The sequence below is a fragment of the Microtus oregoni genome, unplaced genomic scaffold (genome assembly GCF_018167655.1).
Source record: "Microtus oregoni isolate MIOR12 unplaced genomic scaffold, Mior012 000131F_ref0000151, whole genome shotgun sequence".
Classification (NCBI taxonomy): domain Eukaryota; kingdom Metazoa; phylum Chordata; class Mammalia; order Rodentia; family Cricetidae; genus Microtus; species Microtus oregoni.
In genome coordinates this window covers 48,450-116,184 of record NW_024544774.1, presented here as the reverse complement: position 1 = coordinate 116,184, position 67,735 = coordinate 48,450, and the positions used below count along the sequence as shown (strand labels likewise).

The 67,735-nt window shown below is 58.9% G+C and overlaps 5 protein-coding genes across 8 annotated transcripts; all 5 read right to left on the bottom strand.

The window, feature by feature from the left end:
* Positions 1-10,188: 10,188 nt before the first annotated feature.
* LOC121444540 (neuroligin 4-like) lies at positions 10,189-22,205 on the bottom strand. Its single transcript, XM_041646362.1, has 8 exons — positions 22,033-22,205; positions 19,260-20,489; positions 18,631-19,166; positions 17,607-17,666; positions 16,035-16,190; positions 14,563-14,748; positions 12,768-13,923; positions 10,189-11,630 (listed from the first exon to the last, which is right to left on the bottom strand). Exons 3-8 carry the CDS (start codon positions 19,055-19,057, stop codon positions 10,646-10,648), a joined length of 2,970 nt encoding a protein of 989 aa, XP_041502296.1. The 5' UTR covers positions 19,058-19,166; positions 19,260-20,489; positions 22,033-22,205; the 3' UTR covers positions 10,189-10,645.
* A 4,898-nt stretch (positions 22,206-27,103) lies between these two features.
* LOC121444543 (translation initiation factor IF-2-like) lies at positions 27,104-36,088 on the bottom strand. Its single transcript, XM_041646368.1, has 11 exons — positions 35,982-36,088; positions 34,079-34,320; positions 32,170-32,214; positions 31,838-31,861; positions 31,187-31,240; positions 30,326-30,379; positions 29,900-29,953; positions 29,190-29,282; positions 27,930-27,974; positions 27,631-27,735; positions 27,104-27,211 (listed from the first exon to the last, which is right to left on the bottom strand). Exons 1-11 carry the CDS (start codon positions 36,086-36,088, stop codon positions 27,195-27,197), a joined length of 840 nt encoding a protein of 279 aa, XP_041502302.1. The 3' UTR covers positions 27,104-27,194.
* LOC121444539 (CD99 antigen-like) lies at positions 35,497-41,701 on the bottom strand. 2 transcript variants are annotated; one of them, XR_005973796.1, is made up of 10 exons: positions 41,602-41,701; positions 40,773-40,799; positions 39,860-39,904; positions 39,703-39,744; positions 38,346-38,408; positions 37,260-37,304; positions 36,982-37,026; positions 36,394-36,510; positions 35,982-36,125; positions 35,497-35,598 (listed from the first exon to the last, which is right to left on the bottom strand). XR_005973796.1 is itself a non-coding variant. In XM_041646361.1 (9 exons), exons 1-9 carry the CDS (start codon positions 41,663-41,665, stop codon positions 36,109-36,111), a joined length of 465 nt encoding a protein of 154 aa, XP_041502295.1. In that variant the 5' UTR covers positions 41,666-41,701; the 3' UTR covers positions 35,964-36,108. The 2 variants fall into 2 exon arrangements, 1 of the variants encoding a protein (XP_041502295.1); XM_041646361.1 differs by lacking the exon at positions 35,497-35,598 and having other exon boundaries at positions 35,964-36,125.
* Positions 41,702-45,682: 3,981 nt separating this feature from the next.
* Positions 45,683-49,261, bottom strand: LOC121444542 (acetylserotonin O-methyltransferase-like). Its single transcript, XM_041646366.1, has 6 exons — positions 49,115-49,261; positions 48,741-48,981; positions 48,125-48,349; positions 47,517-47,660; positions 46,368-46,490; positions 45,683-45,894 (listed from the first exon to the last, which is right to left on the bottom strand). The coding sequence occupies exons 1-6, from the start codon at positions 49,259-49,261 to the stop codon at positions 45,683-45,685; spliced, it is 1,092 nt and encodes a 363-aa protein (XP_041502300.1).
* Positions 49,262-50,610: 1,349 nt separating this feature from the next.
* On the bottom strand, positions 50,611-58,540 carry LOC121444541 (A-kinase anchor protein 17A-like). Of its 3 annotated transcripts, none has more exons than XM_041646364.1 (5): positions 58,363-58,540; positions 55,858-56,891; positions 55,277-55,425; positions 52,116-52,356; positions 50,611-51,548 (listed from the first exon to the last, which is right to left on the bottom strand). In XM_041646364.1, exons 2-5 carry the CDS (start codon positions 56,887-56,889, stop codon positions 50,871-50,873), a joined length of 2,100 nt encoding a protein of 699 aa, XP_041502298.1. In that variant the 5' UTR covers positions 56,890-56,891; positions 58,363-58,540; the 3' UTR covers positions 50,611-50,870. The 3 variants fall into 3 exon arrangements, with proteins under 3 accessions (XP_041502298.1, XP_041502299.1, XP_041502297.1); XM_041646365.1 differs by lacking the exon at positions 58,363-58,540 and adding an exon at positions 58,077-58,158; XM_041646363.1 differs by lacking the exon at positions 58,363-58,540 and adding an exon at positions 57,022-57,361.
* Between the last annotated feature and the right edge of the window lie 9,195 nt (positions 58,541-67,735).

Here is a 67,735-nt window from a genome sequence, read left to right as displayed (position 1 = left end):
GTGGATGACGTGGCGGCGCGCCCGGCGCGAGAAAAGTCCCCACGGGAACGGACGGGGGACGGGCGGCCCGGCGCGAGAAAAGTCCCACGGCGAACGGGACCGGCGACGGGCGGCGCCGTCGGATGACGTCACGGCTGGGCGGGCGGGGCGGGCGAGCGCGAGAAAAGTCCCCATGGAACGGGACGGGGAACGGGCGGCGCAGCACGAGAAAAGTCCCACGGGAAAGCGGCGCGCTCCGTTTAAAACAAATTTCCGGAGATTGCCGAGCTCTGCCGAGCGGAGATTTCCGGAGATTGCCGAGCTCTGCCGAGCGGAGATGTCCGGAGATTGCCAAGCTCTGCCGAGCGGAGATGTCCGAACTCTGCCGAACTCTGCCGAGCGGAGATGTCCGGAGATTGCCGAGCTCTGCCGACCGGAGATGTCCGAACTCTGCCGAGCGGAGATGTCCGGAGATTGCCGAGCTCTGCCGACCGGAGATGTCCGAACTCTGCCGGGCGGAGATTGCCGAACTCTGCCGAGCGGAGATGTCCGGAGATTGCCGAGCTCTGGCGACCGGAGATGTCCGAACTCTGCCGGGCGGAGATTGCCGAGCTCTGCCGAGCGGAGATTTCCGGAGATTGCCGAGCGGAGATGTCCGGAGATTGCCGAGCTCTGCCGAGCGGAGATGTCCGAGCTCTGCCGAGCGGAGATGTCCGAGCTCTGCCGGGCGGAGATGTCCGGAGATTGCCGAGCTCTGCCGAGCGGAGATGTCCGAGCTCTGCCGAGCGGAGATTTCCGGAGATTGCCGAGCTCTGCCGGGCGGAGATGTCCGGAGATTGCCGAGCTCTGCCGGGCGGAGATGTCCGAGCTCTGCCGAGCGGAGATTTCCGGAGATTACCGAACTCTGCCGAGCGGAGATTTCCGGAGATTGCCGAGCTCTGCCGAGCGGAGATTTCCGGAGATTCCCGAGCTCTGCCGAGTCATATAAAAAATATAAAAATAAATATAAAAAAAATATATAAAAATATGAAAAAGCCCCCAGCGCCGTCGCTCCCGAGTTCCCCCTCTTACATCCGGGGACCGCGTCGGCCCCGCCCCCCCCCTGGTTCCGGGTTCCAGAATTCCACAGCTCACAGAGCCCCAAGTTCTAGAAGGTTCCGTCCGTGGCTGACGATCGCAGGAGGCGTCTGAGGCAGGGGGATCACACTTTGGGGGGATCTGAGGCAGGGGGATCACACTTTGGGGGGATCTGAGGCAGGGGGATCACACTTTGGGGGGATCTGAGGCAGGGGGATCACACTTTGGGGCGGATATGCGGCAGGGGGATCACGCTTTGGGGCGGATATGCGGCAGGGGGATCACGCTTTTGGGCGGAATCTGCGGCAGGGGGATCACGCTTTTGGTCCGATCTGCAGCAGGGTGATCACAGTTTTGACTTTTGGCTGATCTGCGGCAGGGGGATCGCGCTTTGGGTCGGATCTGCGGCAGGGGGATCCCACTTTGGGTCGGATCTGCGGCAGGGGGATTACAGTTTTGGCTGATCTGCGGCAGGGGGATCGCACTTTTGGGCGGAATCTGCGGCAGGGGGATCACAGTTTTGGACTTTTGTCGTATCTGCGGCAGGGGGATCGCGCTTTCGGTCGGATCTGCGGCAGGGGGATCGCACTTTTGGGCGGAATCTGCGGCAGGGGGATCACAGTTTTGGACTTTTGTCGTATCTGCGGCAGGGGGATCGCGCTTTCGGTCGGATCTGCGGCAGGGGGATTACAGTTTGGACTTTTGGGCAGATCTGCGGCAGGGGGATCACAGTTTTGACTTTTGTCGTATCTGCGGCAGGGGGATCACGCTTTCGGTCGGATCTGCGGCAGGGGGATGCCCGCCCGGGCGGCCGCGCTTGCGCTCTGGGCCGCGCTCGCCGTGGCCGCCGCGGACGCGAAGATCTACGGACGCTGCGAGCTCGCGGGGAAACTGGCGCGGGCCGGGCTGGACGGGTTCCGGGGCCTCGCGGTCGGGGACTGTGAGTGCGGGGTTCCGGTGTTTATTCAGTTTAGTTTATTTGTTTTATTTTATGTTATTTTTATTTTTATTTTATTTTATTTTTATTTTTATTTTATTTTTATTTTACTTTATTTTTTATTTATTTTATTTTTATCTTATTTATTTTTATTTATTTTATTTTTATTTTATTTTAATTTTTATTTTATTTTTGTTATTTTATTTTATATTTTATATTTTATTTTATTTTATTTTTTATTTTATTTTTATTTTACTTTATTTTTTATTTATTTTATTTTTATTTTATTTATTTTTATTTATTTTATTTTTATTTTTATTTTATTTTTTATTTTTATTTATTTTATTTTTATTTTATTTTTATTTTATTTTATCCATTTTTATTTATTTTATTTTAATTTTTATTCATTTTATTATTTTATTCATCTATTTTAAATATTTATTTTTAGATATGTCAGTTTCATTTTTATTTAATTTATTTATTTTCGTTTGTTTATTTTTGACTTTTTATTTATTTATTTATTTAGTTTTATTTATCTTTTATTTACTTTATTTTATTTCCTTCCTTCATTTTCATTTCGTTTCTTTGTCTCCGTTTTGATTCTTTTATCATTTTTCGTTCTACTCACGAATTTATCATCTATTTTTATTTTTAATTCTATGGATTTGATTGTTTTACTTCATTCATTTGATTTTCAATGCCTTTCGATTTCAGTTTTAATTACTTTATTTATTTATTTTCATTTTTATCCATTTTACTTCATCAATTCCTGTGTTTCCCTGGTTTTCAATGTTCATTATTGATTGTTGGTTTTTTTTTTATTCGTTCTGTTTTAACCCCCGGGGGGGGGGGGGTGGCTGCTGGGACTCGAACCCGGGAATCGAACCCGGGACCCCCGAACCCCCGACCCCTGACCCCCTACCCCGGGGTTGGCTGAGACTCGAACCCGGGACCCCCCAGTCCCAGCAGGCAGGCGGAGCTCTAACCCCTGAGCCGCCCCACCCGGGACGCGGGAACTCGAACCCGGGACCCCCGACCCCCAAACCCCCTGAACCCGTGGGTGGCTGGGACTCGAACCCGGGACCCCGACCCCCCGCAGGGCTGTGCGTGGCGCACGCGGAGAGCGGCCTGGACACGGCGTCCCTGTCCCGCCACTCCGATGGCAGCAGCGCCTATGGCCTCTTCAGCCTCAGCTCCGCCTGGTGGTGCGACGACGGCGTCGCCCCGACCCGCGACCTCTGCCACCTGCGCTGCCAGGGTGAGTGGGGGGGCGGGGGGGGGGTCCTGGGTGCGAGTCGTCCCGGGGTCCTGGGCGAGGGGTCCTGGGTGCGAGTCATCCCGGCCTCCCTTCCCCGCTCCCCGGGGAACGAATGAACGAATGAACGAACGAATGAATGAACGAACAAATGAACGAACGAATGAATGAATGAACGAACGAATGAACGAATGAATGAATGAATGAACGAATGAATGAATGAACGAATGAACGAATGAACGAATGAATGAATGAACGAATGAACGAATGAATGAACGAATGAACGAACGAATGAACGAACGAATGAACGAATGAACGAACGAACGAACGAATGAACGAACGAATGAATGAACGAACGAATGAACGAACGAATGAACGAACGAATGAATGAACGAATGAATGAACGAATGAACGAATGAATGAACGAACGAATGAATGAACGATGAATGAACGAATGAATGAACGAACGAATGAACGAATGAATGAACGAATGAATGAACGAATGAACGAACGAACGAATGACGGAACGCCCCGCCCCCTGACCCCCGAGGCCCCGCCCCGTGACCTCCCCAGGCCCCACCCACTGACCCCCGAGGTCCCGCCCCCGCCCCGCCCCCCCCAGACCTCCTCAACCCCCACCTCCTCGATGACATCTCCTGCTTCAAGAAGGTCCTGACCCTGCACTGGGGCATGGACGCCTGGTGAGTGGGATCGCGGGGGCGGGGCCTGGGGGTCAGGGGGCGGGGCCTGGGGAGTGAGGTCGCGGGGGGCGGGGCCTGGGGAGGGGGTCGCGGGGGCGGGGCCTGGGGAGGGGGGTCGCAGGGGCGGGGCCTGGGGGGGTCGCGGGGGGCGGTGCCTGGGGACTGGGGTCGTGGGGGCGGGGCCTGGGGCCTGGGGGTCGCGGGGTCAAGGCCTGGGGGGGTCGCGGGTGCGGGGCCTGGGGCCTGGGGGTTGCGGGGTCAAGGCCTGGGGGGGTCACGGGGGCGGGGCCTGGGGGTCGTGGGGGCCTGGATTTAGGGGCGGAGTCTGGGTTTTTGTGGGTGGAGTCTGTTTCTGGGGGCGTGGCCTAGATTTGAGGGCGGGGTCTGTTGGTCGGGGGTGTGGTCTGGATGTTGGGGGCGGAGCCTGGGTGTTGGGGTCGGGGCTTAGATTTAGAGGCGTGGTCAGGGTGTTGGTAGGCAGAGCCTGGGAGTTTTGGGGGCGGAGTCGGGTTTTGGAGGCGCGGCATGAGTTTTGGGGGCGGAGCCTGCGGTTTGGGGGCGGAGTCTGTGTGTTGGTGGGCAGAGTCAGGTGAGGGGCGTGGTCTGGCCGTTGGGGGCGGAGCCTGTGTGTTGGGGGCGTGGCCTGGGTTCTGGGGGCGTGGCCTGGGTTCTGAGGGCGTGGCCTGGGGTTTTGTGGGCGTGGCCTGACCCCGCTTCCCGCCCCCCAGGGCCTCCTGGGCCCTGCGCTGCCTAGGTCGCGACCCCTCCCTGTGGCTGCGCGGCTGCGCCCTGCGCCCCGGGCGGCACTGACCCGGGTGCAAGGGGACAGAGACCAAGATGACGGCGCCCACGACCAAGATGGCGGCGGCGCCCACACCAAAGATGGCGTCCGCGCGGGGCCCCAGGTGCAAGTCCCGGCGTCACCGAGAAATAAAAATGAAAAATAAAAAATCATGAGGCGTTGAAACCCCTGGGTGCTGGGGGCTGAGTCCTCCCCGGGTGCTGGGGGCTGAGTCCTCCCCGGGTGCAGGGGGCTGAGTTCTCCCTGGGTGCTGGGGGCTGAGTCCTCCCTGGGTGTTGGGGGCTGAGTCCTCCCTGGGTGCTGGGCTGAGTACTCCCCGGGGCTGGGAGCTGAGTTCTCCCCGGGTGCTGGGTGCTGAGTCCTCCCCGGGTGCTGGGTGCTGAGTCCTCCCCGGGTGCTGGGTGCTGAGTCCTCCCCGGGTGCTGGGAGCTGAGTCCTCCCCGGGTGCTGGGTGCTGAGTCCTCCCCGGGTGGTGGGAGCTGAATCCTCCCCGGGTGCTGGGTGCTGAGTTCTCCCCGGGTGCTGGGAGCTGAGTCCTCCCCGGGTGCTGGGCTGAGTCCTCCAGGGGTACTGGGAGCTGAATCCTCCCCGGGTGCTGGGAGCTGAGTCCTCCCTGGGTGCTGGGGGCTGAGTCCTCCCCGGGTGCTGGGAGCTGAGTCCTCCCCGGGTGCTGGGCTGAGTCCTCCAGGGGTGCTGGGAGCTGAATCCTCCCCGGGTGCTGGAAGCTGAGTCCTCCCGGGTGCTCAGTACTCGGGGTGCTGGGTGCTCAGTGCTCAGGGTGCTGGGTGCTCAGTGCTCGGGGTGCTGGGTGCTCAGTGCTCAGGGTGCTCGGTGCTCAGTACTCAGGGTGCTGGGTGCTCAGTACTCGGGGTGCTGGGTGCTCAGTGCTCGGGGTGCTGGGTGCTCAGTGCTCAGTGCTCGGTGCTCAGTGCTCGGGGTGCTGGGTGCTCAGTGCTCAGGGTGCTGGGTGCTCAGTACTCGGGGTGTTGGGTGCTCAGTGCTCAGGGTGCTGGGTGCTCAGTACTCAGGGTGCTGGGTGCTCAGTGCTCAGGGTGCTGGGTGCTCAGTGCTCAGGGTGCTCGGTGCTCAGTGCTCGGGGTGCTGGGTGCTTAGTACTCAGGGTGCTGGGTGCTCAGTGCTCGGGGTGCTGGGTGCTCAGTGCTCAGGGTGCTGGGTGCTCAGTGCTCAGGGTGCTCGGTGCTCAGTGCTCGGGGTGCTAGGTGCTCAGTGCTCAGGGTGCTGGGTGCTCAGTGCTCGGGGTGCTGGGTGCTTAGTACTCAGGGTGCTGGGTGCTCAGTGCTCGGTGTGCTGGGTGCTCAGTATTCAGGGTGCTGGGTGCTCAGGGTGCTGGGTGCTCAGGGCTCAGTGCTCGGGGTGCTGGGTGCTCAGTACTCAGGGTGCTGGGTGCTCAGTGCTCGGGGTGCTCGGTGCTCAGTCCTCAGGGTGCTCAGTGCTCAGTGCTCGGGGTGCTGGGTGCTCAATGCTCGGGGTGCTGGGTGCTCAGTGCTCAGGGAGCTGGGTGCTCAGTGCTCAGGTTGCTGGGTGCTCAGTACTCAGGGTGCTAGGTGCTCAGTACTCGGTGCTTAGTACTTAGGGTGCTGGGTGCTCAGTGCTCAGGGTGCTGGGTGCTCAGTACTCAGGGTGCTGGGTGCTCAGTGCTCAGGTTGCTGGGTGCTCAGTGCTCAGGGTGCTGGGTGCTCAGTGCTCGGTGCTCAGTGCTCGGGGTGCTGGGTGCTCAGTGCTCAGGGTGCTGGGTGCTCAGTGCTCGGGGTGCTGGGTGCTCAGTGCTCGGGGTGCTCGGTGCTCAGTACTCGGGGTGCTGGGTGCTCAGTGCTCAGGGTGCTGGGTGCTCAGTACTCGGGGTGCTGGGTGCTCAGTGCTCGGGGTGCTGGGTGCTCAGTGCTCGGGGTGCTGGGTGCTCAGTACTCAGGGTGCTGGGTGCTCAGTGCTCAGGGTGCTCAGTGCTCAGTACTCAGGGTGCTGGGTGCTCAGTACTCAGGGTGCTGGGTACTCAGTACTCGGGGTGCTGGGGGCTCAGTACTCGGGGTGCTGGCTGCTCAGTACTCGGGGTGCTGGGTGCTCAGTACTCGGGGTGCTGGGTGCTCAGTACTCGGGGTGCTCGGTGCTCAGTGCTCGGGGTGCTGGGTGCTCAGTGCTCAGGGTGCTCGGTGCTCAGTGCTCGGGGTGCTTGGTGCTCAGTACTCAGGCCTTGGTACTCTGTGTGACCCTGAGTGACCCCGTGTGACCCCGTGTGACCCCGAGTGACCCCGTGTGACCCCGAGTGACCCCGTGTGACCCCGAGTGACCCCGGGTGACCCCGTGTGACCCCGTGTGACCCCGTTTTTTTTTTCAGTTAGGAGACGTTTGGCTACGGTTGGATTCGGTTTGAACCGGTTTGATCCGGTCTGATTTAGTTTATCCGGCTTGAGACGGTCAGAACAGGTTTGAACCGGTCTGATCTGGTTTGGAACCGGTCTCAAATGGTTTTATCCTGTTCAAACCAGTTTGATCCACACTGAACCAGTTCGGTCAGGTCTGAACCAGTTTGATCTGTTCTGATCCGGTCTGAACCAGTTTGATTCTGTTTTGAACCGGTCTGAACCGGTTTGAACCAGTCTGAATGTTTGAGCCACACTGAACCAGTTCGGTCCGGTCTAGACCAGTTTGATCCCGTTTTGAACCGGGCGAAGCTGGTTTGATTCAGTCTGCACCAGTCTAAACCAGTTTGATCTGGTCTGAACCAGTTCCATCTGGTTTTGAATCGGTCAAAAGCCACTTTGAACTGTTCTAAACCGGTATGGATCCGGTTTGAACCGGTTTGATCCTGTTCTGATCCGGTTTGAACCAGTTTGATCCGGTTTTGAGCTGGTCTAAACCACTTTGTACGGATCTAAACCACTTTGAACCATACTGAACCAGTTTGATCCGGTTTGATCCGGTCTGAACCAGTTCCATCTGGTTTTGAATCGGTCAAAAACCACTTTGAACTGTTCTAAACTGGTATGGATCCGGTCTGAACTGGTTTGAACCGGTCTGAACCGGTTTCATCCAGTTTAAACCAGTTTGATCCGGTTTTGAGCCGGTCTAAACCACTTTGTACTGATCTAAACCAGTTTGAACCATACTGAACCAGTCTGATCCGGTCTGATCCAGTTTGATCCATTTTTGAACCAGTCTAAACTGGTTTGATCCAGTTTGAACCAGTTTGATCTGTTCTGATCCGGTCTGAACCAGTTTGATTCTGTTTTGAACCGGTCTGGTCCGGTCTAATCTAGTTTGATCCTGTTTTGAACCAGTCTGAACTGGTTTGAACCGGTTCAAACCAGTTTGATTCGGACCGGTGTCAGCCATCACTCCAGTCTCATGGGTGCTGAGTGCTGGGTGGTGAGTCCTCCCGGGTGCTGCGCTGAGTCCTCCCGGGGGCTGCGCTGAGTCTTCTCTGTGCATTTCTGTGTCCCGAGTGCCGACATCACACGGGCGTGTGTGCGAGAAAGGTCACGGGCGTGTGTGAGAAAGGTCACGCGTGTGTGCGAAAAGTCACGGGCGGGGGCAAGAAAGGTCACGGGCGTGCGCGAGAAAGGTCACACGTGTGTGCGAGAAAGGTCACGGGCGTGGGTGCGAGAAAGGTCACGGGCGTGCGCGAGAAAGGTCACGGGTGTGCGCGAGAAAGGTCACGGGCGTGGGTGCGAGAAAGGTCACGGGCGTGTGCGAGAAAGGTCACGGGCGTGTGTGCGAGAAAGGTCACGGGCGGGGGCGATAAAGGTCACGGGCGTGCGCGAGAAAGGTCACACGTGTGTGCGAGAAAGGTCACGGGTGTGCGCGAGAAAGGTCACGGGCGTGTGCGAGAAAGGTCACGGGCGGGGGCGAGAAAGGTCACGGGCGTGCGCGAGAAAGGTCACACGTGTGTGCGAGAAAGGTCACGGGTGTGCGCGAGAAAGGTCACGGGCGTGTGCGAGAAAGGTCACGGGTGTGCACGAGAAAGGTCACGGGCCTGTGCGCGAGAAAGGTAACGCGTGTGCACGAGAAAGGTCACGGGCGTGGGTGCGAGAAAGGTCACGGGCGTGTGCGCGAGAAAGGTCACGGGCGGGGGAGAGAAAGGTCACGGGCGTGTGCGAGAAAGGTCACGGGCGTGTGCGTGAGAAAGGTCACGGGCGGGGGCGAGAAAGGTCACGGGCATGGGTGCGAGAAAGGTCACGTGCGTGGGTGCGAGAAAGGTCACGGGCGTGGGTGCGAGAAAGGTCACGGGCGTGTGCAAGAAAGGTCATGGGCGTGTGTGCGAGAAAGGTCACGGGCGTGCGCGCGAGAAAGGTCACGCGTGGTGCGAAAAAGGTCACGGGCATGTGCGCGAGAAAGGTCACGGGCGTGTGCAAGAAAGGTCACACGCGGGTGCGAGAAAGGTCACGGGTGTGTGTGCGAAACAGGTCACGTGTGTGCGCGAGAAAGGTCACGGGCGTGTGCGCGAGAAAGGTCACGCGTTGCGCGAGAAAGGTCACGGGCGTGTGCGCGAGAAAGGTCACGGGCGTGTGCGCGAGAAAGGTCACGGGCGGGGGCGAGAAAGGTCACGGGCGTGCGCGCGAGAAAGGTCACGGGCGGGCACGAGAAAGGTCACGCGTGGTGCGAAAAAGGTCACACGCATTGCGAGAAAGGTCACGGGCGTGTGCGCAAGAAAGGTCACGGGTGTGTGTGCGAGAAAGGTCACGGGCGTGGGTGCGAGAAAGGTCACGGGCGTGCGCGAGAAAGGTCACGGGAGTGTGCGCGAGAAAGGTCACGGGTGGGGGCGAGAAAGGTCACGGGCGTGGGTGCGAGAAAGGTCACGTGCCTGGGTGCGAGAAAGGTCACGGGCGTGGGTGCGAGAAAGGTCACGGGCGTGTGTGCGAGAAAGGTCACGGGTGGTGCGAGAAAGGTCACGGGCGTGTGTGCGAGAAAGGTCACGCGTGGTGCGAAAAAGGTCACGGGCGTGCGCGCGAGAAAGGTCACGCGTGGTGCGAAAAAGGTCACGGGCGTGTGCGCGAGAAAGGTCACGGGCGTGTGCAAGAAAGGTCACGCGCGGGTGCGAGAAAGGTCACGGGTGTGTGTGCGAAACAGGTCACGTGTGTGCGCGAGAAAGGTCACGGGCGTGTGCGCGAGAAAGGTCACGCGTTGCGCGAGAAAGGTCACGGGCGTGTGCGCGAGAAAGGTCACGCGCGTGTGCAAGAAAGGTCACGGGTGTGTGTGCGAAAAAGGTCACGTGTGTGCGCGAGAAAGGTCACGCGCGGGTGTGAGAAAGGTCACGCGTGAGACCGGTGTCAGTCACCACTAGAAGCCCCGCCCACCAGGGCGACGTCGTTCCCAGACTTCGACCCCGCCCACCCACCCCACGCCGGTGTCACTCCACACTCAGCCCCGCCCACCCCACGCGTGTCCCGCGCAGCCCCAGGCCCCGCCGCACGGACTCGAGTTCGAGAAAAACCGTTTATTGGCATCGTGTTCCCCCTCCCCCCTCCGCTCTGTGCAAACCCTCCCAGGTCGCACACGTATGACACACGTATGACGGTCGTGATCGTGTTTCCCCCCCCGGCCGCCCCCCACGCACCCCGTGTTCACGAAGTTCCCGCGAATTCAGTCCCGCGGCCACGGCGTCCGCGTTTCTCGTTTTCCACATGTATTTATATTTTTTATCGACTTTTTTTCCCCCGGCAGAGTCCGTGTGTCTGTGTCAAGATAAAAATCCCCACCCCCCCGGTGGGCGCCCACGCGGGACGGAAAAAAAAAAACAGAAAAACGGGGTGACGCGCGCTGCCCCTCCCCCGAAAAAACGAGATTAAACCGCGGGGAACAAAAAAAATCGAGAAAATCGAGAGTCTCCTCCTCCGCGTGAGTCCGCGTGTTCGGAACCGGAACCCGCCACCCGCCCGCTATACCCGCGTGGTCGAGTGTCCGTGCGGCAGGTTCGACCCGTTCTGCCCCCCCCCGCCGCCGCCGCCCACGCCGCCCGCGAAGGCGTTGAACGCCAGCGTCCCGGAGGCCGATCCCCCCGTGGCCGTGGCGATGGTGCTGGGCGCCAGGAGCGCGACGTCGTCGGGCGAGCGCCGCAGCGTGAGCGCGTAGTCGGGCGGGCAGGCCGCGTGGATCCCGCCCGTGATGGCGGTGGTGGTGGCGTCCGTGGCCGCGTCCACGCCGTTTCCGCCCACGCCGCCATCATGGCGCTGGCCGGGCCGAGGCGGCGGCGGGAGCGGTTTTTTCGCCGCCGTTGGGAACCCCCTGCCGTGGCCTCCGTGGCCGTGGCTGTGCCAGTGTCCCGCGTGCAGCCGCCGGTGCGTCTCGTGACGCCGCCGGTCCTTCTTGTAGTAGAGCGCGGCGAAGGCCAGGACGTTGAGCAGCAGCAGCGAGGCGCCGACCGCGATCGTCACGCTCAGCTCCGTGGCGTAGTCGCGCTTGGTCTCGATCAGCACCGTGGCGTCCTCCGCGTGGTTGGCGTGTCCGTGGGCGTGGGCGCGGCTCCCGCGTGGGCGCGGCCCGTGCTCGCCCCTCGCCGCCGTGACCGCGGGCCTCCGCGTGGCGGCCCAGGGCTTGCCGTGCGCGCGGCGGGCGTCCTTGTCGGTGGCGTCCGCGCCGTGGTCACGCGTGTTTTTGGCGTGGGCCGTGTCCCCGCCGTTGCCGGGCGCCCGCGGGGTGGTGCTGACGTACTGCAGGAGGTCACGCAGGCCGTGCAGGTGGGGCACGAGCTCGAGCCAGAAGGCGACCTTGGCGGCGCGGTAGTGGTCTCGCACCCGGGGCCGCAGCCCGATGTGCAGGTACAGCTGCTCCCGCGGGTCGTACTTGGACCAGGCCACCGCCTCGAACCGGTTCGGGCGCGTGTGGAGGAACGTGGTGTCCTGTGGCACCGGGCGGTTGGGGTCCCTGCGGGGGCGGGGGGGGGAGGAGAACACGCGTGAGACACGGGACGTCACGCGTGTGGTGCGTGTGATGTCCTGCGCGTTGCGTGTGATGTCATAGTTGTGTGTGATGTCATGCGTGATGTCGTCCGTGTTGCGTGTGATGTCCTGCGTGTTGTGTGTGATGTCATAGTTGTGTGTGATATCGTGCGTGATGTCGTCCGTGTTGCGTGTGATGTCCTGCGTGTTGTGTGTGATGTCATAGTTGTGTGTGATGTCGTGCGTGATGTCGTCCGTGTTGCGTGTGATGTCCTGCGTGTTGTGTGTGATGTCATAGTTGTGTGTGATGTCGTGCGCGATGTCGTCCGTGTTGCGTGTGATGTCATCCGTGTTGTGTGTGATGTCATAGTTGTGTGTGATGTCGCGCGTGTTCGGTGTGATGTCATGTGTGATGTCACGTGTGATGTCGTGCGTGATGTCATCCGTGTTGCGTGTGATGTCATCCGTGTTGTGTGTGATGTCATAGTTGTGTGTGATGTCGTGCGTGATGTCGTCCGTGTTGCGTGTGATGTCCTGCGTGTTGCGTGTGATGTCGCGCGTGTTCGGTGTGATGTCATGTGTGATGTCACGTGTGATGTCGTGCGTGATGTCATCCGTGTTGCGTGTGATGTCGCCTGTTGCGTGTGATGTCGCGCGTGATGTCATGCGTGTTCGGTGTGATGTCACGCATGAGGTCATCCGTGTGGCGTGTGGTGTTGTGCGTGTTGCGTGTGACGTCGCGCGTGGGACGTGTGGGGCCATGCTGGTCCCCCCGGGGGTCGTACGAGGGTCGCTCAGGGGTCAGGGTGGGGTCACATGGGGGTCACTGTGGGGTCATCAGGGTCACACAAATTTCAGGGCGTGACGTCACGGGATGCCGCGAGCACCCGAGCCTGCCATGACCCCGCCATGACCCCACCGCGACCCCGTGTTGACCCCGCGACGACCCCGTGATGACCCCACGATCATGTCACTATAATCCTGATCCCGTGTTGACCCCGCCATGACCCCACCGAATGGTCACCCAAACCCCGTGTTGAACCCATGTTGACCCCGTGCTGACCCCATCGCGACCCCGCGACCCCACCACAACCCCGCGACCCCACCGCGACCCCGCGCTCACCCCGTCTTGGCGAAGTTGGTCCAGTAGGTCATGACGACGGCGCTGAGCATGACGTCGTCGCGGGAGAAGTTGCAGGCGAAGAGGTCGTTGGCGGCGTCGGCGGCGTCCGCAGTCGCCATGGGGACGCCGAACACGTAGGGGACCTCATCGCCGTGCGCGGCCTCGGCCCCGCCCCCTGCACCCCCGGCCCCGCCCCCCCCGCAGCGGTGGCAGAAGGCGTAGAAGTACGTGGGCGAGCCGTAGCGCGCGTGCAGGTCGGCGGTGGCCACGGCGGGCGCCACCCACTGGTGGTCCGTGAACAGCGCCACCAGCGTCCGCCGCCGCCACGCCGCCCCGCGCTCCCGCGACGCCCAGTCCGTGTACATGAACTTCACCGTCTCCCGCAGCGCCGCGCGCCCGTCCCCGCCGCCGCCGTCCCCGCCGCCGTAGAGCCGGTCGACGAACGTGGCAATGGCGTGGTCGAACGCGGCGGCCCCCACGCCGCCACGCGGGTCCTCGCCGTCGTCGTCGTACGTGTGTTCCGTGTTTTCGCCGTCATGATTCGCACCCGCATCCTCCACGGCGCGACTCGCACTCGCGCCCGCGCGTTCCGCGCCGTCGTATGTGTTTTCCGTGTCGACGTCATGACTCGCACCCGCGCCGTCGTCATCGTACGCGTCTTCCGTGTCTTCGCCGCCGCGACTCGCACCCGCGTCCCCGCCCCCGACGAGGCCGTCCACGAAGCGCAGCCCCTCGCCCTGGTTGACGCCCAGCATGACATCGTAGTTGAGGAACTCGCCCTGCTCCATGAGGATCTGCGGGTCGTCGGGGATCACGTCCCCGTCCACCACCGGCCCGAACGCCACGTGGTACGCCCCCGCCGCCGCCACTCGCACCCAGGGCCGCGACAGCTCCCGCCAGCCCGCGCCCCGCAGGCACTGCACCAGCGCCGACGTGTCCCACGACCCCGGCGACGGCGACCCCGGCGACGACCCCGGCGATGACCCCGGTGATGACCCCGGCGACCCGGGCGATGACCCCGGCGACGACCCCGGCGACGATCCCGGGCCGCAGCCCAGCTGTTCCGCCAGCGCCCGCGCAGACTTGGCCGGCTGGTAGTTCACCGCCCAGCTCGACAGCGCCGTGCCGCTCTGGATGATCGCCTTCTGGAAGAGGCCTGCGGGGGGGGGGGGTCAGGGTGGGGTCAAGGAGGGGGTAACAAACACGGGTCATGGTGGGGTCATGGCAGGGTCAGGGTGGGATCATGTGGGGTCACGGTGGGGTCAGGGCGGGGTCACGTGGGGTCAGGGTGGGGTCACATGGGGTCAGGGTGGGGTCAGGGTGGGATCATGGTGGGGTCAGGGCGGGGTCACGTGGGGTCACATGGGGTCAGGGTGGAGTCACGGTGGGGTCAGGGTGGGGTCACGTGGGGTCAGGGTGGGGTCACGGTGGGGTCATGTGTGGTCACAGAGTCAGGGTGGGGGTCACATGGGGTCATGGTGGGGTCACGTGGGGTCAGGGCGGGGTCCCCCGGGGGTCGTCACGGAGCCGGAGGTCAGCTCACAAGGCCATCACGGGAATCCCCGGCGGGGGTCACGGGTCAGGGGTCGGGGGTCACCGCCGCACGGGGGTCAGGGGTCGGGGAGGTCGGGATCCCCCGGGGGTCGTCACGGATTCGAGTCCCGGGGTGATGCAGGTCCCAAGGTCATCGCGCGCCGCGGGGGGGCCGGGGGTCGCGTGGGGGTCGCGCGGAGGTCGGGGGTCGCGGGGGGGTCGCGGGGGGGTCGCGTGGGGGTCAGGGGTCGGGGGTCCTCACCCTCCGAGTAGTGCGAGAGCGTGAGCAGGCTGACGCAGGAGGCGCCGGCGCCTGAGCCGAACACGGTGACGCGCCCGGGGTCCCCGCCGAAGGCGCCCGCGTTCTCCTCCACCCAGCGCAGCGCCTGGATCTGGTCCAGGAGGCCGTAGTTGCCCCGCGCGGCCTGGTCGCCCGTGCTCAGGAAGCCTGCAGGGGGCAGGGTCACGCAACACGCTAAGCACACGCGGAGAACACGCTGAGCACATGCGGAGAACACGCTAAGCACACGCTAAGATGCTGAGCGCACGTGGGAAATGGGGCGGGTTCACGGGGGGTCGTGGGGGCCTCACGGGGGGTCACGCCGAGCTCAGGAAAAGCAGGGTCGCCAGGGGGTCACGCAGCACGCTAAGCACACACCGAGCACATGCGGAGAACACGCCAGGCACACGCGAAGCACACGTGTGAAATGGGGCAGGGTCATGGGGGGGTCGTGGGGGGCTCACGGGGGTCACACCGAGGTCAGGAAAATTTGCACACGCCAAGCACACGCCGAGCACATGCTAAGTTGTGAAACGGGGCAGGGTCATGGGGGTCACGGGGGGTCGGGGCGGGGTCGTGGGGGTCAAATTGGGGTCAGGAAACGTCGCACACGCCAAGCACACGGTAACGTGTGAAATGGGGCGGGGTCATGTGGGGTCACGACAGGGTCGTGGGGGTCACGCTGAGGTCAGGAAATGCCACACACGCCACACAAGTGAAGCACGGATGGCGTCGCGCGGGGTCACCACTGGGTCACGCACACGCGGACCACACACCCCAAGTGCACGTGAGGCGGGGTCGGGGGTCGCACACGGCACGCACACGCCACGCACACGCGCCCGTGAGGCGAGGTCAGAGGTCAGGGGTCACACACGCCACGCACACGCTACGCACACGCGCCCGTGAGGCGAGGTCAGAAGTCAGGGGTCACACCCGCCACGCACACGCCAAGCGCCCGTGAGGCAGGGTCGGGGGTCGGGGGTCACACACGCCACGCACACGCCAAGCGCCCGTGAGGCGGTGTCGGGGGTCGCACACGCCTCGCACATGCCACGCACACGCCAAGCGCCCGTGAGGCAAGGTCAGGGGTTAGGGGTCGCACACGCCACCCACACGCCACGCACACGCCACGCACCCGTGAGGCGGGGTCAGAGGTCAGGGGTCACACATGCCACGCACACGCCACGCACACGCGCCCGTGAGGCGAGGTCAGAAGTCACGGGTCACACCCGCCACGCACACGCCACGCACCCGTGAGGCGGGGTCAGAGGTCAGGTGTCACACACGCCACGCACACGCGCCCGTGAGGCGAGGTCCGGGGTCAGGGGTCGCACACGCCACGCACACGCCAAGCGCCCGTGACGCGGGGTCGGGGATCACACACGCCACGCACACGCCTCGCACACGCCACGCACACGCCAAGCGCCTGTGAGGCGGGGTCGGGGGTTGCTCACCCAGCACGCCGAGCCGGTAGTTGACGGTGACGACGATGACGTCGCCGTAGCTGGCCAACACGCTGCCGTCCACCAGGTTCCCGCTGCCCTGCATGTAGGAGCCGCCGTGGATGTAGACCATGACCGGCCTCCCGCCGGGGTTGGGGCCGTGGGCGCCTGCGGGGGGGAGAGGGGGTCACGGGGGGGCGTGGTCGCGGGGTCACGGGGGCCCACTTCCTGTTTCCTGCCCCACTTCCTGTTTCCTACCTCACTTCCTGCCCCACTTCCTGTTTCCTGCCCCACTTCCTGTTTCCTGTCCCACTTCCTGCCCCACTTCCTGTTTCCTGCCCCAATTCCTGCCCCACTTCCTGTTTCCTGCCCCAATTCCTGCCCCACTTCCTGTTTCCTGCCCCAATTCCTGCCCCACTTCCTGTTTCCTGCCCCACTTCCTGTTTCCTACCTCACTTCCTGCCCCACTTCCTGTTTCCTGTCCCACTTCCTGCCCCACTTCCTGTTTCCTACCCCACTTCCTGTTCTATTTCCTGTTTCCTGCACCACTTCCTGTTTCCTGCCCTACTTCCTGCCCCACTTCCTGTTTCCTACCCCACTTCCTGTTCTATTTCCTGTTTCCTGCACCACTTCCTGTGTCCTGCCCCACTTCCTGTCCCAGTTCCTGTTTCCTACCCCATTTCCTGCCCCACTTCCTGTTTCCTGCCCCACTTCCTGTCTCATTCCCCACTTCCTGCCCCACTTCCTGTTTCCTGCCCCACTTCCTGTCTCACTTTCTGCCCCATTTCCTGTTTCCTACCTCACTTCCTGTCCCGCCTCCTGCCCCACTTCCTGTCCCGCCTCCTGCCCCACTTCCTGTCCCCTGCCAGACTCCCCCTCCCCTCATGAATATTCACAGATATGCAAATCCGAGCGGCAAATATGCAGATTTATGCAAACGCCGGTCCTCCTCCCCTGCTCCCGGAATCCCACGGTTTGGCGCCGTGACCTCGGGGCAGGGAGGTCGCGCATGCCGTGACCCCGGGGTCACGCGGGGGTCAGGTGCCGTGACCTCGGGGTCGCGGAGAAGGTTCCCGCGACCCCGGGATGCCACAGAAAACGGTTTCCGCGTGGGGTCGTTAAAGAGAAACCGGGAGAAAAAAGACGAGAAAAACGATAAAATCGATAAAACGGCGAAACCGATAAAAATCGATAAAACGACGAAACCGATAAAAATCGATAAAATGATGAAACCGATGAAAATCGATAAGAATGACCAAAAACGATGAAATCGATAAAACAATAAAATCGATAAAACGATGAAACCGATAAAATCGATAAGAATGATCAAAAACGATAAAATCAATAAAACGATAAAATCGATAAAACGATGAAACCGATAAAATCGATAAGAATGATCAAAAACGATAAAATCGATAAAACGATAAAATCGACAAAACGACGAAACCGATAAAATCGATAAAACGATGAAACCGATAAAACGACGAAACCGATAAAATCGATAAGAACGACCCAAAACGATAAAATTCAAAGGTCAACAAAAACCGATAAAATCGATAAAAAAAAAGAAAAAAATCTCGATACCTTCGTCGTGACCGCGCTCGCGACCCGTGATGTCGTCGGCGACTTTCCCCGTGTCGGCTCCTGGGTCGGACGGCGGCGGGGGAGGGGGGAGAACAAAAAAATCAACATGGCGGACACGGACACGGGTGTCCTGACGTCGGGAGACACCGCGAAGACGGGAAAAAAAAAACGTAAAACTCGAGAAAAGCCGGGACGGAGAAAACGGGAAAAAATCCGGGGTCGCGTGTGCGAGAGAAAAAAAAAAACGAGAAAAGAAAACCCGGGGTCACAGGACCGCACACGCGTGATGTGCAGTCGCCGCACGCGTGTCGGCGCCCACGGCGCCCATGGGTGTGACCTCTGACCTCCGCGCGGACGGCGTCGCACGGTGACCTCCCCCGACCCCGTGTGAAACCGCAACGTCATCCGTGCCCTAACCGTGTCCTCCCGTGTAACCCGTGCGCAGAGCGTGCGAATCCCGTGTCCTAAGCGTGTCAGTGTCATCCCGCTTAACCCGTGTCCCAAGCGTGTCCATCAAGCGTAACAAGAGCGTAAACCTCGCGTACTAAGCGCGTCAATCCCATGTTCTTAGCGTGTCCACCCTGTGTAACCCGTGTCCTAAACGAGTCCATCGCCCGTACTAACTGCGTCATCCCGTGTACTAAGCGTGTTGTAACACATGTACCAAGCGTGTTGATCCCGCGTACTAAGCGTCTCAATACCGCGTAAAACGCGAACGAACCGTGCTGTAACCCGTGTCCTAAGCGTGTCAGTGTCACCACAGGTAACCCGTGTAGTAAGCGTGTTGTAACCCGTGTAACAAGCGTGGGAATCCCTCTTAAATGATGTGCTAAGCGTGTTAATCCCATGTCGTAAGCGTGTGATCCCGTGTAACCCGTGTCCCAAGCGTGTCCATCTCGCGTAACTATAGCGCAAACCTCGCGTACTAAGCGCGTCAATCCCGTGTAACCCGTGTACTTAGCGTGTCCATCCCATGTAGTCCGTGTCCGTAGCGTGTTAATCCCGTGTCCGTCCCGTGTCTCACCCGCGGGCGCGTAGACGTTGAGGAACAGGCAGTCCTCGTCCTGGTCCCACACACGCGCGGCCGCGGCCCCCGGGTTGGCGGTCAGCCACACGGGCAGCATCTCCCGCGGCGGGGGCGGTGGCGCCGCGCGGTCCCCGAGCACGGGCTGCGGGCATACGGGTGCGAACTGCGACGCGTCGCGCACGCCCGGCCACGGGGACGGCGGCTCCGGCGCCTGGAACCTCCTTGCGCCCGTCGGCGGCGCAGCGTACGGCACGCCCAGGAACTGGTCCACGGGGTCCAACGCGCTGCCCGGCAGGGGCGCCCGCACCCCGCGCAGCTTCCCGTACCGCGTGGTCACCACCACGGGCGACGCGCGGCCGCCCCACGCCAGGAACACGCAGCAGCACGCCAAGGGCAGCGCCCACGCGCAGCGGCGCGGCGCCATCGGGACGGCGCGGAAACAACACGCGGGGATCCGGGTTCGAGGTCAGCCGCCGCGGGGCGTCCTCATGGCGGGGCCGTCGGGCGCGGGTCGCTCCCGGCGTCCGCGGGGGCTGAGGGGAGATGATCCCGGGGGGAACACGTTACACGCATGTGGACTCAGCGCCCAGCACCCACACGCGAGGTCACGCCTCCCGCGCGCTCACCGTGACATCCGTGTCCCGTGACGCCGCCCGGACCGCGGCTCTGAGGCTCCGCCCAGCTCAGCCCTGCGCGGGGGGGGGCAGGGGGGGACACGGGACACACACGCGTGACGTGCGCACGCCCGGAACGCGGGGAAAAAAGCGTGAAATGAAACACGGACGGACACGCGTGGATGGCGCGGCGGGTTTAATGCGTGACGTGGACATGGAAACGTGTGGAGACGTGTAAATCGTGGAGGGGGGCGGAAAGTAAAAAATAAAAAACACGTGAATATAAAAAAAGTAAAATAAAAAAGTAAATAAAATTAAAAATGAAAAAATTAATTAAAATAAAATAAAAAAATGAATGAAAATAAAACACGGGAGCGGCCAGGGCCACGCGTGACGAACGTCCACACGCACGCACACACGTGGGATGACGTCGCCCGAGGACACGGGATGATGTCACATGATGAGGGGTATGATGTCGCCCGAGGACACGGGATGATGTCGCCCGTTAACGTGATGATGTCGCCCGATAACACGGGATGACGTCGCCCGATGACAGGGGATGATGTCGCCCGTTACCGTGATGATGTCATGCGATGGTCGGGATGATGTCGCCCGTTACCGTGATGATGTCACTCAATAACACATGAGGATGTCACCTGATGACACGGGATGATGTCGCCCGTTAACATGATGATGTCACCCGATGATAGGGATGATGTCACTCGTTAACACGAGACGATGTCTCCCAATGACATGGGATGATGTCGCCCGTTACCGTGATGATGTCGCCCGATAACACGGGATGATGTCACTCGTTAACACGTTGGGATGATGTCGCCCGGGGGACTCGGGTTCGAGGCCTGTGTGGGGGGAAGAGGACGTCAGGCGCGATGGCGTGCTAGGTGCTGCGCTGAGTCCTACCGTGTGCTAGGTGCTGCGCTGAGTCCTCCCGTGTGCTAGGTGCTGCGCTGAGTCCTCCCGTGTGCTAGGTGCTGCGCTGAGTCCTACCGCGCGTGACGGGAGCCGAGTGCGAACAACGCCACCCCGGCGGGGGCGCGCGCGGGTTCGAGCGAAGCGAGTGCGAGCCAATGGACGCGGAGCCCGAGGGACTCAGCCCAGTCCTCTAAGCACCCCGCGGAGGCCGAGGACCCTGGGTGTACTGAGCACCGAGCACCCGCGTCCCTCGGCGGGGCGAAATCATCACGACACCACGGAGCCTCCGCCGGGAGCCGGGTTCGAATCCTGGGAGGAAAAAAAATAAAGAGAATTAAGAAAAAGGAGAAAATGACGTCGTCACGACAAAATAAAAAATAATAAAGCAATATTTTATAATAAAATATGAAACGACAAAAATGATAAAATGCTATCACAATAATAAAATAGAAATAATAATAAAATAATGTTAGTGTAAAACATATAACAAGAATGACACAATATTAGAATGAAATAATAAAACAATACCGTAATAAAACGTAAAATAGTAAAAATAATAAAACAATATTATAACAAAATAATAAAATATAAAATAATAAACATGATAAAATATTACTATAACGAAATAATAAAATGAAATTAATAAAAAATTAAAGAGGAATTGAACAGGGAAATGTGGACGAACCAGGGGACGGGAACGACGGCGTGTAATTAAAATTTTGTGTCTGGCGTGAAAGGAAAAATAGTAGAAAAACGATAAAAATAATATTGTAACGACAAAATAAAAAATGATGAAAATAATAAAGTAATACTATAATAAAATATAAAATGATAAAAAATAAAATGACAAAAAAATAAAAAAATAAAATGACATTATAATAAAATAATAAAATAAGAAATAATAATAAAATAATATTACTATAAAATATATAACAACAAAAATGATAAAATATTATAACGAAATAATAAAATAATATAACAAAATATAAAATAATGAATATAATAAAATATTACTATAACGAAATAATAAAATAAACGATAATAAAATAATATTACAATGAAATATAAAATAATGAAAAGAACAAAATATTGTTATAACGAAATAACGAAATAAAAAATGATGGAAAATAAATAAAATAAGCAATAAATAATAAACAAGGACCCCAAAGCAGGACAGGGGCGGGACCTCCCGGGGTGACTGACAGCTCCGCGCAGACCCCGCCCCCCTCCCCCTCCCCCGCACAGAGAGGGAAAAAATAAAATAAAATAAAAATAAAATATTCAGCCTCCAAAAAAAATATAAAAAAATAATAAAATCCGTGCAGGGGAGGAACGAATGAAGGAGCGGAACGAATGAATGAACCCCCAAAAAAAACCGAGGCTGCAGGGAGCAGGGGAGGGGGGGGAAATAAATTAAATTTTTTTTATTAATAAGAAAATAATTTAAAAAAAAAGAAACATAAAGGAAACGGAATGATAGATTTTTTTTTAAAAAAAAAATAGGGGAAAAATGAAATTAAAATAAATAAAAAAAAAAGCCCGGATGACAACGGAAAAAAATTTAAAAAAATAAAATAAAATAAATAAAATGAGTTAAAACTATACATCGCGAACGGCGACCGGGAACCCGAACCGAAACCGGACCCAACCGGACCCAACCGCTCCCCCCTCCCCCCCTCCCGCGGCGCCAAGATGGCGGCTGGGAAAAAAAAAACCCAAAAATTAATCAAAAAAAAAATTAATTTTCACGGATTTATCAAAAAATTAAAAAAATAATAAAAACACATCCGGGAATTTACACCTTAAAAAAAATCCCCGGATTTTCCCCCTCGGACCCCGGAGCCGCCGTTACCTGCGGCGGCGCGCGCCGCAACCATCCGGGACCCGGCCAATCCGGAAAGAACCCGGATGAAAGAGATCAAAAAAATCAATCAACAAACAAACCGCGATCCATAAACTCGCGCGGCCGAGCCGGCCCGGACCGGTTTCCCCCGGTTTGCCCCCGGTTGGCCACCGGCGCGCGCGCGCAGAGGACGCCGGGGTCGACGCAGCCCCGGGCCCCGCCCCCTCCCTCCGCGGAGGCCCCGCCCCTCCCGCCGCTCCGCGCGCTGATTGGCCGGCACGGACAGCGCATCGGCCAATGGCGGAGGCGGAAGGCCTTGGCGACAGCGGCCGGGGGGGGGGGGGGAACGACTTCCGGTGAGGGGCCGCGGGGGCTTCTGGGAGATGGAGTTCCGCACGGGAATCAACCGCCGCGGAGACGCGGAAACGGGGCAATCAAAGCCGTTTCCGGTTTGTACCGGAAGTGAGGGTGCTCACCGCACAGCCTTCTGGGAGATGTGGTTCCCCGGGTACCGCGTACCGAGCACGGAGGGGCCGCGGAAAAGGAGCAGCCCAGTCCGTTTCCGGTGTGTACCGGAAGTGAGGGTACTCGCCGCAGAGCCTTCTGGGAGCCGTTGTTCCCGGGTACCGCGTACCTAGCACGGGATGGGCCGCGGAACCGGAGCAGCCCAGCCAGGCCGTTTTCGGTTTTTACCGGAAGTTCGGGGGCTCACCGCTGCGCATTCTGGGAGATGTAGTTCTCGCCGAATAACCAAGTACCGGGCACGACGAGGCCGCGGAAACGGGGTTTGTACCGGAAGTTAGGGGGCTCCCCGCAGAGCCTTCTGGGAGATGTAGTTCCCCGGGTACCGCATACCGGGAACGGTGCGGCCGCGGAACCGGCGTAAAGTCGTTTCCGGTTAGTACCGGAAGTCCGGCGGGCTCACCGCAGAGCCTTCTGGGAGACGTAGTTCTCCAGGGATCATCGCGTACCGGTAACTGCGGGACCGCGGAAACCAGGTTTCCCGCGTGTACCGGAAGTTCGGGGGGCTCACCGCAGAGCATTCTGGGAGACGCAGTTCTCCGGGGATCACCGCGTACCGGGCACAGTGCGTCCGCGGAACCGGTGCAAAGGCGTTTCCGGTTTGTACCGGAATTCCGTGGGAATCGCCCCAGAGCATTCTGGGAGATGTAGTTCTTCCGGGATCACCGCGTACCGGCCACAGTGCGGCCGCGGAAACGGTGCAAAGTCGTTTCCGGTTTGTACCGGAAGTCCGGCGGGCTCACCGCAGAGCATTCTGGGAGATGTAGTTCTCCCGGGATCACCGCGTACCGGCCACGGAACCGGTGCAAAGGCGTTTCCGGTGCGAACCGGAAGTTTTGGGTGGAACCGCAGAGCATTCTGGGAGATGTAGTTCCCACGGGAACCCGGTGCGCTCACCTGCGCTCTCCCGGACCCGCAGCTGCAGCACCGAGCACCGCGGGGACCAAGTACCTAGCACCGCGGGTACTGAGCACCGAGCACCGCGGGGACCAAGCACCAAGCACCGTGGGGACCGAGCACCAAGCACCGCGGGGACTCAGCACCGAGCACCAAGCACCCAGCAGACTAAGCACTGCAGGGACCGAGCACCGCGAGGACCAAGCACCAAGCACCGCGGGAACTTAGTACCTAGCACCGCGGGGACTCAGCACCGAGCACCAAGCACCCAGCAGCGGACTGAGCACCGAGCACCCCAGGTACTAAACACCGAGCACCGCGGGGACCGAGCACCGAGCACCATGGGGACTGAGCACCAAGCACCGCGGGGACTCAGCACCGAGCACCAAGCACCCAGCAGCGGACTCAGCACCGAGCACCCCAGGTACTAAACACCGAGCACCGCGGGGACCGAGCACCGAGCACCAAGCACCACAGGGACTCAGCACCGAGCACCAAGCACCCAGCGGACTAAGCACCGAGCACCCCAGGTACTAAACACCGAGCACCATGGGGACTCAGCACAGACCTCAAAGCACCCAGCGGACTAAGCACTGCAGGGACCGAGTACTGCGGGGACCGAGTACCTCGTGTGTACTGAGCACCAAGCACCGCGGGAACTTAGTACCCAGCACCGCGGGGACTCAGCACCGAGCACCAAGCACCCAGCGGACTCAGCACTGTGGGGACCGAGTACCTCGTGTGTACTGAGCACCAAGCACCGCGGGAACTTAGTACCTAGCACCGCGGGGACTCAGCACCGAGCACCAAGCACCCAGCAGAGGACTGAGCACCGAGCACCCCGGGTACTAAACACCGAGCACCGCGGGGACTCAGCACCGAGCACCAAGCACCCAGCGGACTAAGCACCGAGCACCGCGGGGACCGAGCACCAAGCACCCAGCGGACTCAGCACCGAGCACCGCGGGTACTAAGCACCAAGCACCGCGGGGACCGAGCACCGAGCACCAAGCACCCCGCGGTCTGAGCGGGGACCGAGTACCGAGCACCATGGGGACTCAGCACCGAGCACCCAGCGGACTAAGCACCGAGCACCCCAGGTACTAAACACCGAGCACCGCAGGGACTCAGCACAGACCTCAAAGCACCCAGCGGACTAAGCACTGAAGCACCATCACTCAGCACCGAGCACCAAGCACCCAGCGGACTCAGTACTGCGGGGACCGAGTACCTCGTGTGTACTGAGCACCAAGCACCGCGGGAACTTAGTACCTAGCACCGCGGGGAATCAGCACCGAGCACCATGGGGACTCAGCACCGAGCACCAAGCACCCAGCGGACTCAGCACCGAGCACCGCGGGGACTCAGCACAGACCTCAAAGCACCCAGCGGATTCAGCACCGAGCACCAAGCACCGCGGGGACCGAGCACCAAGCACCGTGGGGACTCAGCACCAAGCACCAAGCACCCAGCGGACTCAGCACCGAGCACCAAGCACCCCAGGTACTAAGCACCGAGCACCACAGGGACTCAGCACCGAGCACCGCGGGGACTGAGCACCCAGCACCAAGCACCCAGCGGACTCAGCACTGTGGGGACCGAGCACCCTGTGCATTAAGCACCAAGCACCGCGGGAACTTAGTACCCAGCACCGCGGGGACTCAGCACCGAGCACCAAGCACCCAGCAGAGGACTGAGCACCGAGCACCGCGGGGACTCAGCACCGAGCACCAAGCATCCAGCGGACTAAGCACCGTGTCTCAGACACAGAACCCGGCTGCCTGTGGGCGCGAGAAAGGTCACGGCGCGTGGTGTGAGATAAGTCCCACGCGTGGTGCGAGAAAGGTCACGCGCGTGGTGCGAGAAAGGTCACGCTCTTGTGTGAAATAAGTCCCAGCCGTGGCGTGAGAAAGGTCCCAGGCGTGTGTGTGACATAAGTCCCAGGCGTGTGCGCGAGAAAGGTCACGGGCGTGTGCAAGATAGGTCCCACGCGTGGAGTGAAAAATGTCCCACGTGCTGTGAAATAAGTCCCAGCCGTGGTGCGAGAAAGGTCACACATGAGTGCGAGATAGGTCCCGCGTGCTGTGTGAAAAAGGTCACGCGTGTGTGTGAGATAGTTCCCAGGCGTGGTGCGAGAAAGGTCACACTAGGGTGTGAAATAAGTCTCGCGTACTGTGAAAAAGGTCACGCTAGTGTGTGAGAAAGGTCCCAGGCGTGTGCCGCTCGCACCGCATGTCCCGTGCCTCACGTGTGTCCCCTCCCCCCCCTCCCGGAGGCTCCGCCCTCGTCCGTCTTCCACTTCCCGCCCAGCTCCGACCCGGACCCCGCGACCTCCGCACTTACTCTCTCGATTTTTTATTTTTTTGTAAATTTTTCATCTCGTTCTGACCCCGCCCGCCCGCCCCCCCCCCGTGCGCACGGCGCGGACGGAGCCTGTGACGGTTTTTCCCACGCGCGGAACGCGGTCACGACGGGGAGTCATGTCACGCGCGTGACGTCACGCCCGGCCGTTTTTTTTTTTTTTTTTTTTTTTTTTAGCGGGGATTTTTGATTTTCCCGGTGAAGAAATGAAGCGAAGGGAGGACGCGGGGCGGGGGAACCGGGGGAGAGGCGACGCCGCGTTGAAGTAATGAATTCCTAAACGTTTCTAAATTAATTATTCGTATTTTAATTAAATTAATAACTTTTAAAATTTTAGTTTAATTCGACTTTTTTGTTTCGTTTTTTTTTTTTCATGCGACTTGGGAGCTCGGTCCCCCTGGGTGCTGGGAGCTAAGTTCCCCCTGGGTGCTGAGAGCTGAGTCCACTGGGATCTAATAACTCAGTCCCCTTGTGTGCTGGGAGTTGATTCCTTCCCGGGTGCTGGGAGCTGACTCGCCGCTGGGTGCTGGGAGCTGAGTCTTTCCTGGGTGTTGGTACTTAAGTCCCCCTCCACCCGGCTGCAGGTGGCTCCACCCCCTCTCCCGGTTGGGTGCTGGGAGCTGAGTCCCTCTGGGTGCTGGGCGCTGAGTCCTCCCTGGGTGCTGGGCTGAGTCCTCCCTGGGTGCTGGGAGCTGAGTCCTCCCCGGGTGCTGGGGGCTGAGTCCTCCCTGGGTGCTGGGAGCTGAGTCCTCCTCCCCGCATCTCCGGGCACGCGCGCGGGTGGGCGGGGGGGGGGGGGGGTCACGTGGTCGCGGACCCCACGGTCACGCGGGGGAAGGGGCGGGGCGGGGCCGCCCGCGAGGTGAGCACTTCCTGTCCGTCTGCTCCTCATTTCATGTTGACTTCCTGGATTCTTTATGTCACTTCCTGTGTCTCCGCTTTTTCCCACTTCCTGGTTCCACTCCGCTGACCCCGCCCCCACTTCCTATCCCCGCCACCCACGCCAGCCCCGCCCCCGCTGCCGAGACTCAGGCTCCGCCCACTTCCTGTTTCCTTCCCGGCCCGGAAGTCGCGCAATAAAACCGTCTTTTTCGCCAGGAACAAAGATGGCCGCCGCGGGGTCCGTGAAGGGGGAACAGAGGGAGGACGAGGGGGCGGAGCCGGCCGGAGGGGGGTGGACAGGAAGGGGCGGGGCCGGGGACAGGAAGTGCAGGATTAGAACCAACTTCGCAGGAACGAAGGAATGAAGGAACAATTCAGCGGACGCGCCCGTCCTTTATTCACACCCCCCCCGGCCCAGGAGGTCACAGGGTCACTGGGGTCAGGTGAGGTCAGGGGTCACGGGGGTCAGGTGACGTCACCGCCTCGCCCTCTCGCCCGGGATGGAGCCCTCAGATGGTCTCGGGGTCTGCGCGGGGCGGGAGGAGACAGAGAACAGGAAGTCCCGCCCCCGCCCAGGCCCGTGGAGGAAGCCCCGCCCCATCACTTCCTGTTCCCCCCACCCCCCCCCCCGGTCCTCCCCACGTAAAGAGCGAGGAGAACAAATGACAAGGAGACAAGGGACGGGAAGGGGCGGGGTCACAGAAACAGGAAGTGGGCGTGGTCATGGGGACAGGAAGTGGGCGGGGTCACGGGGAGAGGAAGGGGGCGGGGTCACGGGGACAGGAAGGGGCGGGGCCGTGGGGACAGGAAGGGGCCAGGTCACGGGGACAGGAAGGGGCGGGGTCACAGAAACAGGAAGGGGCGGGGCCGTGGGCAAAAGAAGGGGCGGGGCCGCGGGGACAGGAAGGGGGCGGGGTCACGGGGACAGGAAGGGGCGGCGCTCACCGCGGCGGCCCCGCCCCCTCAGGCATCCCCAGGCATAGCTGACGCAGGTGCCCACGAGCGCCACGACCGAGATGATCGGGGAGACAATGCATGCGATGGTGTTGCCTGCGGGGCGGGGTCAGGGGTCAGGCGGGGGTCAGGCAGGGGTCAGGGGTCACGACCCCCCGGCCCGGGGTCCCCGCGGGGTCGCCGTGGCCGCCTGCGGGGAAGGGGGCGGAGTCACGGCGGGAAGGGGGCGGGGCCGGGCGGGTGATGGGCGGCGAACGGGCAGGAAGTCCCGCCCCCTCCCCCGTTCTCACCTTGGGTGTCATGGCCGCCAATGCCGCCACCGTCGCCTCCACTTCCTGTCGTGGGAGGAAAATGGGAAATGAGCACGAGGGGGGGGGGGAGGAGGGTTGAGGGGGGCGGGGCCGGGGGGGACTCCGTGTCCCAGGATCCTCGGCGTCTCCCAGAATTCCCTGGGGCCCCTGACGGGAAGCGGGCCTCTGGAAGGGAGGGGGGCGGAGGGGGGCAGGGACCGTGTTTCCCAGAATGCACTGCGTTCTGCGGGGGGGAGACTCCATTTCCCAGAGTCCCCTGCGTCCCCGACAGGAAGTGATGTCGTCGCGGACAGGAAGTTGGCACCACAGACCCCTTTTCCCACCGTCCTTTGCGTCTCGGACTCCATTTCCCACAATCCCCTGCGTCCCCGACAGGAAGTGGATGTCCCCCACAGGAAGTGACGTCACAGACCCCGTTTCCCAGAGTCCCCTGCATCCCCGGCAGGAAGTGCGTTCCCGGCATACATTTGCATACATGAATAATAAGCAGCCAAACCCAAGGCCTCTGTGCATATCCCACCGTCCTTTGCGTCCCCGACAGGAAGTGACGTCACAGACCCCGTTTCCCACAGTCCTTTGCGTCCCCGACAGGAAGTGACGTCACAGGCCCCGTTTCCCAGGGTCCTCTGCGTCCCCAACAGGAAGTGCGTTCCCCGCATACATTTGCATACGTGAATAAGTAATAAGCAGCGAAGCCCAGAGGCCTCTGCATCCTGGATGCTCTCCGCATCACATTTGCATAAATATGCATGTCTGCATAATTAGCTCCGCCCCCTCAATGGCATGCAGCCCTGCGGGCACGGGGTCATTTGCATGGCGCCGGGTAAATCTGCATAAATTTGCATGCGTGAGCAGCGGGCATTGTGAGGTCTGGATTGCATGGGGTTCGTTTGGATAAATTTGAATGCATTTGCATAGCTCCGCCCCCGGTGGCGCAGTGGTGCGCACAAGGTCGTTTGCATGGAGACTAATCTGCATAAATTTGCATGCATGAATAGCGGGCACCTGGAGGCCTGAATATGTATGATGGGGTTCGTTTGCATAGATTTGAATGCATTTGCATAGCTCCACCCCTGGTGGCGCAGCATCGTGGGCATGAGATCATTTGCATGGTGCCGGATAAATCTGCATAAATTTGAATGCATTTGCATACCCGCCCATGGGCGGGGGGCCGTCCCCGCATTTGCATGGCCCTCGCATACAATTTGCATAAATTTGCATACACGATGGGGGTCTCACCTCCGAAGCCGTTGGTGTCGCTGGGCTGTGGGCGGGGCTGAGGCTGTGGGCGGGGCTGAGGCTGTGGGCGGGGCCTGGTTGGGGGGTAGACACCTGCGGGGGGGGGGGGGGGGGGGAGAGGACTCAGCGCAGCACCCGGGGAGGACTCAGCGCAGCACCCGGGGAGGACTCAGTGCAGCACCCGGGGAGGACTCGGCGCAGCACCCAGGGAGGACTCAGCACCCAGGGAGGACTCAGCACCCAGGGAGGACTCAGCCCAGCACGCAGGGAGGACTCAGCCCCCAGCACCACTGAGAGGGGAGGACTCAGCACAGCACCACTGAGAGGGGAGGACTCAGCACAGCACCACTGAGAGGGGAGGACTCAGCACAGCACCCGGGAGACTCAGCACAGCACCCGGGAGGACTCAGCGCAGCACCCGGGAGACTCAGCACAGCACCACTGAGCGGGGAGGACTCAACACGGCACCCAGGGGACCCAGCCGAGCACCTGGGGAGAACTTAGCGCAGCACCCGCGGGGCAGGAAGAGTAAGCACACACCACCTGGTATGGGGACTGAGCGCAGCACCCGGCTCCAGGGCGATTCAGCACAGCACCGGGGAGGACTCAGCAAAGCACCCGGGAGAACTTAGTGCAGCACCCGGGGGAAAGGAGGACTCAGCGCAGCACCTGGGGGAAAGGAGGACTCAGCGCAGCACCCATGACTTTACCTCCGCCGTGTGGGTCCGAGGGCAGCGGGTCGGCCGGGAGCTTCGGGTAGAGGCCTGGGGAAGGAGGACTCAGCGCAGCACCCACGGGGCAGGGGGACTGAGCATTCAGCACCCACGGGATGGGAAGACTCAGCGCAGCACCCGGGGCGAGGCGACTTAGCATAGCACTCGGGGAGGACTCACCGCACACCACCCATCCCCGAGGAGGACTCAGCACAGCACCCAGGGGGAGAGAACTGAGCACCGCATCTGGAGGACTCAGCACAGCACCCCTGAGAGGGGGAGGACTCAGCGCAGCACCCGCCTGGAAGGACTTAGTGAAGCACCCGGGGGAAGGGAGGACTCAGCGCAGCACCTGGGGGAAAGGAGGACTCAGCGCAGCACCCGGGGGGAGGGGAGGACTCAGCGCAGCACCCATGACTTTACCTCCGCCGTGTGGGTCCGAGGGCAGCCGGTCGGCCGGGAGGTTCGGGTAGAGGCCTGGGGAAGGAGGACTCAGCGCAGCACCCACGGGGCAGGGGGACTGAGCATTCAGCACCCACGGGGCGGGGAGACTCAGCGCAGCACCCACGGGGTGGGAGGACTCAGCGCAGCACCCGGGGGAAAGGAGGACTCAGCGCAGCACCCACAGGGCGGGACGACTGAGCGCAGCACCCACGGGGCGGGAAAACTCAGCGCAGCACCCACGGGGCGAGGCGACTTAGCACTCGGGGAGGACTCACCATACACCACCCATCCCCAGGGAGGACTCAGCACAGCACCGGGGGGGGGGAGAACTGAGCACCGCATCTGGAGGACTCAGCACAGCACCCCTGAGAGGGGGAGGACTCAGCATAGCACCCACGGGGCAGGAGAAGGGAGCACACCGCCTGGAGGGACTTAGTGAAGCACCCGGGGGGAAAGGAGGACTCAGCGCAGCACCCGCCTGGAAGGACTTAGTGAAGCACCCGGGGGAAGGGAGGACTCAGCGCAGCACCCAGGGGAGGGGAGGACTCAGCGCAGCACCCGGGGGAAGGGAGGACTCAGCGCAGCACCTGGGGGGAAAGGAGGACTCAGTGCAGCACCCGGGGGAAGGGAGGACTCAGCGCAGCACCTGGGGGGAAAGGAGGACTCAGTGCAGCACCCGGGGGAAGGGAGGACTCAGCGCAGCACCCGGGGGGGGGGGAAAGGAGGACTCAGTGCAGCACCCGGGGGAAGGGAGGACTCAGCGCAGCACCTGGGGGGAAAGGAGGACTCAGTGCAGCACCCGGGGGAAGGGAGGACTCAGCGCAGCACCCATGACTTTACCTCCGCCGTGTGGGTCCGAGGGCAGCGGGTCGGCCGGGAGGTTCGGGTAGAGGCCTGGGGAAGGAGGACTCAGCGCAGCACCCACGGGGCAGGGGGACTGAGCATCCAGCACCCACAGGATGGGACGACTGAGCGCAGCACCCACGGGGCGGGAAGACTCAGCGCAGCACCCACAGGGTGGGAAGACTCAGCACAGCACCCACGGGGCGGGGGGACTCAGTGCAGCACCCACGGGGCGGGGGGACTCAGCGCAGCACCCTCGGGGCGGGGGGACTGAGCATTCAGCACCCACAGGATGGGAAGACTCAGCGCAGCACCCACGGGGCGGGAAGACTCAGCACAGCACCCACAGGATGGGAAGACTCAGCGCAGCACCCACGGGGCGGGAAGACTCAGCGCAGCACCCACGGGGCGGGGAGGACTGAGCATCCAGCACCCACAGGATGGGAAGACTCAGCGCAGCACCCACGGGGCGGGAAGACTCAGCGCAGCACCCACGGGGCGGGGAGGACTGAGCATCCAGCACCCACAGGATGGGACGACTCAGCGCAGCACCCACGGGGCGGGAAGACTCAGCGCAGCACCCACGGGGCGGGGAGGACTAAGCATTCAGCACCCCCCCCCCCGGGGTCCCCTGACGGCGTCACTCACCCCCGCTGGGCTTCGAAGTTGGGTCTGGAAGAGAAGAGGACTCAGCGCCGAGCACCCAGGGTACCGAGCACTGAGCACCCAGCACCCAGGGTACCGAGCACTGAGGAACGAGCACTGAGCACCGAGCACCCAGAGTACTTAGCACCCAGCACCCGGAGTACTGAGCACCCAGCACTGAGCACCAAGCACTGAGGAACGAGCATTTTGGGTACTGAGCACCAAGTACCAAGTAGTGAGCACCCAGCACCGAACACCCCGAGTACTGAGCACCAAGCACCCAGCACTAAGCACCCCGAGCACCCAGCACCGAGTACTCAGCACCCAGCACTCACCGGGGTCCAAGGCGTCCGCGAGGTCGAAGTCGCCGCCGTCGTCACCTGCTCGTGGGGGGGGGCGGGGTCAGAGGTCAGAGGAGGACTCAGCACCCAGCACCCGGGGAGGACTCAGCTCCCAGCACCCAGGGAGGACTCAGCACAGCACCCAGGGGAGAACTCAGCACCCAGCACCCGGGGAGGACTCAGCCCAGCACCCAGGGGAGAACTCAGCACCCAGCACCCGGGGAGGACTCAGCCCCCAGCACCCGGGGGACTCAGCACCCAGGGAGAACTCAGCACCCAGCACCCGGGGAGAACTCAGCACCCAGCACCCAGCACCCGGGGAGAACTCAGCACCCAGCACCCAGCACCCGGGGAGGACTCAGCACCCAGCACCCAGCACCCGGGGAGAACTCAGCACCCAGCACCCAGCACCCGGGGAGGACTCAGCACCCAGCACCCGGGGGAGAACTCAGCACCCAGCACCCGGGGAGAACTCAGCACCCAGCACCCAGCACCCGGGGGACTCAGCACCCAGCACACAGCACCCGGGGGACCCAGCACCCAGGGAGAACTCAGCACCCAGCACCCGGGGAGAACTCAGCACCCAGCACCCGGGGAGAACTCAGCACCCAGCACCCAGCACCCGGGGAGGACTCAGCACCCAGCACCCAGCACCCGGGGAGGACTCAGCACCCAGCACCCAGCACCCGGGGAGGACTCAGCACCCAGCACCCAGCACCCGGGGGAGAACTCAGCACCCAGCACCCGGGGAGAACTCAGCACCCAGCACCCGGGGAGAACTCAGCACCCAGCACCCAGCACCCGGGGGACTCAGCACCCAGCACCCGGGGGACCCAGCACCCAGGGAGAACTCAGCACCCAGCACCCGGGGAGAACCCAGCACCCAGCACCCGGGGAGAACTCAGCACCCAGCACCCAGCACCCGGGGAGAACTCAGCACCCAGCACCCGGGGGACCCAGCACCCAGGGAGAACTCAGCACCCAGCACCCGGGGAGAACCCAGCACCCAGCACCCGGGGAGAACTCAGCACCCAGCACCCAGCACCCGGGGAGAACTCAGCACCCAGCACCCGGGGGACTCAGCACCCAGCACCCCGCCCGTCCCGCCCGTTCTCCCGTGACTCAGTTTCCCCCACGCCCCGAAACCGGATCCGCCGGTTCCCGCCGCGCCCCGCGACTCCCGCGTCCCGGCCGCCCCTTCAGAATAAAAGTCCCGCGGTTTTTTTTTAGTACTTTTATTTTTTATTTATTTTTTTTATTAAATTTCCGATTAAATTTTTTTAAATTAAATTTTTAATTTGTTTTTCGCGCGGGCGCCGGAGAGAAACCAGATCGGACCGGACCGAACCGGATCGCGCGCCGGTGTCGCAAAAAAAAAAAGAAAAAGAAAAAAAAATGATCGTTGAATTAAATTTGTTTTTAATTCAATTAGATTTTTAATAAATTTTATTTTTTTTTCCTCCTCCTCCTTCTCCCGCCCGAACCGAAGCGAAAAAAAAAAAACCCGGATGGGCGGGCGCCGAGAAAAAGCCCGGATGATTTGGGGTCTTTAAACCCGGATGTGAACCCCGTGGCTTTTTTAGTTTGGAAAAAAACTCAGGGCGGCGGGGGGGGGGGGGAGGGAAAAATATCAAATTTTAATTAATTAAAAATGAATTCGATTGATTTCCCAAATTTTCGGGTTTTTTTTTGTTTTCGTTCCCTCTCGCGGGATTTTCCCCGAGACTTCCCAGCATGCCCCGCGCTCAAAAAAAAAATAAAAAAATAATAAAAAAATCCCGATTTTTTTTCCGGATTTTTCCGGTTTTTTTTTTTTTTTGCCGTTTTTTTTTTTCCGGCCCCGCCCCCTCCCACCCGGCCCAGGCCCCGCCCCCCCGGTGACGTCACCGCGCCCCCCCCTCACCGCGCACGCGCAGCAGCAACGGCAGCGCCAGGAGCAGCAGCAGCGGCGTCGCCATCGTCGTCGCCGTCGGGGAAACTGAGGCAGCGGCGGCCGCGGGCGCAGCATCCGGGGATTTTCTTCCAGCATCCGGGGACTTTTTCCGCGGGCGGCGGTGCTGGGGACTCGGTTCTCCCGGTCGGACCGGTTCCCGCCGTGACGTCAGCCGTGATGTCGTCAGCCGGGGGCGGGGCTTCCCGGCCGGCCTGGAGCGGCGTGCGGCAGGGGGATGCCCGGTTTGGAAGTGAGGATTTTTTTATTTTATTTTTTTTCTGCTGCAGGGGGATGACTGTTTTGAAAATTAGATTTTTATTTTCTGCGGCAGGGGGATGCCCGTTTTGGAACTTGGATTTTTATTTTCTGCGGCAGGGGGATGCCCGTTTTGGAAGTGTGAATTGTATTTTTTCTGCGGCAGGGGGATGCCCGTTTTGGAACTTGGATTTTTATTTTCTGCTGCAGGGGGAACCCCGTTTTGGAACTTGGATTTTTATTTTCTGCGGCAGGGGGATGCCCGGTTTGGAATTTAAAGTTTTATTTTTTTCCCCCCAGCTCGGAGCTGCGGCAGGGGGATGACTATTTTGGAAGTTAGAATTTCCCCCCCCCCGCCAGCTCGGAGCTACCGCAGGGGGATGACCGGTTTGAAACTTAAATTTTTTTTTTCGGCTCAGAGCTACTGCAGGGGGATGACCGTGCTGAACTTTAAATTTTTTTCTCTCTCTCAGCTCGGAGCTACTGCAGGGGGATGACCGGTTTGAAACTTTTTTTTCTTTCTCTCTGCCCGGAGCTACCGCAGGGGGATGACCGTGTTGAAACTTAAACTTTTTTTTCTCTCTCCGCCCGGAGCTACCGCAGAGGGATGACCGGTTTGAAACTTTTTTTTCCTCTCTCCGCCCGGAGCTGCGGCAGGGGGATGACCGTGCTGAACTTTAAATTTTTTTTTCTGCAGCAGGGGGATGACCGTGTTGAAACTTAACTTTTTTTTTCCTCTCTCTCTGCCCGGAGCTACTGCAGGTGGATGACCGTTCTGAACGTTAAACATTTCATAGTTTAGGAGCTGCGGCAGGGGGATGACCGTGTTGAAACTTAAAACTTTTTTTTCTCTCTCCGCGCGGAGCTACCGCAGGGGGATGACCGTGTTGAAACTTAAACTTTTTTTCCTCTCTCAGCCTGGAGCTACCGCAGGGGGATGACCGGTTTGAAACTTTTTTTTCCTCTCTCAGCTCGGAGCTACCGCAGGGGGATGACCGGTTTGAAATTGTTTTCCATTTTTTTTTCTCTCTCCGCCTGGAGCTGCGGCAGGGGGATGACCGCCACCGCCCCGTCGCCCGTGACGTCACCGGGCCCCGCCCACCCCCGCGATGGATTGACAGGCGGACACCGAGGGCTGGGGGGGGCAAAGCGTTTATTACGACGGTGGCAGCGGCGGGGTCACGCAGGGGTCACGACTTCACAGGGGCCCCGGGGTCCAGCCTGGGCTCACGGGACTACGACGGGGACGCCCGAAAAAAAAAAAATTAAATAAAAAAAAAATCGGGAAATTTTCGGATTTTTAATTAAAAAAATTTTATATAAAAAAATTAATTTTATTTCTCTTCAATTTTTTCCTTTTTTTGGGGGGGGGAGGGGGAGGGGGGGGGAATAAAAAAGACAGGAAATGAATGAAAAAAAAAAAATAATAAAATAAAAATAAAATCACAACAAAAGTGAGTTTTTTCCCCTCCCCAACCCCCCCCGCCAAAATAAAAGTCGGGAATAAAAAAAAAATAAAATAAAAATAAAAAATTTGGAAATCAAATAAAAAAAAAATAATAATTCCCCACCTCCTCCCCCCTCGCCCCTGGGGGGGGATTGGCGGTGATTTGCATACATGCAAACGATATGCAAACGACGCAGGGGAGGCGGGGCCGGGCGTGGGCGGGGCTTTGGCGGCTGCGTAGGAGTTCGGTTGCTTGGTCGCTTGGTGCTGGATGTCATCGCGGCAGGGGGGCGGGGCCCTAGACGGGGGCGGAGCCTGTGGGGAGGGGGCGGGGCGGGCAGGGACGCGTCCGTCATCAGAGGAAGCCCCGCCCCTCGCCCCAAGCCCCGCCCGTCACCACGCAAGCCCCGCCCCCTGGCCCCATAGGCCCCGCCCCTCACGCTCTCCGAGGCTCCGCCCCACCCGGAAGCCACGCCCACTCGCCCCCTAGGCCCCGCCCCCTGATCCCGCAGGAGGCCCCGCCCCTCGCCTGTGGTGGCCCCGCCCCTGCCCCGCACCCATCTGGCCCCGCCCCCGTCCTCACCGTGCTCCTGGAAGCACAGCCTCCGCCTCTGGTAGGCCACGAAGCTCGAGACGGCGCCAGCAACCGCGGCCACCGCGGCCCCGATGAGGCCGGGGACCAGGCCCTGGGGGGCGGAGCCTGCGGGGTGGGGGGGGGGCGGGTGCTGTGCTCGGTACTCCCCGGGTGGGTGCTGCGCTGAGTCCTCTTTTCCCTCTCCTTCCTTGGGTGCTGTGCTGGGTCCTCCCCTCCCCTCTCTCCCGGGTGCTGCACTGAGTCCTCCCGGGTGCTGCGCTGAGTCCTCCCCTCTCCCCCGGGTGCTGCGCTGAGTCCTCCCCTCGGGTGCTGCGCTGAGTCCGCCCCCCTCCCCCGGGTGCTGCGCTGAGTCCTCTCCTCCCCCCCCCCCCCCCCCCCGCACTGAGTCCTCCCCTCCCTCCTGGGTGCTGCGCTGAGTCCTCCCCTCCCCCCGGGTGCTGCGCTGAGTCCTCCCCTCCCCCCGGGTGCTGCGCTGAGTCCTCCCCTCCCCCCAGGGTGCTGCGCTGAGTCCTCCCCTCCCCCCAGGGTGCTGCGCTGAGTCCCCCCCTCCCCCCGGGTGCTGCGCTGAGTCCTCACCGTCCGCCTCAGGCTCCTCCTCCCCTTGGGGTCCTTGGCCTCCACCTGGGGAAGAGAAACAACAACGACGTCACCGTGGGCGGGGCCTGCGGGGCGATGACGTCATCACAGTGGGCGGGGCCATGATGTCACCAGGGCCATGGCATGGCGGGTGGGCGGGGCTATGACATCACTGGTGGGCGGAGCCATGACATCACCGGTGGGCGGGGCCACGAAACTGCCGTGGGCGGGGCTATGACATCACCAGGGTTGCGACATCACAGTGGGCGTGGCCTCACCTTTGCCCCCAGCGGCGTCTTCCAAGTCCTTGTTGGAGAAGTCGCCTGGGAGGGGTCGGATTTGCATAAAATTAGCATGGATCTGCATAAAATTAGCATGGATCAGCATACGGAGCTGAGGAAATGGCCTGATTTGCATAAATCACCATGGATTTGCATGGCATGGGGGCTCATTAGCATGGATTAGCATACGGGGCCAAGGACGTGGCCTGATCTGCATAAATTAGCATGACAGGGGCCTCATTAGCATATGGAGCCAAGGCCTGATCTGCATAAATTAGCATGGATTTGCATGGCAGGGGTCTCATTAGCAGCTGGTTATTAGCATGCACCCGCATAAATCACCAGCAGCCCGATTAGCATATATTTACATAAGCGGATCGTGTGTCTCCCCGGGCTCATTTGCATGGATTTGCATAGCGGTGAGCCACAACCACCTAGCACATGCCAGCGAGGCCTCCTCATTAGCATGCATTTACATACCCGGTCGTTAGCATACATTTGCATACCGCCCTGCAAAGCCCGAGGGGTTCAAGGTCGTTAGCATAAATTAGCATCTCAGCGGCACGCGGGGAGGAGCTCATTAGCATGCGTGGGACCTGATTAGCATACGCCAGAGTTAGTCCCGCCCAACACGAATCCCTCATTAGCATAAATTAGCATCTCATTGACTGGCCTCTCAAAGGACTTCAGCACACGCCAACCTAATTAGCATGTGGAGCCCCACCCCCTCGTTAGCATACTCCCGCATGGCACCGCCCCTCATTGGCATAAATCAGAATATCCCCTCATTAGCATAAATCTGCGCCGCCCCGCCACTAATTAGCATAGACCTGCTCTGCCCCGCCCTCTCATTAGCATGAACAAGCATGGCTTCTGCATGCTCCACGCCTAATTAGCATGTGGAGCCCCACCCCCTCGTTAGCATAAATCTGCACGACCCCGCCCCTCGTTAGCATAGGTCTGCTTTTGCCCCACCCCTCATTAGCATAAATCCGCATGACTTCGGCATACGCCATGCCTGATTAGCATGTGGAGCCCCGCCCCCTCATTAGCATAAATCTGCATTGCCCCACCCCTCCTTACCTCCCGAGAGCTCGGACTCGTGATCCGGTTTCGGCTTGGGCCTGGGTGGCGGGGGGGCGGGGTCTGCGGGTGGGAGGGGGCGGAGATTTCCCATGATGCCCCGGGCCGCACGGGGTCTCCCCACGCCCGCCCCTGCGGCCCCAGCACCCGGGAGTACTCAGCACCCAGCACCCGGGGAGAACTCAGCACCCAGTACCCGGGGAGGACTCAGCCCCCATCACCCAGGACTCAGCACCCAGCACCCAGGGAGGACTCAGCCCAGCACCCAGGGAGAACTCAGCCCCCCAGCACCCAGGACTCAGTACCCAGCACCCGGGACTCAGCACCCAGCACCCGGGACTCAGCACCCAGCACCCAGAGCACCCAGGACTCAGCACCCAGCACTCAGCACCAAGCACACAGGACTCAGCACCCAGCACCAGGACTCAGCACCCAGCACTCGCATCACCCAGCACCCAGGACTCAGCACCCAGCACCCAGGACTCAGCACCCAGCACCCAGGACTCAACACCCAGCACCCAGCACTCAGCACCCAGGACTCAGCACCCAGCACCCAGATCACCCAGCACCCAGATCACCCAGCACCCAGCAGACTCAGCACCCAGCACCCAGGACTCAGCACCCAGCACCCGGATCACCCAGCACCCAGGACTCAGCACCCAGCACCCGGATGACCCAGCACCCAGGACTCAGCACCCAGGACTCAGCACCTAGCACTCAGCACCCAGGACTCAGCACCCAGCACCCAGGACTCAGCACCCAGGACTCAGCACCCAGCACCCAGGACTCAGCACCCAGCACCCAGGACTCAGCACCAAGCACCCAGGACTCAGCACCCAGCACCCAGGACTCAGCACCCAGCACCCAGGACTCAGCACCCAGGACTCAGCACCCAGCACCCAGGACTCAGCACCCAGGACTCAGCACCCAGCACCCAGGACTCAGCACCCAGCACCCAGCACTCAGCACCCAGGACTCAGCACCCAGCACCCAGATCACCCAGATCACCCAGCACCCAGATCACCCAGCACCCAGCAGACTCAGCACCTAGCACCCAGCACCCAGGACTCAGCACCCAGCACCCGGATCACCCAGCACCCGGATCACCCAGCACCCGGATCACCCAGCACCCAGCACCCAGGACTCAGCACCCAGGACTCAGCACCCAGATCACCCAGGACTCAGCACCCAGCACTCAGCACCCAGATCACCCAGGACTCAGCACCCAGCACTCAGCACCCAGTACCAAGGACTCAGCACCCAGCACCCAGGACTCAGCACCCGGATCACCCAGCACCCAGCACCCGGATCACCCAGCACCCAGCACCCCCGGGGTCCCCCCAGGGCCGCCCCTCACCGTCTCCGCCTCCCAGGGCGTCGCTCAGGTCCAGGTCTCCGCCTGTGGGGGGGGGAGGGTCGGGCTAGCCTCAGCAAACCGGAAGTGAAGGGAGGGGGCGGGGCGAGCCCGGGGTTCCCCCAGTCGCTGCCTCAGTTTCCCCACACCACGACCTCACCCGACGGCGGAGGCTTCTTGGGCGGCGACGTCGGCTTCTTCGGTTCTGGGGGGGGAAAAATTTAGGGAAATTTTATTAAATTCATTAAATATTCAAAATTTTATTAAATTCATTAAATATTAAATATTAAAAATTTTGTTAAATTTATTTATTATTAAATATTAAAAATTTTATTCGATTTATTTATTAAATATTAAAATTTTATTAGATATATTTATTAAAATGTTAAAAATCTTATTAGATTTATTTAATTTTAAATATTTTATTAAATGTAGTTATTAAATATGAAATTTATTTATTAAAAATGTTAAAAATTTTATTAGATTTATTTAATTTTAAATATTTTATTAAATTTAGTTATTAAATATGAAATTTATTTATTAAAAATGTTAAAAATTTTATTGGATTGATTAAAAAATTGATCAAGAGATTTGTTCCAATAAAAAAAAATAGAAGAATGAAAAAATTTCATTTTTGCCTCCCCTTAAAAAAAAATTCATTTCTTCATTTTTTTGGCCCATTAAAGATTTGTTCCAAAAAAATAACAGACGAATGAACAAACTTCATTTTTGCCTCCTCCCCTTAAAAAAATTTCATTTCTTCATGTTTTTGAACATTTTCTTATTAAATTTATTTAATATTAAATATTAAAAATTTTATTAAGCATATTAAAAAATTGATCAAAAAAGATTTGTTCCAAAAAAAAAAAAATAGACGAACGAAAAAATTTCATTTTTGCCTCACAAATATTTCATGCCTTCATTTTCCTTTTTTTTTTTTCCTGAAATGGAAATTTTCCGTTTATTTATTTATCTGTTTTCATTTATTTATTATTTATTAATTTTTAAGACCGGAATTTCCTGGTTTTTTTTTTTTTGGCGGGAAGCCTCGGCCCCGCCCCCGCCCCACTCACCGTCGAGCACGTCCGAGAGGTCGAAATCTGTAAGGAAAAAATAAATAAAAAATTTAAAAAAAATTAAAAATTAAAAAAATTATTAAAAATTAAAAAAAATTAAAAATTAAAAAAATTAAAAATTAAAAATTGAAAAAATTAAAAAAGTTATTAAACATTAAAAAAAATTAAAAATTAAAAAATGTCACAACCCGTGAGTCATTTTTTTTCCCCCTCCACCCACGCGGACGCCCAGGGCCGCACCCGCCCGGCCCTGAGTCACCGCGTCACGTGACCCCGCCCCTCCCGCCCGCGTCACGTGACCCCGCCCCCGCCCCGCGTCACGTGACCCCGCCCCTCCCCTCCCCGGGAATCCCCGCCCCTCGGGGTTTGTTGATTGACTTCACGAGAACGCGGTCCGGAGTGGGAGGGGGCGGGGCGAAGGGCGGGGCCCGAGTCACGTGGGCCCTGGAGTGGGGGGAGGCGGGGGTGTGGGCGGGGCCGGGCGGGGCGCACGGCATGCCGGGAGCCGCCGCGCCCCAAAAGTTTTTAAGAAGAAAAAAAAAAAAATTCCAAAAAAATAAAAAATTTCAAAAAAAAAAAAAAAAAAAAAAAAAAACCTCGGCGGCGGCAGCGGCGGCGGCGGCGGGAAAAAAATGTCCCAGCGTGCCCCGCGCGCGCCGCGGCGGGAGCTGCGGCCGGGGATTGACGGCGAAGGGGAGGGAGGCGGAGGCGCGGACTCCTAGGCGCCCGCCGCGGCCCCACGCGCGGAACCCGGACCCCGCCGCGACCCCTCCGTGACCCCCGCCGCGACCCCTGACCCCGCCCCGACCCCCCCGACCCCGCTCACCCTGGCCCCGGCCGAGGCCTCCGAGCAGCGCGAACGCGAAGACGAGCAGGAGCGCGGGAGCCATGACCGCGGCCGTGATTGAGGGCGGGCGGGGACTACATTTCCCAGGAGCCTCGGCGGCCGGGACCGGAAGTGCTTAGGGTCGAAACCGGAAGTGCCCTTTCTTCGGGCTCTAAGGGTCCGTTGTGAGTCCCGGAAACTACATTTCCCAGGAGCCTCGGCGGCCGGGACAGGAAGTGCCCAGTGGCGAACCGGAAGTGCCCTTTTCCTCGGGCTCTAAGCCTCCGTATCTGATCCCGGAAACTACATTTCCCATGAGGCTCAGCGGCTGGGACAGGAAGTGCTTAGGGTCGAAACCGGAAGTGCCCTTTCCTCGGGCTCTAAGGCTCCGTATCTGATCCCGGAAACTACATTTCCCATGAGGCTCGGCGGGCGGGACCGGAAGTGTTCGGCGCAGGGTTTTTTTTTTTTTTTTTTAGCTCCGAGGTTCCGTTTCGGGTCCGAGAAACTACAATTCCCAGGAGGCTCGGCGGCCGGGACCGGAAGTACCTTTCCCTGGGCTCTAAGCCTGCGTTTCGGGTCCGGGAAACTACATTTCCCAGGAGGCTCGGCGGGCGGGACCGGAAGTGCTCTGGGACAACACCGGAAGTACCCTTTCTTCGGGCTCTGAGGCGCCCGTTCCGCCATCTTTGTAGTCCTCCGGTTTTCCGGTGCGGCGCGGAGACCGGAAGTGCTCGGCGCAGGCACAGGAAGTCCCGCCCCGCCTCCGCCGCCGCCGGCGTCACGGGGGGGGGTCGCGCCGGGGTGACGTCACGATGCAGTCGCTGGTGTCGCCGGTGACCAAGGCGCTGCTGGTCGCGCTCTTCATCTTCGCCATCCTCCTCATCCTCTACGTCATCCTCTGGTACATCTGCCGCGACGTCGACTGCGACCACGGCCTCTGACCCCGCGCCCCGCCCCTGTGACGTCACGCCCCGCCCCCCGGGTCCCCGCGCGCCCCCGTGACGTCACCCGCGGGTGAGGACGGGAAAAAAAAAAAGATCCGCCGCGTTGGTTGATTGACTTCGCGATGGTAAAAAAAAAAAAAAAAAAGACGTGACCCCTGACCCTTCCCCCGTGACCCCCTGACCTCCCCGTGACCCCTCCCTGACCCCCGACCTCCCCGTGACCTCCCCGTGACTCCTGCCTTACCCCCTGACCTCCCTGTGACCCCTGCCTGACCCCCTGACCTCCCCGTGACTCCTGCCTGATGCCCTGACCTCCCCCTGACCTCCCTGTGACCCCTGCCTGACCCACCCGAGACTCTCTGTCCTCGTCTTGACCTCTCATGACCCTGTGACCCCAGGGGAGGGGGCGGAGTCCTCGGGGGACAGGAAGTGACCTCAGCGGCCTCGACCTCTGACCTTGGACTCTGGAGAGACCGCGCTGAAACATATTTAATTCGGAAATTTAAAATTTCGGTGGCTCATTTGCATGCGGATTTAAATATTTGGGGGCGGCCCCTCCACCGGGTGGGGTCTATCTGCGCTCGGACCCGCATCAATTTGCATAAATCTGCATATATGCGTGCGAAATTGCATAAATCTGCATACATTTGCATGAATTTCATTGCTTGATGGATTTTCACTTTTTCCTTATTTCCCCCTTGCCCGGCTCATTTGCATATCCCCGCCCACCCTGACCCGGCCCCGCCCCCTCTCTCCCAGCAGGCCACACCCCCCCGCCATGGACGCCCTAGGCCCCCGGGGTTTCCGATGACGTCACCGCCCGATGACATCACCACCCGATGACGTCGCCGCCCGATGACATCACCACCCGATGACGTCGCCGCCCGAATGATGACATCACCGCCCAATGACGTCGCCGCCCGATGACATCACACCGCCCGACGACATCACGCCGCCCAAATGATGACAGTCGCCACCTGAACGATGACGTCACCACCTGAATGATGACGTCGCCGCCAGAACGATGACATCACCGCCCGATGACATCACACCGCCCGAATGATGACGTCACCGCCCGAACGATGATGTCGCCGCCAGAACGATGACATCACCGCCCGATGACATCACCGCCTGATGACATCACCGCCCGATGACATCACACCGCCCAAATGATGACGTCGCCGCCCTATGACATCACCGCCCGAACGATGACGTCGCCGCCAATGATGACATCACCGCCTGATGACATCACCGCCCGATGACATCACCACCGCCTCCAGCCATCTCGCGCTGCGTGCCTCCTCCCCCCCTCCCCACGTGACGACATCTTGCGTAGGCCCTGCCCCTGCCGGACGCCGCCATCCGTCACGTGACGCCATTTTCTACCATGTAGAGAGATCGCCCCGCCCCCCATTACCCCCCCCACCCCCGACCCTTGACCCCCCCTTACGACGTCACAGGAAGTGACGTCGCCGCCGCCCGCGGAGGGACATCGCCCGCCAATAAAGGAAAAGGTATTTTTGAGCCCGGTTGGTGTGTGTGGCTGTCAATCAGCGGCGGAGGGGGGGGTGGCCCCGCCTCCCGATGACGTCACTCTCGGGTCGGGCCCGCCCACCGCCGCCCCCCGCTGTCAATCATCGGAGCTGGGGTCCGCCCAGGTCGGGTGTCACGTGATTAGCAGGTGGTGGGCGGGGTCATCCTGTGCACTTCCTGCCTGTGGGGGGGGGGGCGGGAGGACACCCACTTCCTGTCGGGGGGCGGGACCATCACGCGCCAGCCGTGGGACTTCGTTTCCCAGAGGGCCCTGCGGTGGCGACAGGAAGTGGGTCCCAGATGGACAGGAAGTTGGTATTGGAGGGACAGGAAGTGGGCACAGGAGGGACAGGAAGTAGGTACAGGAAGGACAGGAAGTGGTCCCGGAGGGACAGGAAGTGGGTCCAGGAGGGACAGGAAGTGGGTCCCGGAGGGACAGGAAGTGGGCACAGGAGGGACAGGAAGTGGGCACAGGAGGGACAGGAAGTGGTCCAGGAGGGCCAGGAAGTGGGCACAGGAGGGACAGGAAGTGGGCACAGGAGGGACAGGAAGTGGGTCCCAGATGGGCAGGAAGTGGGCACAGGAGGGACAGGAAGTGGGTCCCAGAGAGACAGGAAGTGGGTCCAGGAGGGACAGGAAGTTGGTCTTGGAGGGACAGGAAGTTGGTCTTGGAGGGACAGGAAGTGGGCACAGGAGGGACAGGAAGTGGGTCCAGGAGGGACAGGAAGTGGGTCCAGGAGGGACAGGAAGCTGGTTATGGACAGGAAGTGGGTTCAGGAGGGACAGGAAGTGGGTGCAGGAGGGACAGGAAGTGGGCACAGGAGGGACAGGAAGTGGGCACAGAAGGGACAGGAAGTGGGTCCTGGAGGAACAGGAAGTGGGTCCAGGAGGGACAGGAAGTGGGAACAGGAGAGACAGGAAGTGGGCGCAGGAGGGACAGGAAGTGGGCACAGGAGGGACAGGAAGTGGGCACAGGAGGGACAGGAAGTGGATCCAGGAGGGACAGGAAGTGGGCAAAGGAGGGACAGGAAGTGGGTCCAGGAGGGACAGGAAGTGGGCAGAGGCGTGACAGGAAGTCTATCCAGGAGGGACAGGAAGTGGATCCAGGAGGGACAGTAAGTGGGCACAGGCGGGACAGGAAGTGGGTCCCGGAGGGACAGGAAGTGGGCTCAGGAGGGACAGGAAGTGCGCACAGGAGGGACAGGAAGTGGGCACAGGAGGGACAGGAAGTTGGTCTTGGAGGGACAGGAAGTGGGCACAGGAGGGACAGGAAGTTGGTCTTGGAGGGACAGGAAGTGGGTCCCGGAGGGACAGGAAGTGGGCACAGGAGGGACAGGAAGTGGGTCCAGGAGGGACAGGAAGTGGGTCCAGGAGGGACAGGAATTGGTCCCAAATGAACAGGAAGTGGGCACAGGAGGGACAGGAAGTGGGCACAGGAGGGACAGGAAGTGGGCACAGGAGGTACAGGAAGTGGGCACAGGAGGTACAGGAAGTGGGCACAGGAGGGACAGGAAGTGGGTCACGGAGAAACAGGAAATGGACCTCTCTCACACAGGAAGTCGCTTTATTGGCCCCGCCCCGCCCTCCCCGCCCCGATGACCTCACTTCTTGGCCAGCATGACCTCGAGGTCGCCCCCGGTCGGGCGGCGCTGGAAGTGGGCGAAGCCGGCGGCGGCGGCCATGGCGCGGAACTCGGCCTCCATGCGCTCGCGGCCGCGCGTCTGCAGCAGCATCGTCAGCGACATCAGCAGCGCGCGCGCCGGGCCGCGGCCCCCGGGGGTCAGCACGGCCTCGACCAGGAGGACGGCGGAGTCTGGGGGGTGACGGGGGGGACGCCCGTGGTGACCCCGTGACCTCTGGGTGACCCCTGTGACCCCCTTAATCCCTGGGTGACCTCTGGTTGACCCATGGGTGACCTCTGTGACCCTGTGTACCCATGACCTCTGTGTGACCTCTGGGCGACCTCTGTGACTCCCGTAATCCCAGGGTGACCTCTGGGTGACCCATGGGTGACCTCTGTGACCCCTGTGTACCTATGACCTCTGTGTCCTCTGGGCGACCTCTGTGACTCTCATGACCCCTGGGTGACCTCTGTGTGACCTCCGTGACGCCTCGATCTCCGTGACCCCTGGGTGACCTCTGCGACCCCCTCCATGACCCCACGGGTTCCATGACCCCTGTTTGAACTCGGTTCCTCCTGGGTGACCCCCGTGACCTCCGGGCGACCTCCGTGACCCCCGCGACCCCCAACCGCGACCCCCGCGACCCCCGCCCGCCGCCGCTGACCCGGTCCGCCCGCGCGCCCGATCCTCCCCAGCAGCCGCGCGGCGTCCGCGTCCGTCCAGTCGTGCAGGACCCGGCCCAGGATGTAGAGGTCGGCGCGCGGGAGCGGGGACCGGAAGAAGTCGCCTGGGGGTCAAGGGGTCAAGGGGTCAGGGGGCGGGGCCTCCGGGGTCACGGGGGTGATGGGGCGGAGAAATCCCATCCCCCGATGCGTGATGGACAGGCGGGCGGGGCGGGGGCCCGCCCACCCAATACAGGAAGTGCCCGCACAGGAAACAGGAAGTGCTCACGCAGGGCACAGGAAGTGCCTGGACAGGAAACAGGAAGTGCCCGGGGTTGGGACCCGGAAGTGCCCGGACTGGACACAGGAAGTGCCCGGACAGGAAACATGAAGTGCCCGGACTGGACACAGGAAGTGCTCACGCAGGGCACAGGAAGTGCCCGGACAGGAAACAGGAAGTGCCCGGACACAGGACACAGGAAGTGCCCGGACAGGACACAGGAAGTGCCCGCACAGGACACAGGAAGTGCCCGGACAGGACACAGGAAGTGCCCAGACAAAAAACAGGAAGTGCCCGAAGAGGAAACATAGGAAACAGGAAGTGCCCGGACAGGAAACAGGAAGTGCCCGGGCAGGACACAGGAAGTGCCCGCACAGGACACAGGAAGCGCCCAGACTGGACACAGGAAGCGCCCGTGCAGGAAACAGGAAGTGCCCGGACAGGACACAGGAAGTGCCCGGACAGGACACAGGAAGTGCTCGTGCAGGAAACAGGAAGTGCCCAGACAGCACACAGGAAGTGCCCTGCATGACACAGGAAGTGCCCGGACAGGACACAGGAAGTGCCCGGACAGGACACAGGAAGTGCCCAGACAAAAAACAGGAAGTGCCCGAAGAGGAAACATAGGAAACAGGAAGTGCCCGGACAGGAAACAGGAAGTGCCCGGGCAGGACACAGGAAGTGCCCGGAGAAAACACAGGAAGTGCCCAGACAGGACACAGGAAGTGCCCGGACAGGAAACAGGAAGTGCCCGGACACAGGACACAGGAAGTGCCCGGGGTTGGGACCCGGAAGTGCCTGGACAGGAAACAGGAAGTGCCCGGACAGGAAACAGGAAGTGCCCCCGCCCCAGGCCCCGCCCCTCACCCACCTCCCAGGAAGCGGACGGGCGGGTCCCCCCGTGGGCGCCGGAAGTGGGCGCGGGCGGCGGCGACGACGTCGCAGGTGTCGAACATGGACACGGAGCTGGCGGGGTGGAGGCGGGCGCAGGCCGCGGCCAGGGCTCCGGAGCCGCCTGGGGGACGGGGGGACTCAGCGCAGCACCCGGGGGGAGGGGAGGACTCAGCGCAGCACCCGGGGGAGAGAGGAGAGGACTCAGTGCAGCTCAGCGCAGCACCCAGGAGAGAGGGGAGGACTCAGCGCAGCACCCGGGGGGGAGGGGACTCAGCGCAGCACCCCGGGGGTTAGGGGAGGACTCAGCGCAGCACCCGGGGGGGGGAGGACTCAGCGCAGCACCCGGGGGAGAGGAGGACTCAGCGCAGCACCCGGGGGAGAGGGGAGGACTCAGCGCAGCACCCGGGGGGAGGGGAATACTCAGCGCAGCACCCAGGAGAGAGAGGAGGACTCAGCGCAGCACCCAGGGGAGAGGGGAGGACTCAGCGCAGCACCCAGGGGAGAGGGGAGGACTCAGCGCAGCTCAGCGCAGCACCCAGGGGAGAGGGGAGGACTCAGCGCAGCACCCCGGGGGCCGGGCCTCACTGCCGACATCACAGATGACCCTGAACTCCGAGAGGTCAAAGGCCGTGAGCACCCGGGCGCCGTAGACGCTCCAGGTATCCTGCAGGGCGTGCATGAAGAGCAGGCGCTCGGCGCGGGCCCTGGGGGCGGGGCCTGGGGTGAGGGGCGGGGCCTCCTGGGGCGAGGGGCGGGGCCTCCTGGGGCCAGTGCCTCGAACAGGCCGAGGTTGGAGGCCGTGAAGAGGACCTGGGGGGGGCGGGGAGGACTCAGCGCAGCACCCGGGGGGACTGAGCGCAGTATGGGGGGGGGACTGAGCACAGCACCCGGGGGGATTGAGCGCAGCACCCGGGGGGGGGGACTGAGCGCAGCACCCGGGGGGGGGGGGGACGGGGGTACTGAGCGCAGCACCCGGGGGGGTGGGGACAGGGGTACTGAGCGCAGCACCCGGGAGGATGCGGACTCAGCACCCAGGGGGACTCAGCACCCGGGGGGGACTGAGCGCAGCACCCGGGCAGGGACTGAGCGCGTACTGAGCGCAGCACCCGGGGAGGATTGAGCACCCAGGGGGACTGAACACAGCACCCAGCACCCAGGGGGACTCAGCACCCAGCACCCAGGGGGACTCAGCACCCAGCACCTTCGTCTCCAGGGACTCCGAGCAGCACCCAGGAGGACTGAGCGCAGCACCCGGGAGGGGGGAAGAGACTCCGTGCCCCCGAAGCCCACTCTGGGTCAACTCGGCCCAGCACCCCGGGGAGGACTGAGCGCAGCACCCGGGGGAACTCAGCACCCAGCACCTTTGTCTCCAGGGACTCCGAGCAGCACCCAGGAGGACTGAGCGCAGCACCCGGGGGAAACTGAGCGCAGCACCTGGAGTACTAAACACCCAGCACCCAGGCAAACTCAGCACAGCACCCAGGGGGACTCAGCACCCAGCACCTTCGTCTCAGCGGACTCGGTGCAGCACCTGGGGTGACTTAGTCCAGCACCCAATGGGACTGAACACAGTACCCAGGGGGACTCAGCACCCAGCACCTTTGTCTCCAGGGACTCAGAGCAGCACCCAGGAGGACTGAGCGCAGCACCCACCTGCGAGACCATGAAGCCGTGCGCGTAGTCCATGAGGAGGCGGAAATCCCCGTCCGCGGCCTCGGCCATCGTCGGCCCCGGGTGCTGGGTACTAGGTCGATCTGGGATGGGCGGGGGGGGGGGGGGGGGACTGAGCGCAGCACCCGGGGGGACTGAGCGCAGCACCCGGGTGCTGGGAACAAGGTCGATCTGGGATGGGGGGGAACTGAGCACAGCACCCGGGTCACCTAGCACCCAGCACCCGGCTCCTCGGCCATCTTCTGCCCCGGGTGCTGGGAACTAGGTTAATCTGGGATGAGGGGAGGGACTGAGCGCAGCACCCGGGTGCTGGGAACTAGGTCGATCTGGGATGGGGGGGGACTGAGCACAGCACCCGGGTCACCTAGCACCCAGACGACTCAGCACCCAGCACCCAGCACCTGGATCACCTAGCACCCAGCACCCGGCTCCTCCGCCATCTTCGGCCCCGGGTGCTGGGAACTAGGTTAATCTGGGATGAGCCGGCTGGAGCCGGTGACGGCCGGGTGCGGGGGGGGGCCTGAGCGCAGCACCCGGATCACCCAGCACCCAGATCACCCAGCACCCAGCACCCAGATCACCCAGCACCCAGATCACCCAGCACCCAGATCACCCAGCACCCAGATCACCCAGATCACCCAGCACCCGGGTCACCCAGCACCCAGATCACCCAGCACCCAGCACCCAGATCACCCAGCACCCAGATCACCCAGCACCCAGATCACCCAGATCACCCAGCACCCAGCACCCAGATCACCCAGCACCCGGATCACCTAGCACCCAGATGACCCAACACCCAGATCACCCAGCACCCGGATCACCCAGCACCCGGATCACCCAGCACCCAGGTCACCCAGTACCCGGATCACCCAGCACCCAGATCACCCAGCACCCAGATCACCCAGCACCCGGATCACCCAGCACCCAGATCACCCAGCACCCGGATCACCCAGCACCCGGATCACCCAGCACCCGGATCACCCAGCACCCGGATCACCCAGCACCCAGCACCCGGATCACCCAGCACCCGGATCACCCAGCACCCGGATCACCCAGCACCCAGATCACCCAGCACCCAGATCACCCAGATCACCCAGCACCCAGATCACCCAGCACCCGGATCACCCAGCACCGTCTTTACCTGGCACCCAGACGACTCAGCACCCAGCACTGAGGTCACCTAGCACCCAGCACCCGGCTCCTCTGCCAGCCGGGTGCTGGGAACTAGGTCAATCTGGGATGAGCCGGCTGGAGCCGGTGACGGCCGGGCGTGGGGGGGGGGGACTGAGCGCAGCACCCGGGTCACCCAGCACCAGGATAACCTAGCACCCAGCACCCAGATCACCCAGCACCCGGATCACCCAGCACCCAGATCACCCAGCACCCCGCCCAGAGACCACACCGCAGACGCCGGGCGCAGGGGGGGCAACGACTTTATTGAACCCAGGCGGAGTCCGCGCGGTCACGGAGGATTCGAATTCGCACCCGGGGCGGGGAAAAAAAAAAATCTCAAACGACCTGGTGGGGGGGGAATGGGGGCGGCCATCTTCCCAGGGATTCGAATTCGCACCCGGGGCGGAAACAAAAACAACAAAAAAAAAAAAACCTCGCACTCGGACCCGGTTCCCAGCATGCCCCGGGGCCGTCCGTCCGTCCGTCCTCACCGGGTCCACGCCCCGCGTCTCCGTGGCGACCGGGACCGGGACCGAGAACGGCGGCCGTGCCCGTGGTGCCCGTGGCCGTGGCTGCTCCGGCGGCGCCGACCGCGACGACGGCGATGGCCGCCGCGCGACTCCTCGCACTCGGGCCCCCGGTGGTCGCCCTTGTCGCGCTCGCCGCCGCCGCGGTCGCGGGTCGGGGTCGACGCGGCGTCCGCGCCTGGCTTAGGCGTCGCGTTCTCGGGCGCCATCTTGGGTTCGGGGTTCGAGTCCTGCGCCGCCGCCGTTGCGGGTTCGGGGTTCGAGTCCTGCGGCGGCAACGGCGGCGTCGGGGGCGGTGGGGGCGCCCGTGCGTGGGTCACGCGGTGCAGGATGTCGAGCACGGGCCGCAGGAGGGCGTCAGTGGCGCCAGGTTCCGGGTTCGAGGTGTCGTCGGTGGCGCCAGGTTCCGGGTTCGAGGTGTCGTCGTTGGCGCCGGGTCCCGGGTTCGAGTCCCCCGCCGGGCGCCGTCCGAGCAGCAGGGAGAGCAGGCGCCGCCTCAGCTCGCGCTCCCGCCGCTGCAGCCCCAGCGCCCGCGCCTTCTCCTCCTCCACGCGGCGCAGCTCGGCCTCCTGCAGGCGGCGCCGCTCCTGCTCCTCCTGGCGCGCGCGGTGCTGGCGGCGCTGCTGCAGCTTCGCGGCCTGCGGAGGGGGGTGGGGGTGGGACTCGCACTCGGGACCCGGGACTCGCGCGCACGCGGGACGCCGCGGGTATACGCCTCGGGGCTGCGGTGGACTACGTTTCCCAGAGTGCACTGCGGGGGTCGCACGGGGGCGGGGGGAGGAGGTGGGGTCACGGGGGCGGGGCCTGGGGCGAGGGGCAGGGCCTCGGGGTCCTGCGAGTGCACACGTGCGACACCAAATGCATACACACACACCGCGCACACGTGCGACACCACATGTATACGCAGACACGGCGCACACGTGGAACACCAAATGCATACGCAGACACGGCACACACGTGGGACGCCGCATGTATACACACACACCGCGCACACATGCGACACCGCCTGCATACACGCACACATGTGACACCACATGCATACACACATATACGTACACACCGCGCGAACATGTGACACCAAATGCGTACACACCGCGCACACGTGCGACACCACATGCATACACACCGCGCACATGTGCGACACCACATGCATACACAGACGTCTCACACACCGCGCACACGTGCGACCCCGCCTGCATACGCACCTCCACGCGGCCCAGCAGCTCGGCCACCAGCCGGATCGACTGCAGGTTGCGCTGGGCGAGCAGCAGCTTCCGCTCCTCCGTGCGGATCTTCTCCTGCAGACGCCGCTGCTCCTCCGCCTGCTGCTTCTCCGCCCGGCGGCGGCTGCGGCGCTGCTCCCGCTCCCGCGCCCGCTGCTCCCGGCGGCGCAGCTTCTCCTCCCGGCGGCGCGCGCGCTGCTGCTGCTCCAGCTGCTTCTGCTTCCTGTGGGGGCGGGGCGGGGTGAGGTCATCGGGGGGCGGGGCCTGGGGAGAGGGGCGGGGCTCCATGGACTACATTTCCCAGAGTGCTCTGGGGGTCATACAGGGTGACGGTGAGGTCATCGGGGGCGGGTCCTGGGCGTGATGGGCGGGGCCTGGGCGACTGGGCCCTGTGGACTACATTTCCCAGAATGCTCTGCAGGGTCAGACGGGGTCGTGGTGAGGTCACCGGGGGCGGGGCCTGGGGCTGAGGGGCGGGGCCTCTGGGTCCTGTGGACTACATTTCCCAGAATGCACTGCGGGGTCACACGGGGTCCTGGTGAGCAGGTGAGGTCACCAGGGGCAGGGCGTGGGGTGAGGTGCGGGGCGTGGGGTGAGGGGCAGGGCGTGGGGCGGGGCCTCTGGGCCCGTGGACTACATTTCCCAGAATGCACTGCGGGGTCACACGGGGTCGTGGTGAGCAGGTGAGGTCACCAGGGGCAGGGCGTGGGGTGAGGGGCGGGGCGTGGGGTGAGGGGCAGGGCGTGGGGTGAGGGGCGGGGCCTCTGGACTACATTTCCCAGAATGCACTGCGGGGTCACATGGGGTCGTGGTGAGCAGGTGAGGTCACCAGGGGCAGTGCGTGGGGTGAGGGGCGGGGCCTGGGGAGAGGGGCGGGGCCTCTGGGCCCTGTGGACTACATTTCCCAGAATGCACTGCGGGGTCAGACGGGGTCGTGGTGAGCAGGTGAGGTCACCAGGGGCAGGGCGTGGGGTGAGGGGCGGGGCCTCTGGGCCCATGGACTACATTTCCCAGAATACACTGCGGGGTCACACGGGGTCGTGGGTGAGGTCATTGGGGGCGGGGCCTAGACTGAGGGGTGGGGCCTGGGGAGAGGGGCGGGGCCTCTGGGCCCCGTGGACTACATTTCCCAGAATGCACTGCGGGGTCACACGGGGTCGTGGGGAGTGGGTGAGGTCATCGGGGGCGGGGCCTGGGGAGAGGGGCAGGGCCTCTGGGCCCCGTGGACTCCATTTCCCAGGATGCTCCGCGTGGGCCGAGTGGGAAGGCTTGGGGACCCGGGCGCGATTTGCATATTCACGTCTGACCGAGGCCAATTTGTATATTCACGGGGCGGGGGATCCTTTGCGTGCTGTGATTTGCATATTCATGACCAAAGCCTCGTTTGCATATGCACGCCCCGGGGGGCGATTTACATACTATGATCTGCATATGCATGAGTATTCGGGACCTCATCTGCATACCGGGATTTGCAAATTCATGAAGCACGGGCCATTTGCATACAAGGCGCACACATATGAGCGGCCAAAGCCTTGTTTGCATATGCACGCTATGGGTGGCAATTTACATATTACAATTTGCATATTCACAAGCAGCCAGGACCTCATTCGCACACCGGGTTTTGCATATTCATGACCCCATTTGCATACCGGGATTTGCGTGCTCATGACCTCATTTGCATGGCGGGACTTGCATATTCATGACCTCATTTGCATGCCAGGATTTGGACATCATGACCAGAAGGAAGGCGACAGGAAGTGGGCACAGGAGGGACAGGAAGTGGGTTCCTGATGGACAGGAAGTGGGCACAGGAGGGACAGGAAGTGGGCACAGGAGGGACAGGAAGTGGGTCCCGGAGGGACAGGAAGTGGGCACAGGAGGGACAGGAAGTGGGTCCCGGATGGACAGGAAATGGGCACAGGAGGGACAGGAAGTGGGCACAGGAGGGACAGAAAGTGGGTCCAGGAGGGACAGGAAGTGGGCACAGGAGGGACAGGAAGTGGGTCCAGGAGGGACAGGAAGTGGGCACAGGAGGGACAGGAAGTGGGTCCAGGAGGGACAGGAAGTGGGTCCCGGAGGGACAGGAAGTGGGTCCCGGAGGGACAGGAAGTGGGCACAGGAGGGACAGGAAGTGGGTCCAGGAGGGACAGGAAGTGGGCACAGGAGGGACAGGAGGTGGGTCCAGGAGGGACAGGAAGTGGGCGCAGGAGGGACAGAAAGTGGGTCCAGGAGGGACAGGAAGTGGGCACAGGAGGGACAGGAAGTGGGCAAAGGAGGGACAGGAAGTGGGCACAGGAGGGACAGAAAGTGGGTTCAGGAGGGATAGGAAGTGGGCACAGGAGGGACAGGAAGTGGGTCCAGGAGGGACAGGAAGTGGGTTCCTGATGGACAGGAAGTGGTCCCCGGAGGGACAGGAAGTGGGTCCAGGAGGGACAGGAAGTGGGTTCCTGATGGACAGGAAGTGGGCACAGGAGGGACAGGAAGTGGGCACAGGAGGGACAGGAAGTGGGTACAGGAGGGACAGGAAGTGGGTCCAGGAGGGACAGGAAGTGGGCACAGGAGGGACAGGAAGTGTGTCCAGGAGGGACAGGAAGTGGGCACAGGAGGGACAGGAAGTGGCCACAGGAGGGACAGGAAGTGGGCACAGGAGGGACAGGAAGTGGGTCCAGGAGGGACAGGAAGTGGGCACAGGAGGGACAGGAAGTGGGCACAGGAAGGACAGGAAGTGGGCACAGGAGGGACAGAAAGTGGGCACAGGAGGGACAGGAAGTGGGTCCAGGAGGGACAGGAAGTGGGTCCAGGAGGGACAGGAAGCTGGTTATGGACAGGAAGTGGGCACAGGAGGGACAGGAAGTGGGTTCAGGATGGACAGGAAGTGGGTCCCGGAGGGACAGGAAGTGGGTTCAGGAGGGACAGGAAGTGGTCCCGGAGGGACAGGAAGTGGGCCCAGGAGGGACAGGAAGTGGGTTCAGGAGGGACAGGAAGTGGGTCCCAGAGGGACAGGAAGTGGTCCCAGGAGGGACAGGAAGTCCTCCCGGAGGGACAGGAAGTGGGTCCAGGAGGGAGAGGAAGTGGGCACAGGAGGGACAGGAAGCCCCCGCGCAGCCCCGCCCCGCCCCCGAAGCCCCGCCCCCCGCGCTCACTGCTCCTCCTCCCTCCGCCGCTCCTCCGCCTCGCGCTCCCGCCGCTTCTGCTCCTCGCGCTGCAGCTCCAGCTCCCGCAGCTTCTGCCGCTCCAGCTGCCGCCGCCGGATCGAGGCCTCGCTCAGGTGCTTGGTGGCATCGAACGAGACCTGGGGGCGGGGCCGGTAGGGGTGGGGGTGTGACCTCGGCGCCTGGAAACCCCGCCCACCGCCTTGTCGCCGCCGCCTCGAACTCAAGCCCCCCGCCCCGCCCCCATCACCTCGAACCCGAGCCCCACGCCCCGATGACACCATCTCGAACCCGAGTCCTATGCCCCGCCCCCATGACGACATCATCCCCGTGACCACAGGTGACGTCATCGCCCACTCCGCCCCCACCGCCTCGAACCTGAGCCGCCCAGAAACCCCGCCCACCGTCCCGTCGCCTCCTTGAACCCGAGCCCGAGCCCCACGCCCCGATGACATCACCTCGAACCCGAGTCCCACTCCCATCACCTCGATCCCGAGCCCCGCCCCCACGATGACACCGCCTCGCACCCGAGCCCCACGCCCCGCCCACGAGCCCCGCCCCCGCCTTCCTACCTTGATGCCGCATGCCACCGCCTTGCCGTCCTCGCCCTTGTACATGAGCTTCGTGCCCCGCAGCGCCGCCATGGCCCGCACGAACCCCGCGTACTCGCGGTACTGCACGTAGGCCTCGAAGTGCAGCCCGCCGCCCCAGCCGAACGTGTGGAACCCGCCGCGGCCGACGCCGCCGCCGCCCACGCCTCCGAGGCCGCCGCCCACGCCGAGGCCTCCGCCGACCCCGCCGACCGCCGCCATCTCCTCGCGGTATGGGTCCAGCATTGGGATGTCCACCTGCCGGATCTCCCCGAACGCCGAGAACGCCTGGCGCAGCACTGCCTCGCTCGGGCGCTCTGACCCGGTGGACACGGAAAACGGAGTGCTGGCGGAGGCGGACGAAGTGCTGGCGGAAGTGGACGAAGTGCTGGCGGAAGTGCTGGCGGAAGTGGCTTCGCCGCCATGGCTGCCTTGGCCGGCGCGGGGCGCGAACCATCGGCAGGGCAGCCCCTCGAGGTGGATGGTGTCGGGCCTCTCGCCGGGCCGGGTCTCGTTCATGTCGGCGGCGTCGCGGAAGAAGGCGTCCCAGTCGTGGCGGGAGGGGGCGTCGGGGCGGAACTCGGCGGCGCGGACGCGGAGCGGGTCCGGGAACCCCGCGAGCTTGAGGCCGCGGCCGTCCAGCCGCGCCAGGAACGGCCGCACCAGCGCCCGCTGCTCCACCTCGCCCTCGAAGCGGATGAAGTCCAGCGTGCTCTTGGCGATGCGCAGCGATGAGAACTGCGCGTGCGGCGCCCGCGGCGGCGGCGGGGTGGGCGGGGCCGGCGCCGTGGAGGCCCCGCCCCCTTCCGCGGTGATGTCGTCGGGCCCCGCCCCCGCCACCATGGCCTTGAGCCGCTCCATCACCTCCCAGTTGGAGATCGACTTCCCCGGCGGACGGCGCGCGGGCAGCGCCACGCTGATCGCCAGCTTCGTGATCGGCTTCAGGTAGAGGCCGAGCGCCGGGCACAGCGGCGCCGCCTCCGACGGGTCGTGCACGATGGTGGCCGCCGACATGGCTGACGGGGGAGGAGGGGGCGGGGGAGAGAGGGGGGCGGGGCCGGTGAGGGACACGCCCACCCTGCCCGATCCCCGCCCTGAAGCTCCGCCCACCACGTCATCCCGGCCAATCGGGGTCCCCGAACTGACCTCTGGCTCCGCCCCCACAGGAGAGCTCCGCCCACCACGTCATCAGGACCAATCCGTGTCCCCGTCCTGTGCTCTGGCTCCGCCCCCACAGGAGAGCTCCGCCCACCACGTCACTAGGACCAATCCGTGTCCCCATCCTGCCCTCTGGCTCCGCCCCCACAGGGGAGCTCCGCCCACCACGTCCTCCTGGCCAATGCGTGTCCCCGTCCTGTCCTCTGGCTCTGCCCCCACAGGAGAGCTCCGCCCACCACGTCTTCCTGACCAATCCGTGTCCCCGCCGTGCACTCTGGCTCCGCCCCCCACAGGAGAGCCCCGCCCACCACGTCCTCCTGGCCAATGCGTGTCCCAGTCCTGTGCTTTGGCTCCGCCCCCACAGAAGAGCCCCGCCCACAAGGTCACCAGGACCAATCGCTGTCCCCTCCTGACCTCTGGCCCCGCCCCCAAAGGAGAGCCCCGCCCACCACGTCATCCTGACCAATCCCTGTCCCCGTGCTGCACTCTGGCTCCGCCCCACAGGGGAGCTCCGCCCACCACGTCGTTAGGACCAATCCGTGTCCCCGTGCTGCACTCTGGCTCCGCCCCCACAGGAGAGCTCCGCCCACCACGTCATCAGGACCAATCCGTGTCCCCGTCCTGTGCTCTGGCTCCGCCCCCATCGCTCAGGCCCCGCCCTCACCTAAATCAACAACTCACCAAGGCCACATCCCCACCATCCTGGCCTTGAAGTCTCAGCCCCGCCCACTCTGACAGTCCTGCCAATCCCTGTCCCCGTCCTGCCCTGGAGCCCCGCCCCCAACAGCTCTGCCCCGCCCCCGGCTATTCCTGTCAATCCTAATCCCAGTATGCCCACTGGCTCCGCCCCCATCCCTGAGGCCCCGCCCTCCCCTCAAAAAACCCCTAAGGCAGGCCACGCCCCCTACACCCCCTCCTTCCGCCCTTTAACTCCGCCCTCCCTGGCGACGCCCCCGCACCCCCAGCCAATCCCCTTCCCCGTCTTTCCCGCTAGCCACGCCCACACAGAAGCCCCGCCCCTCGGCCAATCCCCACTCCCTTACCTGTCCTCTGGCCCCGCCCCCTTCTCAGCCCGGCTCTTTGGCTCCGTCCACTTGTCGGCCCCGCTCTACCCTGTAGCCCCGCCCTCCCCACCGTCCTGGCCAATCCCCACCCCCGACCTGTCCAGTAGCCCCGCCCCCACCGCCGTTAGCCCCGCCCCCGCCGCTCCTCGGCCCCCCGCGACCCCGCTCCTTCCCCTCTCCCCTCGTCCGCAGCCCGAATCCGCCCCGAACCGGTTCAATCCGGGTCCCCGGGCGGCAGATGGGCGACTTCCGGGTTCGCACTCACCGGCCCGGGCTCCGCTTCCGCCTCCGTCCCCGTCCCGAGGCCTCCGTTGTGGCCGCCCGCTCCGTCCGCAACCGACGCTGCCCGCCGGGCGCCCGGATGATCCCCGTGACGCACTTCCGCCTCCGGGCGCGCGAGAAAAGTTCCGCCCGGTCAGCGCCGCGGGTCCCGGGAGCGCGAGAAATGGAACGCAGGATGAGCCAAGGACTTCCGCATCCGGCCGCGCGAAAAAAGTCCCGCCCGGTCAACGCCGCGGTTTACGGCTCGCGAGAAAAGTTCCGGGGCCCGAGGGAAGCGGTTCCGCCTCCGGGCGCGCGAGAAAAGTTCCGCCCGGTCAGCGCCGCGGGTCCCGGGCGCGCGAGAAAAGGAACGCAGGATAGGCGAAGCACTTCCACTTCCGGGCGCGCGAGATATGTTTTGCACGGTCAGCGCCTCCGTTTACGGCGCGCGAGAAAAGTTCCGGGGCCCGAGGGACCCGGTTCCACCTCCGGGCGCGCGAGAAAAGTTCCGCACGGTCAGCGCCGCGGTTCCGGGCGCGCGAAAAAAGTACCGCCGGCCTAGGAACTCTGTTCCGCTTCCGGGTGCGCGAAAAAGAAATTCCGCCAGCCGCGGGACGCGCGAGAAAAGTTCCGGACGCGCTTCTGCACTCGCGAAAAAACAATTTGGGCTTGCGAGAAAAGTTCCGCGGGCCGAGGGACGCGCTTCCGCGTAGGGACGTGCGAAAAAAAAAGAAACGCGGAACAAAGGACTCGCGAAAAAGAGACCGCCCCGGACGACGAACGCTGTTGCGCTTCCGGGCCTGCGATAAAAGTTCCGCGGAGACGAGGGGAACGCTTTTGGGCGCGCGGAAAAAAAAGTACCGGCGGCTGGACGTCCGGTTCTGTCCGGACCCGCGGAAAAAAATCCGTCCGTTCCGGGTTCCCCGCGCCGCCGCCCGCGATGATAACGGAGCCACGCGGGCGCCCGTGCACATCGGTTCCGCTTCCGCCGGATGTTCCTCTTCCGGTGAGGGCCTGGCGCTTTGGTTCCGGGGTGCTGGCGGGGCGAATCGGGGTTTCAGCGTGAGCCGCGGGACCCGCGCCCTCTGACCCGGAAGCGCAACCACCCCTCTCGCGGTGACCCCGCCCCCTTCCCTGGCCCCGCCCCCTCACTCACGCAGGCCCCGCCCCCTTCCCCCCCCAGGCCAATATCCTGGGGAAGCCGCGGAACAAGGAGGATGCCATGCGGATGCTGGGCCGGCGGGTGGGCGGGGCCTGGGGGCGGGGTCACGGGGAGGGGGCGGGGCCTGTGAAATGGAGGGGGCGGGGCCACGGGGCTAAGGGATGGAGGGGCCTGGGGGCTGGGCCACTGGAGAGGGGGCGGGGCCTGGGGATGTATTGGGCGGGGCCTGGGGACGGAGGGGCGGGGCCTGGGGGCTGAGAGGGCGGGGCCTGGGGTAGAGAGGGCCGTAACCTCTGTGTGACCCCACTCTGACCCCCGCGTGACCCCCGCAGGCTGAGCGGGCGCGAGCACAGCGTCATCACGGCCGTGGCCATCTTCCTCTTCCCGCCGCCCCGCGACCCCCGCGACCCTGGCGGTGACCCCCGCGGCGACCCCGGACGTGACCCCCGCGGCAACCCGGACGTGATCCCCGCGGCGACCCGGAAGTGACCTCGTTCTACGAGGAGTTGACGGAGGCGGAGGAGCTGATGCGCCACTACGTGGACAGCGGGAGCCCATGTGGGCGTGGGAGGCGGGGCCCGGGCGGGGGCGGGGCCTGTGACGTCATCACCGGGGGCGGGGCCTGTGACATCAGCAGGGGGCGGGGCCAGGGAAGGAAAAAACAATGAACACGGGGTCACCAAACTCCTACACAAGCCTCCAAGCCCTGTGCTCCCCGCCCGTTGTCCCCTCCCCCCGGGGAGACAGGAAGTGGGCGTGTCCCCGGGGGAGGAGACAGGAAGTGGGCGTGTCCCTGACGCCGAGGCCCCGCCCCCTCCCCCCCCCCCCAGGGACAAGGCCTGCGGGTGCGCGCTGCAGGGCCTGCTGGGGGCTGTGGGGTGCGACCCCCGACCCCTGAACCCCCGACCCCCGACGACCCCGTGACCCCCTGACCCCCCTGACCTCCATGACCCCTGACCCCCTCACCTCCCTGGCCGGAAAAATAAACCCGAGGGTCGCGCCCCAACCTCTGACCCCCTGACCCCCCCCCGGGACCCCCCCCCCCTGACCTCCCCTGACCCCCCGTGACCCCCTGACCCCCCTGGCCGGAAAATAAAAATGAAAACAAACCCGAGGGTCGCGGAGTTTACTTCCGTTTATTTATTAATTTATTATTTCTCCGCTATTATTAATTTATTATTTATTAATTTATTATTTACCAACTTATTAATTCCCCATTATTATTAATTTATCATTTATTAATTTATTATATACTAATTTATTATTTATTAACTTATTATTTACTAATTTATTATTTACTAATTTATCATTTATTAATTATTTAATAACTTATTAATTCTCTGTCATTATTAATTTATCATTTATTAATTTATTATTTACTAATTTATAATTTATTATTTATTAATTTATTATTTATTAATTTCTTGCCTATTAATTTATTACTAATTAATTCTCCGTTATTATTAATTTATTGTTTATCAATTTATTATTTATTAATTTATTATTTACTGATTTATCATTTATAATTTATTATTTATTAATTCCTTACCTCTTAATTTATTACTTATTAATTCTCCATTAGTATTAATTTATTATTTATTAATTTATTATTTACTAATTTATTATTTATTAATTTATTATTTATTAATTTATCATTTACTAATTTATTATTGATTATTTTATTAATTCTCTTGCGACGCGTTTGTTATTGACTCATTCGTTGCCGGCTCGTTAGTTTATTATTTGTTGTGAATTTTATGAATGATCCGGCACCGATTTATTGATTCATTAATTCATCGCTAATTTATTGATTTACTGAGCACCGAGCACCCAGGGTACTGAGCACTGAGCACCCAGGGGTACTGAGCATCGAGCACCCAGGGGTACTGAGCACCGAGCACTGAGCCCCGATCCGTAGGCACTGAGTACTGGGCACTGAGCACCCAGGGTACTGAGCACTGAGCACCCAGGGGTACCGAGCACCAAGCACCCAGGGGTACCGAGCACCAAGCACCCAGGGGTACTGAGCACTGAGCACTGAGCCCCGATCTGTAAGCACTGAGTACTGAGCACCGAGCACCCAGGGGTACTGAGCACCGAGCACTGAGCCCCGATCCGTAGGCACTGAGTACTGGGCACTGAGCACCCAGGGGTACCGAGCACCAAGCACCCAGGGGTACTGAGCACTGAGCACTGAGCCCCGATCTGTAAGCACTGAGTACTGAGCACCGAGCACCCGGGGTACTGAGCACCGAGCACCCAGAGTACCGAGCACCAAGCACTCAGGGGTACTGAGCACTGAGCCCCGATCCGTAGGCACTGAGTACTGAGCACTGAGCACCCAGTCCTGAGCTCGGAACGGGGGTAGAAATCAAATTGATAATAATAAAATAATTAATTGTAAAATAGAAAATTAATCGGGTTTTAAAAATTAAATTGATAATATTAAAATAATTAATTGTAAAATAGAAAATTAATCGGGTTTTAAAAATTAAATTGATAATAATAAAATAATTAATTGTAAAATAGAAAATTAATCGGGTTTTAAAAATTAAATTGATAATAATAAAATAATTAATTGTAAAATAGAAAATCGGTTATAAAAATCCAATTGATAACAATAATCATCGTCGGAGGAAGAATCGCACAGACATTAAATTCGTAATGAGAAAAGAAATCGCCGAGATAAATTAATATAAAATAAATGATGACACAAAACCGGTATTATACGGGAATTATTAATTAATTTAAAATGATGAAAAAATAATTAGTTTCAGGTTTTTTTTAAAATATATCTATTTATTTATTAAACCAAACGTTGAATATTTTTATTTTTATATTTAATTATTAGGGATTTATTTATAATTTATTTCCTATGCCGTATTTTTATTTTTTCCCCTGTATCGCTTCGTCTGAGAATTTTAATTGGATTTGATGTCAATGCAATCCGAACTTTAATTTTAGTTTAATATTAGAATTTTTAATTTGATTTCGTTGTAATTAGAAATTTAATTTAATTTTAATTTAACAAACAAATTAGAATTTTGATTTAATTTGATTTTTTGTGATTAAAACTTTAATTTTATTTTAATGTCATTAGAATTTTTTATTTGATTTCAATGCAATTTGAACTTTAATTTTTATTTAACGTAATTAGAATTTTAATTTCATTTGATTTCATTGTAATTAGAACTTTAATTTAATTTTTATTTAACGTAATTAGATTTCATTTAATTTGATGTCAATGCGATTAGAACTTTAATCTTAATTTAATTAGAATTTTAATTTGATTTCATTATAATTAGAAATTTAATTTAATTTTAAGTTAACAAATTAGAATTTTGATTTGATTTGATTTTTTGTAATTAAGACTTTAATTTTAATTTAATGTAGTTAGACTTTTTGATTTTATTTTATTGTGATTAAAACTTTAATTTAATTTTAACTTAACGTAATTAGAATTTTAACTTGATTTGATTTCAATGCCATTAGAAATTTAATTTAATTTTAAGTTAACAAATTAGAATTTTGATTTGATTTGATTTTTTGTAATTAAGACTTTAATTTTAATTTAATGTAATTAGAATTTTTGATTTTATTTTATTGTGATTAAAACTTTAATTTAATTTTAACTTAACGTAATTAGAATTTTAATTCGATTTTAACCCTAATTAAACGTCGTGGAACCTTTGTGTTTATTTCATTTTGGCCTCAACGTGAACTAAAAAATTAAAAAAAACCATGTTTTAATCTGCGTTCGGCGAGATGGATTTATTTTAATTTAATCAGGAGTGAAAATGGATTCGACGGAATCATTCCATTGAAATGAGCTTTTTAATTAAAATCTTAATTCTAAATTTATTTGAACCAAATTACATTAAATTAAAATCTAAATTTTAAATGTAAATCTTAATTCTAAATTATTTTAACCAAATTAAATTTAGTCGAATTTGTTAAATTCGTTTAAGTCATTAAATCTAATTCATTAAATTCATTTAGATTAATTTTAATATAATCATAATTAAGTCATTGAATTTGATTCAATTCATTTAGATTAATTTTAATATAATCATAATTAAGTCATGAAATTTAAATCATTAAATTCATTTAGATTAATTTTAATATAATCATAATTAAGTCATTGAATTTGATTCAATTCATTTAGATTAATTTTAATATAATCATAATTAAGTCATTGAATTTGATTCAATTCATTTAGATTAATTTTAATATAATCATAATTAAACTAATTCATTAAATTCATTTAAGTCATTTTCATTTTAATATAATCCCATTTTCGTTTTGTTTCTTTTGCGGGAACATTAACATTTCGGTTTCATCAAGTTTTGATCGACACGAACGAGGATTTTAATGTTTAATTTAGATTTTCATTTCATTTAATTTGGTTCAAATAATGTTTTACTTTCTAATATTCATTTTGAAAAGAAACGACTTTCAATAACAAGGTTCATCTTACACAGGCAAAGAAAATTATATCTCGCAGTTTTCCTATAAAATACCGAAATTAGTGATTTAAAATTATTTTTTTTGTCCGTTACCGATGCTGGACCTGGCTTTCACTTTTTAAAAAATAATCTAGAATCACTGAATTTTTAATTTAATCCTTTCCTAATGAAATAATTCAATGTTAGCTGTCAAAATCCACTGCCCTAAAATATCAGATTCATAAAAAAAATATTTTATTATTTATTATATGAGAATTTTCTAATATAACATATTTCGGCCACATTCATCCCCTTTGCTACAACTCCTCCCAAATCCACCTGACCTCGTGTCCTCCATCATTTTTATTTTTAAACCCAGGTATAAAATAAAGGTCTATTTTATATTTTTTTATATTTTATACCCAGGTATAAAATAAAGGTCTATTTTATATTTTTTTATATTTTATACCCAGGTATAAAATAAAGGTCTATTTTATATTTTTTTATATTTTATACCCAGGTATAAAATAAAGGTCTATTTTATATTTTTTTATATTTTATACCCAGGTATAAAATAAAGGTCTATTTTATATTTTTTTATATTTTATACCCAGGTATAAAATAAAGGTCTATTTTATATTTTTTCTATTTTATACCCAGGTATAAAATAAAGGTATATTTTATATTTTTTTCTATTTTATACCCAGGTATAAAATAAAGGTATATTTTATATTTTTTTCTATTTTATACCCAGGTATAAAATAAAGGTATATTTTATATTTTTTTCTATTTTATACCCAGGTATAAAATAAAGGTATATTTTATATTTTTTTCTATTTTATACCCAGGTATAAAATAAAGGTATATTTTATATTTTTTCTTCGCACCGTATCTCAAAGGAAGACATTAATGGTTTTGTTTATCATCGCTTTCCCCGAGGACCTGCAAACATTTCATATGTTTAATATTTAATATTAAACATTTAATATTTAATGTGCAAAGAATTCATTTTTTTCCCCGTATCTTCATTTAACGTCTACGTCATCACGGTGTTGTCTTTTATCTGTTTCGACAGACGTCTAATAATACTTAATTATGATTAATTATTAATTATTAATAATTATTAATTATTTACCATGAGTACATCTTTCTTCAGTGAAACGTCCTGTCATGTTCTCAGCTGATTTTATTAGGGTTCCTTTTCTTTTTTTTTTTTTCAGTTTTGTTACCGTAACCGGGATCAAAGCCACTCGATAGGCAAAAATACGCAGATTAAAGGCGATTAGCGTCAGCCAATAAGGGCTGGAGAGATGGCTCAGCGGTTAAGAGCACTGACTGCTCTTCCAGAGGACCCGGGTTCGATTCCCAGCACCCACATGGCAGCTCACAGCTGTCTGAAAATGTAGTTTCACGAGATCTGACACCTTCACACCAACGGACATAATAAAGTTAAATAAATAAATAAAAAATAAAATGTTTAAAAAAAAAAGATACCCTTCCATAGAGCCTCTCAGAAAGACCAAACTCTCAGATGCAGACATGGTTGTCTGGGGAGATGGACTGTTGTTTGGGAAGCACTCCCATATCCGTAAGACATTCTTGACGGACTCACAATAGCTTCCATCTGTTAGAGGTTTCCATTTAAATTCTACAGCTGGTCTCCAGAGTGAGCCCACAACCAGCGGACACACGCTTTTATACCTGTTTCCTCATCCAAAAGTCAGCATGACGCTCTTCCCATGTGGATAGGGAGAGGAGGAGACGTGTATTCATCACCATTGAATTTGGAGGTTGAAACATCTGTACAGAATCTTTTTATCAAGAAAATATTCCTGAGACTGGCTATCTGACGAACATCCCATGGAGAGTTGCATCTAAGGTCCGTGGAGTGTGAACCGTTGTGTTGTTAGCAACCCTCTTATCCTTTGATTAAAATTTCCTCTTGAGTACTGAAGACCAATGCAGGCGGTAGAAATTAATCTTTCTGTGTGGTCAAGGCCCGTTGAGCATCTAGTCTTTGGAGGTCACTTGTGCATGGAAGGAACCTCAGCATCTTCACGTCTCTCTGTTACCAGTCGTCCATCAAGGTGAGGATAAGTCAAAAGCTTTGCTTTATGCACTGCGGCTTCCTGTGAAGCCTTGAAGAAATCTTTCCCACATCGAACCTCCGTTTGTAGTCTTGATAACGATTCCAGTTCATTGATTGGCCTCCATGGACAGGACAATAAATGATCAATACATCGCCTTTGTTCCTAGGGACCTCACGGGCCTTGTATAGAAATGAGAGAAATATTCCCCATTTTGTTCATCTCATGACAGTAGAATAGCCTCTAAGAGTGATTATTAAACACCTAGATGATCAGTTTTATGCTAGTTTTGTGCTTATTTTAAAGGTTTATTTATTTATTATGTATACAACATTCCTGCAATGTATGTTTGTATGCCAGAAGAGGGCACCAGATCTCATTACAGATGGTTGTGAGCTACCATGTGGTTGCTGGGAATTGAACTCAGGACCTCTGGAAGAGCAATCAGTGCTCTTAACCTTTGAGCCATCTCTCCAGCCCCTAGTTTTGTGCTTTTAACTCCTTCATAAGAAAGACTTCAACAGTCAGAAACAACTCAATAAAATTGCTTCAAGGGTTAAAAGGAAGCCACAGTACATAAAGCAAAGCTTTTGACATACCTTTCAACAAGTCCTCGAAATAGTTTAAATACGACCTTGCAAACTTTAATAAATATATGATCCCTAAGTCTTATTCTTATGGACCTTAAACAATTTACTCATAACCTTCACAGCTTGTCAAACCTTTCCAGTCTTCTTTATCCTGGAGCCATCTAGACATAATCATGTTCATATATCAAAGTCCTTTTTCTTTTACTATGGTCATCTACACATTTATATTTTCCTAACATGTTCTTTTACGTACCGCCTCCTTTTTCTAATACCATGAGAACTAGGGACATTCACAAATATGGTTATGATCTGTTGTGTTAATTTTTTCCCCCTGTGAAGTGGGAGGAACCAATTTCTATCCTATAAGCCCCAATGAAGATACGATTTTTACCAAATTCCATCCTGGGGATCCAGTGAGTTTATTGAGCTTACGTATTGAGCATGGTTGAAAAGATACAAGGGTTTTGATTCTGAGGTTGCACTTTCTGCTGCCTGCTGATCTGGATGGAGAACTCTCAGCTCTTTCTCCAGCACCATGTATGCCTACATCCACCATGCTTCCTGCTATGACGACAACGGACTAAATCCTCTGAAGCTGTAAGCTAGCCTCAATTAAAAATGTTTTCCTTTAGAAGAGTTGCTGTGGGGGGCTGGAGAGATGGCTCAGAGGTTAAGAGCACTGACTCTTCTTCTAGAGGTCCTGAGTTCAATTCCCAGCAACCACATGGTGGCTCACAACCATCTATAATGAGATCTGGTGCCCTCTTCAGGGGTGCAGGTACACAAGAAGGTAGAATATATACATAATAAATAAATAAATAAATCTTTAAAAAAAAAAGAGTTGCTGTGGTCACGGTGTCTCTTCACAGCAGTAGAAGCTCTAAGATACCCAAAAGCAGCCACACAAGGCACGTCTCCATCCAGTAAGTACAATGGCTCTCCCATAGCTGCATATGTGGAGCTCACCTTCTCTCTGCTCCTCCACTGCCCATACGCTCTCCATCGCAGTACATTTCTCAGGGAACGTAGGAAGTAAGCCTCATAGCACTCAAGGTCAATTCCCACGTTTAAAGATGGCTTTCTCGGGCTGGAG

Bases quoted from the DNA above. Each gene is read 5' to 3' on its own strand.
- LOC121444543 (XM_041646368.1), bottom strand. From the start codon at position 36,088: ATGACATCCAGCACCAAGCGACCAAGCAACCGAACTCCTACGCAGCCG. The intron at 29,283-29,899 runs GTAAAGTCATGG...CCCCCCCCGCAG, and splicing joins CTCGGACCCACACGGCGGAG to GTGTCTACCCCCCAACCAGG. The intron at 27,975-29,189 runs GTGAGACCCCCA...CTCCCACGACAG, and splicing joins CGACACCAACGGCTTCGGAG to GAAGTGGAGGCGACGGTGGC.
- LOC121444539 (XM_041646361.1), bottom strand. From the start codon at position 41,665: ATGGCTCCCGCGCTCCTGCTCGTCTTCGCGTTCGCGCTGCTCGGAGGC. The intron at 37,027-37,259 runs GTGAGGCCACGC...TCTCTTCCCCAG, and splicing joins AGACGCCGCTGGGGGCAAAG to GTGGAGGCCAAGGACCCCAA. The intron at 36,511-36,981 runs GTGAGGACTCAG...CCCACCCCGCAG, and splicing joins GGAGGAGCCTGAGGCGGACG to GCTCCGCCCCCCAGGGCCTG.
- LOC121444540 (XM_041646362.1), bottom strand. From the start codon at position 19,057: ATGGCGCCGCGCCGCTGCGCGTGGGCGCTGCCCTTGGCGTGCTGCTGC. The intron at 13,924-14,562 runs GTGAGGACCCCC...CCCCCCCCGCAG, and splicing joins GCTCTCGCACTACTCGGAGG to GCCTCTTCCAGAAGGCGATC. The intron at 11,631-12,767 runs GTGAGCGCGGGG...CCGCCCCCGCAG, and splicing joins ACCAACTTCGCCAAGACGGG to GGACCCCAACCGCCCGGTGC.
- LOC121444542 (XM_041646366.1), bottom strand. From the start codon at position 49,261: ATGGCCGAGGCCGCGGACGGGGATTTCCGCCTCCTCATGGACTACGCG. The intron at 48,982-49,114 runs GTACTGTGTTCA...CTGGGTGTTTAG, and splicing joins TGGGTGCTGAGTCCCCCTGG to TACTCCAGGTGCTGCGCTCA. The intron at 46,491-47,516 runs GTGGGTGAGGGG...CTTGACCCCCAG, and splicing joins GCCCGTCCGCTTCCTGGGAG to GCGACTTCTTCCGGTCCCCG.
- LOC121444541 (XM_041646363.1), bottom strand. From the start codon at position 57,157: ATGGGGACACGGATTGGTCCTAGTGACGTGGTGGGCGGAGCTCTCCTG. The intron at 56,892-57,021 runs GTCAGTTCGGGG...CTCCCCCGTCAG, and splicing joins CTGTGGGGGCGGAGCCAGAG to CCATGTCGGCGGCCACCATC. The intron at 55,426-55,857 runs GTAGGAAGGCGG...CCCCGCCCCCAG, and splicing joins CGGTGGCATGCGGCATCAAG to GTCTCGTTCGATGCCACCAA.